Consider the following 72,089-nt stretch of genomic DNA (forward strand, 5'->3'; position numbering starts at 1 on the left):
GGAGCGGCCATCTTGTCGGAAGGCTCAGGAGGAGTGGCCATCTTGCCTGTAGGCACTGGCGGAGCGGCCATCTTGTCTGTAGACACTGGCGGAGCGGTCATCTTGTCCGCAGACACTGGCTTGGTGGCCATGATGGGATGAGACTCTGGAATATCAGTGGAGGTGTGACGTGACTCTGGGCAATCAGCGGAGGGGTGACATGACTCTGGAAGATCAGCGGAGACGTGACGTGATTCTGGAAGAACAGCGGAGACATGACGAGGCTCTGGGAGGTCTGCTGAGGCGTGACGAGGCTCTGGGAGGTCTGCTGAGCCGCGACGATGCTCTGGAAGATCAAGTGTGACTTGACTTGGCTCAAGAAGATCAAGTGTGACTTGACTTGGCTCAAGAAGATCAACTGTGACTTGACTTGGCTCAAGAAGATCAACTGTGACTTGACTTGGCTCAGGGATGGCGGCCATCTTGATTGGAGACTCTGACATGGCAGCCATGTTGTGAACTGGCTCTGGTGAGGGAACAAGCTCCACTACCACCAGAGCTTGTTGAAGTTGGCCCTCCCCCCAAAAATTCTTTGGACTCTTAAAGTTCTATTCTTCCCCCACAGTGAAAGATGAATCATACAAAATGAGGGCATAGTCCATAGACTGCATTTAAACTTCCCTTCTGGAAACCAGGATTTTATGAGCTCATTTAGTCCAAAACGAAAAATGTCCTTTAAAGCCACATCATCAAATGGAACTTGATAGGATAGGAACTTACAGAATTGGTGAACATATTCTTCGATAGGTAAGTCTCTCTGCCGAAGCTGTAGTAGCTGGTCGACTGGATCCATGGTTGAACTGGAAATGCTCATAAAAGCCGCTGGATCTTGGTATGGCTGAGTATTCTGTAATGTAGGGAAATGGACGACGGAGTAGGAGATCCAAGTGCAGGCTTTATTAAGTAGAAGAGCCTAGTCAAACAGGCAGTAGGTCGATCACCAGCAAACAGATACAAGAAGGCAAGGCAAAAGGGTAATCCAAAAACACAGGCAAGGGTCAAGGCAGGCAGCAAACAATCATTAAACAAGGAAACAGTCCCGGGTCAAAAAACACAGGCAAAGCAAGGAACAAGGAACACGGAGACAAGGTCGGATACAAGGCTAAACAATACTCAGCAGGGCATGAGTGAAACACAGGGACTATTTATACACAGACACAAACAAGATAATGAGTTAACAAGGGGCATGGTCCAATGAGTGTCCAAGGGGAGCAGCAGGGAAACATGAGGAGATAGAGGAGATACAGGGAACACAGACAAGGAACATGACAATGGATATATCCTAAACAGGGTTTTGTAAAAAGTCTCTTTAACCTTTGGGGCGACAGATAGAAATGTAAAGAAAGCTTAAAGGTCACCTATTATGCTAAATCCACTTTAACAAGGTGTTTGGATAAAAATGTGTTGGCAGTGTGTGAGCACAACCACCCTGCAATGATAAAAATTCACCCACTTATTTTTTTTAAATCCTCATTAAACTAAAGCAGTCTAGACAAGCAGTTTTGATTCACTGAGTAATGAGATGTCACATTCCCCATACCCCGCCCACACCCACTGACTGACAGTCCTGCATTACCTGCATCTCATTTCGGAGGCTGTGTCCTCCAGAGGTTGCAACTGAAGGCTGCATACGTCATCAAGGATATCTTATTTAAGAAAAGTAACCGTAACACAATTGACTGTCATTACTTGTGAAGTGTAAAATACTGTAATATCTTTTCTTAAATGCGACCGCCTCGATGACATATACAGCCTTCAAATATGACCTCCGGAGGACACAGCCTCCGAAATGAGATGGAGCGTAATAGTTTTCACCCTCAGTGAGCTGTATGCTGTCCAACAATGTCTGGTAAGTCACTGAAATGTTTTGTTGCTGGATGCAAGAGTGAACATAGCAATCTTCATTTAGTCTACTGACATCTGATCCACTGAACGCAGTGGATTAGTTATATTTTGAAGGGAATGCACCACAGATCTAATATACACATATGATTTCTGTAACGCTGCCTGCTAAATACGTTCACATAACTTGACTGTGTTTATGTGAACTGTGTATGTTTTTGACAGTTTAAACAAAACAAAAAATGTGAAAGAGAAGTTAATCACAAGACTTGACATTTGACAGCTGTCTTTGTGTGTGTGCGCTTCAGATAAGTACATTCAGAAAACGATCCATTACATGTTTAAACTGATATCGATTTAAAAGCCATGGAAATAATACACTTTAATGATGAAAGAAGAACTATGTTATCCGCGAGAGTGTTTGCAATATAGATGATAATCAAAACCAAACAAATGTCTTGTTAATATTTGGAGTATCCGATTGGCATAAAGTTGGTTTGACGTTGGTCGTTCGATATTCGCAAATTTAGGGACAGTCTCTAAAGTTACATCCAACATTGGTATGCACGTTTCTAACTTCAATAACATTTGAAGAGAACACTTTACAGCCATAAAACCAAATGTAAAGTGTTCATCTAGGTGTCAGCTGATACACACCTTTTATATTTATTTATTAAAATATACTGCCAAATCATATGTAAAAATTGCTATTTTTCACTACTGTATATGGGCTCATCAAAAATATAATTAATTTAGGTGTACACAATAGCTGACACCTAGATGAACACTTTACAGATTCTTTTATGACTATAAATTATTTCATTAAAATGTTATTGAGCTTTAAATTAAGGCATATTTATGTATGAGTGTATATACTGTAGTGAAAAATGCAATAATTTGAACATGATTTGAAAGTTTATTTTAATAATTATTAAAAAATTAAAAGGTGTGCATGATAGCTGTAAAGTGTATGGCTGTAAAGTGTTCTCTTCAAATGTTATTGAATTTAGAAATGTGCATACCAATGTCGAATGTAACTTTAGAGACAGTCCCTAAATTTGCGAATATCGAATGTCCAACCTCAAACCAACTTTATGCCAGTGAGAAATCCGTGGAACTGTGATAGTGGAGAGGGGGGCGGAGCACAGCAGCTCATTTGCATCTAAAGGCACATGCATGAAAACAGCCTGTTCTTTACTGTAATCAGAAATGGGTATTTACAACATGGATTTACAAATGATCTGTGAGTTATTTTAAGCTGAAACTTCACAGACACATTCTAGGGACACCTGAATTTAAATTACATCTTGTAAAAATGGGCATAATATGTGACCTTTAAGATTGCCAAAGTGTACAGCACTGAAAATCACCAACAATAGACCTACAATGCTTAACAAACTTTATCAATTCAAATTGATAAATTAAATTATTAAAATTATTGTAAAATTATTTAAATGGATACTTGCTGTTTATATCAGTTTAAAAATGACTCATACTGACCCCAAACATTTGAATGGTGTAAATATAATAATTGGCCTAATTATAATAAACACAGAATAATAATAAACATTAATATTCAGGGAAGACTAGCCCTAATAAGGTTGAGATCCATTGATATAAATGATGATTTTCACAGGATATCTGGTAAACTGTACTGAGACACTGCTGATATATTGAACATGAAAAGTTCAGATATATTAAAAGATCATATTCATAATTCCTGATTCTGATGTGTTTTATCTCCATCAGATTCCCATCAGCTCAATCTGGATCTGAACACAGTGAATAAACGCCTCCGTCTGTCTGAAGAGAACAGAGTCATTACATTCACTAACACAGTCCAGCCGTATCCTGATCATCCAGACAGATTTGATCGTGTGTTTCAGGTGTTGTGTAGAGAGAGTGTGTGTGGACGCTGTTACTGGGAGATTGAGTGGAGTGGGAGATGTGTGTCTATATCAGTGTCATATAAGAGCATCAGCAGGAAGGGACGGGGTGATGAGTGTGTGTTTGGATCTAATGATCAGTCCTGGAGTTTGATCTGCTCTTCCTCCAATTACTCATTCAGTCACAATAACATGAAGATCCGTCTCCCTGTAGAGTCCATCAGCAGTAGAATAGGAGTGTATGTGGATCACAGTGCAGGAACTCTGTCCTTCTACAGCGTCTCTGGAGACACAATGAGCCTCATCCACACAGTCCAGACCACATTCACTCAACCGCTCTATCCTGGGTTTGGTGTTTATATTGGATCATCAATGAAACTGTGTTGAATCAGAATAGATTGTAGAGAGATTCTACCCATAATGCTTTGAGCTCATGATGAATCAGTAACAGTGAGATGTTATAGAGTCTCTTATTTTGTCTTCATTACATTAATACTACAGCTGAACTTCTGTCAAATGTTGGTTCATGCTGGTTGTCCTGATCTAGAAAGTAGCCTGACATGATAAAACCATGTTTTTCTACATGAGCTGTGGTAATACCATGCTGTGAATTCATCATGTAGTCATGTGATCGTGCTGCTGCAGCTCTCAGTGCTGTAATAAACACAAATAATTCAATAAGGAATAATTGACAAATTCAATGGTCCGTCGTCAATTATTCCACTTATACTATGGTTACCACACCTTAAGACATTGTTCAGCTGATTTATTTCAAGACATTTGTTATTTTTGTTTATTTCAAAACATTTCATAATGGAGGCTTGAGCCTTGATAGCAGAATAATGCAGTTATTGTCGTTCTAAACACTGCTTTTAAACTCGGGTAAAGGAGCATTTCACACTTGTAATTTAGATCCAGGGTTAGCACTGCTTTTTGTGGTTTTAACCCCACATTCCGGTGGCAAATTGTACAGTATAAAATAGGGGTCTCCAAACTTGGTCCTGGAGGGCCACTGTCCAGCAGAGTTTAGCTCCAACTTGCCTCAAGATACCTGCCTGGAAGTTTCTACTGTGCCTAATTAGACTTTGATTAGCTGGTTCAGGTGTGTTAAATTGGGGTTGGAGCTAAACTCTGCAGGACAGTGGCCCTCCAGGACCATGTTTGGAGACCCCTGGTATAAAACAATGCAGTGTTAGAATGTTACAACTAGATGCTTAGCAACCGACAACCAACCGTGTGACTTATATTCAAACGCTTTGGGCAGTCACAGAAACACAGTGCGACGTATAAACAGTAGTTTCTGCATATGATAGAAAAAATGTCAAACAGCAACATGACAATTGGAGTGAAGAAGAGACCACCGTCATTCTTACTTTTATAGTTCGAAAAAGTTCACCCCCCAAAAAAATTGATATTGCAGTCAGTGTAATATGAGGGTGCGCAATGGTCGTGCCTTTATGTAAAATAAAGGCGTATGTCCAGTCAGTGACACTGACACCGCAAATATGCAGATAAGGACGTAACCGGGGTTTAGGAATGTTCAGTGTGAAACGGTATCTTTTGAATATCTGGATTAACTGTTAACCCCGGGTATAGTATGAGCAGTGTGAAACGTGAATAAAGATAACCCAGGATTCCATTTACCATGGGTTTAGAATGACCCAGGGTTATTAACTATTTCAAGTGTGAAAAGCCCTTTTTTTCTTATCTTTAATAATGTTAAATCCTGTGACATAGTTTGCAGTAATTTTGGGGCAGTTGTGTTTTTGTTTTTTCTCTATGTTGTGTTTTCTTTTTCTTCTCTCTTCTGTGCTGCTGCTCTAACAGGAGCTGATTGCTGGCACCTGATGCTCGTTTGCTGATAGCCAACTAGCATTTCATTCGTTTGCTCTTTCAGTGAGGAAACCAGCTGTAAAAGCCATCAAGAAAGCACAGATGAAGAGAGGGGAGTGGAGAGAGACAGAGCCACTTCTTTCTCCACATGGACCTTCTCTGCAGCCCCAGACAATTGTTGCCTTATGGTTTGCTGTTTACTAACTAATTGTTAGTGCAAATACTGAACTTTGTGATAAATTAGTACTGCTGTTGTGCTCTTAATGTTAATGACTCACTTAATATTTTTTTTATTTATTCTTTTGTTAATTATTTTTCTCCTGTTTCTGGGCTAAGTTAGGGAGTTAAGAGTTTTTATTTCTGTGATGGGTACGTTAGATTTAAAATTTAGTTAGACATTGTTTGTTTGTTATTTTGTCTATGCCCCCTCCTGAAGCCATTTTTGTGTTCTTATTGTTTCTTTACACAATAAATCAACCCTGCAGTAGATTTCAGTAGTTGACAGTGTTCTTTACTACTGGGACTGGGAATGAGAAGCTCCAATTGGGGGCTCGTCCGGGATTAATTCATTCGTCTAGTTACAATGGATTATGGTGGATTTAATATTCTCATCATAGGTGATTTTGTTTGGCTGCTATAAACTTTAGTAAGTGAGGAAATTCCATATTGTTTGTGAAAACATTAAATAAAATATGGAAGTAAGGTGAAGTTTTGAAGATTTGGTTTCTCTCCTACATTGGAGGAGTTAATCATTGTAGAAAAAAAGCTTGAGGTGCAAACTTTACACAGTCGACCGATTACTGTACCTCGCTCTAGATCGCCTTCCTCTACTGATTTTGCTACACCAAAATCTGATGTAGGCAAGTACGTTAAGTTAGTGCCACCCTTTCGTGAAGCAGAGGTAAACTCTTATTTTATTGCCTTTGAACGTGTCATGACTAAATTGAGTTGGCCGAAGGACATGGGCTCTGCTGCTTCAGTGTAACTTTGTTGGCAAACTGCAGGGGGTGTCTGCGGATTTGCCAATTGAGGAGTCATTAGACTAAGACACTGTGAAAGGAGTGGTTTTGAAAGCATATGAGTTGGTGCTGGAGGCATATCAACAGAAACTGATCATGTTCAAAGCAAGCCAAACAAACTTGCGTTGAATTTGCCAGGGAGAAAAAACTCTCTTTGAGAAGTGGTGTTTTGCCAGCAAATTTACCACCCTTGAGGAGTTGCAAGAATTAATCTTATTAGAAGATTTTAAGACGGGCATGCCGGAAAGTGTTGTAGTTCATTTAAATGAACAAAAAGCAACAAAGCTCTCGGAAGCAGCAGTACTTGCTGATGAATTTGCTCTTACCCATCGGACGGTTTTTCTTTCTGGGTGTCAGATGAAAACTTCCTTATCTGCGGAGCCTGTAGCTCAAGTTACAATGAGAGATAATGGCCGTAAATTTGGTAGCAGAGCTAAAATTGTTTTTAAAAAAATGTAGGAGAAAAGAGTGTAAGAAATCTTATCACCTGACTTTTCTTTCTCTGTTTCTCCCTATTTTCTCTCTCCTGGGGTCTCATTTATAAAGCGTGCGTACGCACAAAACGGGGCTGGAAACGTGTGTACGGCAGGTCCCACGCAAAGGTTGTGATCTATAAAAACAAACTTGACGGGAGAATGTGCGCACCTTTAAGCAAACTTTAAACTGTGCGTACGCACATTCTGGAGACAAAAGTGATATGAATTGAGATAGTAGATGTGTTACTTTCGATCACTTTTCCAGTGACACGCTGTTTTAATGACAGCGAGGAGCGCTGGAAGCACAATAATTCCTCTTTTTTTCCTCTTTTTTTACCAAACTGCAGATGTTATGACAAAATATTTTTTCGAGAATGACGATCAGTGACGTACACTTAACTTAGATATTATGGAAGACACTGCTGGATTCGGTGGTCGAACGGTCCGCTGTCCAGTTTGAATAGGTCCAATAATATCTTACTGCAGGAGGTGTTGATGTCGTGTGAAGGATCTTCAAACAATTACCATTTGAAGGATATCATTTGAGGAAAACGGTAAGATTTAAATGTTTTCTTTTTAAAATACTTTGTCAGTGCCGTTTCGGACAATTGTGGAATGTGGAAATGAATGAATCAACTCTATTCTAAAACCTTTATCTGAAGTATTTTATACAATTTAGTTTTTATGGATATTTTGCTATATTTATTCTAAAACATAAAGAGGATATTGGATTATCTTTATCAACATAATGTGTGGCACAAATTGCATTTATAGTCCATATCTAATATTTTCAAATGTCTTGTTATAAATGAGACCCCTGGGGTCTCATTTATAAAACTGTGCGTAGGATCCCTACTAAAAGTGTACGTACGCGCAAAAGCTAGATTTTGCGTACGCACAAAAAAAATCTGATTTATAAAACCATGCGTACGCCAGAACCTGCGCACAAATCCCTTTATAAATCCCAGTCAGCGGAAGATTGTGCGTACGTGCATCTCCACCGTGTCTCCTCCCCGAAATCACCATATATGGAGCTTACGACGCCTAGTTTTACTATGCATAACTTCATCTGCATATCATTTCCATACACATTCCCAACCACGTGACACCATGGTTAACACCGTCAAAGGTACAAGACATTGGAAAATATTAGATATGGACTATAAATGCCATTTGTGCCACACATTATATTGATAAAGATCATCCAGTATCCTCTTTATGTTTTAGAATAAATATATCAAAATATCCATAAAAACAAAATTGTATAAAATACTTCAGATAAAGGTTTTAGAATAGAGTTGATTCATTCATTGATTGATTCATCCACTGGCCAAATAGTATTTGCATAGTTTTAAACAATTCAAATCAAATTTATGCAGTTTTGCTGATGAGGTGAACATATCTTTTAGGAAGTTTATAGGCTATTTTTAGTGGAAACAGATTGGCCTACTTATTTATTGCAGTGTAAATACAATTGTCTGACTCGGCGCGTCACTGACAAAGGATTTTAAAAAGAAAACATGCAAATCTTACCGTTTTCCTCAAATTATATCCTTCAAATGGTAATTGTTTGAAGATCCTACACGACATCAACACCTCCTGCAGCTGTGGCTGTACAGTAAGATATCATTGGACCTATTCAAACTGGACAACGGACCGTTCGACCACCGAATCCAGCAGTGTCTTCCATAATATCGAAGTTAAGTGTGCATCACTGATCGTCAAAAAAATATTTTGTCATAACATCTGCAGTTTAGTTTAAAGAGGAATTATTGTGCTCCCAGCGCTCCTCGCTGTCATAAAACAGCGTGTCACTGGAAAAGTGATCGAAAGTAGCACATCTACTATCTCAATTCATATCACTTTTGTCTCCAGATTGTGCGTACGCACGGCTCAAAGTTTGCTTAAAGGTGCGCACATATCCCGTCTAAAAACGCGTGGAAGGCGCAGCCGCACCGCTTCTCCTTCTTTCCAAAGCGCTTGCGCTCCCGTGGCGTCGGTCGTTGCTATGCAACCATGAACTGAGCTCTCCAAGAGGATCAGGATGTTTCTGCAAAGGATAAATGATTTCTAGCCCTTGTATTAGTTTTACTACGAGATATATTGATGGAGATAAGATATAAAAACCACCATGTACAGCTATGATCAGCTGTTCGGCTGAGCTTTTGATGTTTTGTTACGGAAAGGCCATAGCTGATCGGTTGATTCTTGTCACACGACCTGCGGTGCGCTTGCGGCATTCTGAGAAGTTGAGAATTGCATGCGCGTCGATCCCATTATGAGCGCGCCTGCCGCGCGGCTACATTTGAAAATAATAACTGACTTGCACGCGGAAAAGACGCAATATGTGAACGGCCCCACAGAACTTCTTAAAGCAAAGCATCGCAAGCGTCTTTTGCTTTTCTGTGAGCACAGCTGTTGCTGTGCACTGCGGTGAAAGAAAGCCAATGTGTGAGATGTCAAGATTCAATGTGTGCCTGAAACACTTACTGAACTAGAGAGCTGATTGAGACACACCATCTACGATAAATCGTTACACCCCTAATACTTATAGTAATTTAAAAATGTGGTAGCATTGGATCTGGACAGGAAGGATAACTCTGGGAGTTGGAAGGGGTGTGTCGCGATTCTGCCTTCTCACATCGCGATACAGGTTCGTGGACCTGCGTATCACGATTTCGGTTTCATATCGCATATCGTTACAGCCCTAATAATTATATTGGACAGTTGCTACACCACCCTCTGAACATGTATAAAAGCCATGTACAAAAGTAAGATTGAGAGGTTTTGCGTACCGATTGGCTTTATGTTCATGACTCTTTTCCCATAGGCCTATGCATTAAATGAGTGAAAAAGACAAACTGAGAATGAGGCACGAGATTAAAATAATCTTACGGAGAGTTTGTTTTTACTGCCTTGATCCTGGCCACTTGACCTCTGATTGTCGAGCTTGGAAAGAGAAAATGGCAAATGAGAAAACTAAAAATTTTTCATTAGTACAATCTGCTCCTGATTTATGTGCCACTGATACCTTGTTTTTTGGACCATTTATTTGGCCAGGCGAAATGTCTTTAGCTGGTAGTCCTGATATTGAGTGCATACAAATTTTGAGATACAGGGTCAGCTGAGTCCTTCATTTTGGAGGATGTGCCACCTTTCTCTGATGCCTCATTGACCGGCGCAAATGTTCTTGCGTAAGCGTTCAATTACATGCTGTTAACTTAAAGTCTGACCTTGTTACGGGTGTGGTTCAATTGGCTGTGTGTAGGAAAATGCCCGTAGACAATGTCAGCCTTATACTGCGACCTTGCAGGTGGTAATGTTTTTCCCAAGCCAATTTTTGTAAGTGAGCCAACTGAGTGCGCTTCCTCAGATCTTGTTGAGAAATTTCCACTAGTGTTTCCTGCATGTGCGGTCACACTGCCTCAGTCACGGAAGTTTCAAGATGTGGTTGATCTTTCAAATTCTTTAATGGCTGAGCAGCCTGAGTTGTTAGAGTATAAATTATCTGTCCCGAAGGAGATGGTGTCTGGTCATGACTTTCTGCTTACAGCTGAGCTTCCTTCCATGGTGGGTAAGGAACATCTTGCTGCTGCACAGAAGTCAGACCCTACACTTGTGGAATGCGATGATCTACCACAGCATGAATACAATCTTTTAATGGTAAGAGTAGGTTACTTTTGGGATGATGAAGTCTTAATGGGCAAATGGGAACCAAGATCATTAGAACAAAATGACTGGCTGACTGTGTATCAGGTTGTTTTGCCTGCCATTTATCATTTCCAAGTTTTGAAATCGGCATACGAAAATATTCTTGCTGGGCAATTAAACATTTCAACGCATTGTTAAACTTTTTTTTTTTTTTTTGGCCCAGAGTAAAATCTGCTGTGTCTACTTTTTGTCGCTCCTGTGATGTCTGCCAGCATGCAGGCAAACCAAACCAGACTGTCACCCCTTAACCCAATTCTGGTCATAGGTGAGCCATTAGAAAAATTGATAATTGATTGTGTAGGGCCGCTTCCAAAGTCAAAACATGGGCATCAGTACATTTTAACAGTTATGTGTACTGCTACACGTCACCCTGAAGCTGTACCATTGCGTACATTAAAAGCACAGGTAGTATTGAAGGAGATCATAAAATTCTGTATGACATTCTGCTTGCCCAGAGTAATTCAAACTGATCAGGGGTTGAATTTCACTTCCAATGTGTTTGGGCAGATGTTAAAGGAGTTGGGGGTAGTGCACCAACTATCTAGCGCCTATCAACCTGAGTCACAGGGGGCGACAAGACTGTTTTCATCAAACCCTGAAGTCCATGATCCGCACTTACTGTGTAGAGACCGGTAAAGATTGCGTGGATGGTTTGCCATTACTAATGTTTGCTGTGAGGGAGTCTGTTCAGGGGTCCTTGGGTTTTAGTCCCCATGAGCTTGTGTTTGCCCTTGAAATTGTTAAAAGAACAGTTAACTAGCAAGAGTAGCCCTACTGTTCCAAATTTAGACTATGTCAGTTCTTTTTGCTAATGCTTACAAAAAGCTTGCAAAGTGGCAAAAAGCTCATCTAGCCACAGCACAGTCTAAAATAAAGACTCATTTTGACAAGAAAACAGTACAATGCAGTTTTCAACTGGGTGAATCTGTTCTTGTTTTACTTCCTGTTCCTGGCTCAGTGTTTGATGCCAAGTTTTCTGGCCCATATGTCATTGAGCAAAAACTTAGTGACACAGATAATGTCGTAAGTACCCCTGATTGTCATCTAGAGAAGAGAGTGTGCCATATCAACTTGTTAAAACATTATGTTGCACGTAATTCATCTGAGCCCTCTCTTCACTTACCAATGTTGAAAGTCCTTGGAGTTCCCCTTGCTTGCTGGTCCCAAAGTCTGATGCTTCCTTCTGCTTTTGTACAGATTATAGAAAAGTAAACAGTGTGACAAAACCTGACTCCTTTCCCTTACCACATATGGAAGACTGTGTGTGTAAGGTTGGTGCATCAAAGTTTGTTTCCAAGTCAGACCTGCTAAAGGGCTATTGAGTCCTGAGTGTGAATGTGCCTTTGTTGCTGCCAAAGACCTTCTCTGCCATAGTCCTGTCTTATCAGCCCCTATCTTTCAAATTACAAGTTGATGCAAGTGCGGTGGGAGCTAGTGCAGTTCTGCTGCAAGACGACAGTGCAGGAATTGAGCATCCGGTCTGTTACATCTCCAAGAAATTCTCAAAGACTATTCTCAACAGAACTATAGTACCATCGATAAAGAGGTCCTGGCATTAGTGATGGCACTCAGACATTTTGAAGTCTATGTTGATATGATATGATATGATATGATATAATACTTTATTGTCAGAACATGTCTGAAATTTTTCTTGCATCACAGTATTTTACATGTTTGCAACAACCATCTCTTACACAACATCACTTAATCCACACACACAAACAAACCCCCCCCCCAAAAAAGTCAACTTTTTTACTACATCCCACTACACAACACAGCACATTTACATTTACAGTACTCTTGATTTATGATTAAGTGTCTTATTTAGCTCAAGGATCGCCTGATGTACAAACGAATGTTTCAGTTTCAGTTTTTTGAATCTTGGAATTCTGTACCTCCGATTTGATGGTAATAATTCAAACTCATTATGCAAGACATGATTAGGATCAGAAATTATATTATTAGCCAATCTTATTAGATTATTATAATAAGATGTGTCATATAACTTCTCTAGAGGCTGGCCAACAATCCTTGAGCAGATTTTTAATTGATTAAACAGCTGTGCTTTTAACTTAACAGACAGACTTTTATACCAGATAGAGTTGCAATATTGCAAAACACTCATTATTACAGACATAAAGAACAGCAGAAGAATCTGTTTGCTTACGCCAAAAGACCTAAGACGACGAAGAAAATAGATTCTCTGCTTTGTTCTTTTACAGAGAGCATCAATATGATCTTTCCATGTTAACATATCATCGATCAATACACCTAAATACTTGTAAGTTTTAACTTGCCTGATTTTACTTTCAAGAATAAAAACAGGCATTGTATGAGTATCCGATGTAGACCCAAATATAATCTCTTCTGTTTTACTTGTGTTAATGACAAGATCATTGTTCTCACACCACTCATATAAACTAGTCACACCCTGTTGATGGAACTCAGCACTGTCCGAATCATTCAACACAGATATTAACACGGTGTCATCAGAATACTTTAAAATATACTGATTTAACTTGTCAGTTCGACAGTCATCTGTATACAAGGTGAAAAGTATGGCAGAGCTGACACATCCTTGAGGTACTCCGACATTTGTTATGATAGCAGATGACAACGTTTTATTCACTTTAACTCTCTGAACTCTATTAGTGAGGAATGAGATATACCAATGAATCAAATGGGGATTTACACCCAACTGTACAAGTTTTGACAACAATATATCAACCTTTATGGTATTGAATGCAGACGAGAAATCTAAAAACAGGGTTCTTACAGTTGTATCAGGTTTATCTAAATGTTTAGAGATGATATGCACCAGAGCAGCAACTGCATCTTCAGTACTACAAACTTTCTTATAGGCAAACTGCCAAGGATCGAGTTTATCTTTTACCATCTGAACTAAGTGTGGAAGTAACAATCTTTCAAGACATTTCACAATTACTGAAGTAAGGGCTATTGGTCTAAAATCTTTGTATTCTCTTGGACATGAAACTTTAGGTAATGGTTTTATATATGCAGTTTTCCATAACACAGGGACAGTATGTGTGTCAACTGAAGCTTGATATACTGGTTGCCACACCGGCGCCAATTCATGTGCAAAATTCTTTAAAATACTCGCACTACATCCATCTGGACCAACGGATTTTTTCATGTTTATAGACTGAAACATTTTCCTAACATCCTCAACCTCTATAACAATTCTATTCAATGATGATGGAACCAAAGTGTCTATTATTTCATTACGTTTAACATGTTTATCTGTTGATTCAAATCTTGTAAAAAAAAAAAAGGTGTTTAATTCATTCCCAAAATAAAATTCATTATCAATTACAATAGATTTATTTGAAGATGCCAATCCAGTCATTGTTTTCATGATGTCCCAGACCTTTTTAGTGTTATTAGACTTAAAGGCTCCCTCTAAACGTCTCTTGTGAACTTCTTTTGTTTCCTTTAATTTAATTCTTAACTCTCTTTCTGTTTAAGTACCTTAATATCTTTATTCCTAAATGCTACTTTCCTCTGATTTATAATATCTTTAATATCCTTAGTCACATATGGCTTGTTAATTGGATAAACTTTAATCTCCTTTGTAGGTATGACCAACTCTACACAGAAATTGATATAGTCATTTAACACTGTAGTTCTTTCATCAAGTGAACCTTCCTGAAAAATATCCCAATTTGTCCAGTCAAAACAAGCTTTCAGTTGTTGTGTACTTTCATTTGACCACAGTCTAATCAGTTTCCTTTCTGGTTTGCTTTTTTTCAATTTAGACCTGTACACAGGAATCATATATACTACATTATGGTCAGAATTTAAAATTGGAGGCATACTCTTTGACACATAAGAGTCCTTGACATTCACATAACACTTATCAAGAATGGTATTATTTCTTGTTTGAGTCTTAACACACTGTTCGAATCCTGGCAACAGAGTCTCCAGTTTGCACTGGTTTAAATCACCCAGTACAATCACGGCTGAGCTGTAGTTCATGAACACAATCCGCAATCAGGCTGGCTGCCTGAGATGGTTTACCACTGGGTGGAACATAAACCACAAACAGCAAAATACAACCGAATTCTCTGGGCAGATAAAATGGTCTTAAAGTCATGCCGAGAATTTCCACATTGGGATCACACATCTTGTATTTAACTGAATAAGCTCGACACCATTTCTCGTTTATGTATACACAGATGCCGCCTCCTTTGCTTTTACCTGAAACTTTGTCTCTATCAGCTCGTACCAATGTAAATCCAGGAACTTCAAAGAGCGAGTCAGGCATTGAGGACTGCAACCAACTTTCTGTAAAGCAGAGCAAGGATGCCTCACGAAATTCATTACAGTACCTTATGTGTGATCGTATCATATCCACTTTGTTGTTTAGGGAACGCAGATTACTGAAAACGATAGACGGCAGAGGTGGCCGATTAAATCTCCTTCGCAGTCGACTCCGAATACCACCTCTTCTTCCTCTTTTCTTTCGTTTTGTCCTCACTAACTCGTGAGGAATATCTTCAAACAAGTCTCTGAATTGAGCTGTTCTCATTTCTTGAGTCATCGTGAAGTTTAGCTCCAGCAATGTTTCCCGGCTGTACTGGCGTGCAAACGGCACTGTGACGCCGCATGTTGTCAAAACTCCACGTGCAGTTGGAGATTGTATCGCCAAACATAGTCCAAAGAGGCCTATCGTCCCCAGAATCCAGATCAAGAGAAGATTTCTTCAAACCTTCATCATTTCACTTTTGCAGGGCCACAACCAAACACTTAACAAACCACGATTAAACATTAGACAACCAAACAAACCGCAAACATAGCATACTGAAACGCAGTGCGCCACTGAGCAGCGCACCGGAAAGAATCTTGGAGGTAGTTGTATCCCTCTTGTATCCCTCTTGTTGTTTACACTGACCATAACCCTCTTGTTTTTCTGTCTCGCATGTGCAACCTGAACCAGCGTTTGATGTGTTGGTCACTATTTCTACAAGAATACAACTTGGACATTCAACACAAGAAAGGCTAAGAGAACATGGTGGCTGGTGCGCTCTGGAGTCTAGAATGTACTATACATGTGAATTATTGAGAGTTTATAATCTATAGGTTATAAGCTTAGTGATGGGAGTGTTACGTCCTGTGAGGTAGTTTGCAGTGATTTGAGGGCAGTTGTGTTTTTGTTTTTGTCTATGTTGTGTTTTCTTTTTCTTCTCTCTTCTGTGCTGCTGCTCTAACAGGAGCTGATTGCTGGCACCTGATGGTCGTTTTCATAGCCAACTAGCACTTCATTCATTTGCTTTTTCAGTGAGGAAACCAGCTATAAAAGCCATCAAGAAAGCACAGACGAAGAGAGGAAAGAGACAGAGCTGCTTCTTTCTCCACATGGACCTTCTCTGTAGCCCCAGACAATTGTTGCCTTATGGTTTGTTGTTTACTAACTAATCCTTAGTAAAAAAAACTGAAATCTGTGATAGAGTTCAAGTTAGTACTGTTATGATCTTGCCTAGGGTGTTAATTCCAGCTCTTACTGTTAATGACTCACTTAATATTTTTTTATTTATTCTTTTGTTAATTATTTTTTCTCCTGTTTCTGGGCTAATCTCTTAATGTTGCTGACTCACTTTTATATTTATTTATTTATTTATTTATTTATTTATTTTTGTTAAATTGTCCGTGTACTTTTGCGTCCATTTGTTTTTCCTTTTTTAAACTAGAAATGAAATATGGAAAATGCAGTTTCTTTGCTTTTATTTTATCACTGATGAATAGAATTAGCAGATACAAGCTAATTTTCCTTATGCAAGATTATTACTTTGTTAAAAATAATATAAATGATATACAACTTTATTAATATACAACTTTTTTTAATATGTAAAAATGCTAAATTTAATTTCCAGTGTTTTGCGTCATACACACAGACACTAAAGCGCCCTCTAGTGCCTTTTCCTCTGGTGTCAATAGATCTTGTTTAGTGCTCTAACATTATTGAGTTTGGACCGCTTGTGGTTTCAATCCCGTCATTTTGCTTTTTTACTCTGTTTTATATGAATAAAGGCCAAAATGACATCTAAATTGAGGTGCAGTCACACTGCACTTTTCGTTCGATTGACTTCCATTCAAACGCATACAAATGCCTCAGACCGGAACTCTGACCTGCGAATTCGCATCACGTGAAGACGTGCGACCAGTAGAAGATAGATTTGTCACGGCATGACCTCTTGGCTGAATTAAAAGAATTATATTTTTGCAGTAAAGTTGAGTATGTTCTATATTTTTTACATTTTGAAGGTATAACTTTAATTTATATGTTGAGTTCATGTTTATAAAAAAGACGCTGTAGACCGTGATGTCATATCACGACCGTTATAGTATCCGAAGAAATTTCGCACGTTCAAAGTCTAGTGACCACGGCTTTACTGTGACTTTTTCGTCTGGCTCTGTTAGGTGTTTTATATTGTTTTATTTTGAGAAATTGTTTGGGATTAGGAGTCACTTTATAGGCTATATGCTATGCTGTTCAAATTGATACCAACATGTTATTGTAACGGAGGCCAGCTAGTAGTCGCTGTGCGAGTAAACCTCACTCCTCTGATCTCAAGAGATGCTCTAGCAACTGATGCTAGAGGTTGCAGCTTTTAGCCTCGTTGTTGAGTGTCCAATTCCCACGCCGGAGTCCCAGGTTCAAGCCGAGGCCCTCACAGAGCGGGGCGAGTAGGACCTGGGTGAGGGGTTATATTATGATGACAAATTTATACCCCAATATGTAGTTTTCATGAAGACAAAATTCACATACCCTTTGCCTCAGTGGAGATTTGACATGAAATATTTCTCAATTGTCATTGAAAGCAATCCGTTATGGCCGTGTCGCTGGGACATTAACGCTTTATGTGGCTTAATCCTACTAAAACAACAACCAGGGAGAAAATATTTTCTTGCATATTTTCTTGTCATCAACAGCATCTGCTAAGACAACGGCAATGCAAACAAAGAGAAAGAACAATATTTTTATGTGAAGTGTTTATAACGGTTTTCTACAAGTGGAAAATGCTGAACGTTGAAAGTGCGTTGCCTTCATAATCGGCCTGACCTGCTTGTCTGCATATCTTTTTTGGTCATTTAATATCACTGTCTTAATGTATTAAAGGTGCTCTAAGTGATGTCACGCGTTTTTAGGCCAAAACATTTTTTGTCACATACAGCAAACATCTCCTCACTATCCGCTAGCTGCCTGTCCCCTGAACACACTGTAAAAAAAACGCGGTCTCTGTAGTCGCCACAAGCTCCGAAAACGGCAATAAAAACAAACTGGTGCAGCCTGGACCACGAATCATAATAAACATGCTCCAGCCAATAACCAACAAGAATGATTTTAAATCATTCATGACTGTTTCAGGAAGCACGGAGGAGGAGGAGGAGGAGGAGAAAGAGGGAGGGTCTAGCTAGCCTCTGTTTTGTTTGACAACACTTCGAACGTCATCAGGAAGTTAATGTCCCAGCGACGTGGCTGTAACGCATTGCTTTCAATATGAGAACTGAGAAATATTTAATGTCAAACCTCCACTGAGGCAAAGGGCATGGGAATTTTGTCTTCATGAAAATCAGAAATTGGGGTATAATTTTGTCATCATAACAAATGTTGGTATATTTTCAATTTGAACAACATGGCTATAAGTGACTCCTAATCCCAAACAATTTCTCAATATAAACCAATATAAAACACAGAGCCAGACGAAAAAGTCACAGTAATTTAGATGTCGTTTTGGCCTTTTTGTCACATGAAACAGAGTAAAAAGCAAAATGACGGGATTGAAACCAAGCGGGAACTCGATAATGTTAGAGCACTAAACAAGAGGCTATAAGGTTTAGAAATGTAATGTTTAGGTTAAAATATAAGTGTAAAAATAATAATTATAATAGTAATTTAACAAATGAAAATTAATCAATGTCATTTAGGCAGGCTCTTGAAGCGAGTCATTCTATTGATGCCAGAGGAAAGGCACTAGAGGGCGCTTCAGCATCTGTGTGTATGACACAAAACACTGGAAATTAAATTTAGCATTTATACATATTAGAAAACAAGTTGGATATAATTTATATTATTTTTCACAAAATAATAATCTTGCATAAGGAAAATTAGCTTGTATCTGCTAATTCTATTCATCGGTGATAAAATAAAAAAACAAAGAAACCGCATTTTCCATATTTCATTTCTGGTTTAAAAAAGGAAAAACGAATGGACGCAAAAGTACACGGGTCCGTGTACCTTCGTATAATTTGTTTTATCGTTTTTGTCTTCTAAACAGAAAAACGAAGAAAGCATTAATTTATCACATATTCGACCCTCCTCATGAGCATAAATAAACAAATCTCGAGTCGTTTTTTTAATATTTTTATTTTCGTTTTAAACACACTTTGTTCTAATCCGCCAAATGGAAAAACAATAAAACCAAAATGGATAAACGGCTTGAATATTCGATCTCTACATGGGCGGGAATAAAACGCCCCTTTCCGCTGATTGGTCAACCAAAGATCAAGCCCGCGCTTTCAGTTCTCAGCTCCAGAATCAGCTCCGCGCAATAGTAGACTATATATCCGATAGGGGTGTAAATCGGACAGTTCATCACGATTCGATACAATATCGATTCTCATAGCCAGCGATTCGATATTTTCCGATACCTCAAAAAGTTCTGCGATACGATTACGATACGATTAATATTTCGATATTTTGAGCCTATTTTACACAACCAGTTAAATTTTTATTAACTCACAACTGCAACCAAAATATATAACAAACATTTATTTCAAAATTTCACATCCTGAACCCTTATTAGGTCATCCACAAATAAAAAATTCACACAGTAATCTAATGACAGCTTATGACATGACAACTGTCAAGAAAGTATTTTAGTTCTGTGCTAAAATGTGTAATGTCAAAAAACTGATAAACAAGGAATACATACACACACACACACACACACGCGCACACACACACACACACACACTATTAAAAGACATTTATTTTAAATGTATAGCGCAGGTTTTTAATGAAGCAACAACATATTATAGGTAGGACAAAACAAGACAGGCTATTAATATTCTTTCATTGTGCAAATTTATTATAAAGGCTCCAATACAGAGCAGCACAAAGCACTTATGCGCATCCCGTGTGCAGAATGATGCGCTTGAAGCAACACAGAGTAACAGCGCGCGGCGCTCTTATGCGGCAGTTTATTGACCATATTCTTTTAACAGTTTTAATTTCAGTTACTGTGTCTGTGAAGAACGATTCATAGCACTCTATTCTCCAGTGTTGTGATCTAACGGACACTGTGTTTGAGATGTGTGCGCACTGCTTTTTGCAAGGCTTTAAACACAAGCAAATTATAAACTTTCGTGAAGATTCAGCACTGGCCCGATCGGCCAGTGACAGTTCCATCAACTGTCCCGAGTGTCTTTCACAAGTTCTGAAAGGTAGTTTAAATGAGAATGCATGCGTTGGCGATAATGCATAGACTGATATTGTGTGAAAATGTGGAGAGTGTTAAAACAAAGGTGCCTCTATAAATAGCCCACAGGTATCGATTTTTTTACGCATTGCATCGATGCATCGGATCGTTAGACATTAGATCGATGTATCGATATATATCGATGTAGCCTATTGTTACACCCCTAATATCCGATACATTTGTACGGATTATTACCGAGTTTATTGCAACTACATTTAATCTCGTTCTCATCAAACAGCCAGACTAAAAAAATAACTCGACACAACCCGTGCCAGGGCAGAGCCTAGACAGAGCTTTCTTCTGTATTCATTCGCGTGCCGTTATTAATGTTTATCGTAATAAATATTAATTTACGTGGCATGTGCTCTCACAACTACTCATAGTCTATGTATTTGGCACACCACTGTTTTGTTTAGCTGACCAACTCTAAAAATCTCTGCTGGAGCTGCGTGACGCACTGGACAGCGCAGAGAGAATGTATCGGACATTTCATCTGGGTCTATTTCTCATCAAACAACCAGATTAATGAATGACTCGACACAAACCCTACAGGCCATAGCTTTCTTCTGCCTATACATACATTTGCGTGCGGTGGAATTAGTTTATCATATTAAATATTAATTCATTTACATTGCATCTGATGTCACAACCACCCATAGCCTGTTTGGTACACCCAAGCGGCAACCTCCCCCTTTCTCTCGTGAAGCCAATACGGAAGTAACTTAAACTGCGATTCATCGACTGGCCGCTAGGGACAGGCTCCAAAAGAGAGCAGAATCTCATAGAGTCCCATGTTAAATTGGCCAAGTTTATAGCAGAAAAGTTGGTTCAAATTGTGGTTTTGGTCTATACTGCTATTTTTGCCCTTCATGACAACTCTGAGGGGGGTGAATTTTTTTATAACTTATCCGTTTAAATTATATTAAGCCTTAAAGTTCTGCATAATTAAGGGCGTGGTCACTTGAGTGACAGGTAGATTGCGCTGCTGTCTGAGCCATCATGTTACCTCAGCTGCCGCTGAATTTGGCATCTCAGCCGTTTTTGTGCTTTTTTCTCGATTATTTTATACAATTATAAAATATGGCTTGCTGCATAATATTCGAGACTGATGTGTGTCTGTGTAGATGCGCATGCATGCGGAAGAGACACAGAACACACGTTGTCGGATCGTGGCATTGGCTGAAAGTTTTGATTATGAGATTTACTACAATGACAATGGCGGGAGGATATCAAAATCCGACAGCACTGCTTGGATATTATAACTAAAACTGCTGCACTATTTTGAAAAAAATATACTTTGGACACGGTCTCATTTGTTTGTTAGATACGATCGTATACAGTTTTATAACATAAAGGCTGCTCAGATTGCATCCTTTCTTGAAGAACGATGACAGAGAGCAGATCATTCAGAAGAAATGTGAAATGTTTTTTTTGTTTTGCAATGGACACTCATATTTTACCCAAGTGCCACAGATTGGATTCATCTCGCGATCTCTATTTCATTATAAAGGTATGAAGTCCCATTTGATTTTCCATGTTGTTATTTGCACAACCAACACTACTGGTGTTGGAGCATCTATATCTTAAAAACACCGTAGATTGACAGTAAACCTTTAGAACGTTCTGATGATAAAACTTATCTTCATTAATATTTTAGATCGTATCTAAGATAGATAGCTCCTTTGCTGCTAACATGGTCACGTCGAGCTAGGCGGGCGTGGTTACAGCAACCAGTCATATCAGCTCAAACCACCTCCCCGCCTCTTTGCCCATTTTCAGTTATCCGGGAGTGACGTGCGGTGACGCGCAGCTAAGATGGCCGCGGCCTCATTTAGGCGTCAAAACTGCTGTTCAGAACTCTATGGGTGACGTCACGGACGCTACGTCCATATTTTTTTTACAGTCTATGGGTACACCGCCTATTTAATTTAGCTGATCATCTCTTGAAATCTATGTGCCAAAAATGCGCGACGAACAGCGCAGAGGGAATGTGATTACATTGTAGTGAAGTGCAGATCAGCAGTCCTGACTGTTGTTTTGAGCAATACCCCGAGTTTATTTCATTAACACTGAGTATGTCCCTCAAAACAATGTTTTGTTTTTTCTGACAGCTACATTTAAGTCACAGATCATTGTGCGACTCGCAACATAAGGCGCACAGAGTAGCCTATAGTTATTCGTGAATGAATCCGAGTCTTTGAACAAATCGGTTGAGTGATTCACCAGCCATACAGCCTTTTATTATTGAATGAATCAGTGTTTCGAGCGAATCGATTGAATAAAATGACTCGTTCATTAACACAGTGACTTGCTGCCTCCTACTGGCGATATTTTATATTCGTCTCATCTTGTAATTTATTTCATATTTCTGTATTCAAAGCATTTTTGTATAAAACATAAAATTAATGTAATTGCATTATGTATTTGCTCTGCTGTGTGAATGTATTTACAGACCTCTCTGAGCATCATTCAATTGTGTAAATACATCTAAAAGCGTCTTCAGATGCATTGCCACCTCTGCAGCGCAAGATGCCTTTGGCTGAAACAAAATAATGTAAAAATATAATTGTATTGACTAAATTTAAGATTTTAAATTAAAAATGGCATGCCTTTAATAAGATATAGCTATTTTAAATATAGCTTTATTTTATTAATTAATTTTTGATGGTAATATATGGCAATAAATATAAAAATATATATTCATCTCTGGCTTTATTGTTTAAAGTGTTATTTCATAGTCTACCCTTAAACACGTAAATGAGCGGTAAGAACGCATTAAAAGTTTCTGCTTCTGTTCTGTTTTCAGTTAAAAATGTGTCATTTAAGTGTCCCCTATGTTAATAATTAATGATTTTTACAATAAAAGTGATTCAATCAAAAACTTTAGTTCGATAAACTTTATCTTAGAGCTGCTGTAAAACCAAAACAAACTGTCTATTAATTTTCCTATTATCACTGTGAAGCTGCTTTGAAACAATCTGTATTGTAAAAAGCATATAAAAAAGATGACTTGACTTGACCCTTGAATCGATTCTGCTCTGCGCTTCAGTAGCTTATGCATTCTCTCCGTGCTGACCAGTGTGGCACACAGATTGAGAGTTGGTCAGCTGAATAAGAAGGCTAATAAGTGTGCCAAAGTTGTGAGAGCAGATGCCATGTAAATTATTATTTAATATGATAAATTAGTATTTCACGGTATGCGAATGAATACAGAAGAAAGCTCTGTCTAGGCTCGGGTTGTGTCGAGCTATTTTTTTAGTCTGGCTGTTTGATGAGAACGAGATTAAATGTAGTTGCAATAAAGTTGCGGAAAGGGGCGTTTTATTCCCGGCCATGTAGAGATTGAATATTCAAGCCGTTTATCCATTTTGGTTTTATTATTTTTCCATTTGGTGGATTAGAACAAAGTGTGTTTAAAACGAAAATAAAAATATAAAAAAACGACTCGAGATTTGTTTATTTATGCTCATGAGGAGGGTCAAATATGTGATTAAATGAATGCTTTCTTCGTTTTTCCGTTTAGAAGACAAAAACGATAAAACAAATTATACGAAGGTCCTATACGGACCAGGGGTCAGTGTATTTTTGGTTTAATATAGAAATTGGAAAATTGGAAAAAAAAAAAAGAGGCACCATTTTTGTTTTTCTTTTTTTTCTACACCAAATTAAGCATTAGCTGTCAAAATGCTGAATTTTTTTGCATATACAGAAATTGAGTTCTTAATCTTACCTTTCTTTGTGCTTTTGCTCCATATGACTTACTGCATATGAACTCTTCGTGGCACTTATATGAATAATAGATGATGTACAGTAGCAGACATTTTCAACACCTAGTTAAGAGCTAGAGGCTCCACATGACATCCTGACCTGAGTCCTGCTGCCTTTGCACTAACGTTAGTTTCAAGTCATGCACAGTTGCGCACAAGAAAATCACCAATCATTGGATGTTTCAATCAAACATCAATTTACAGAAATAATTACAGTAATAATCATGAAATATTTTGAATGAGTCCGATTCCTAATATGTTCGAGTACAAGTCAATACCGAGTCAAAATGCACAAAAAGTCCATGACAAGACCATTACAATATGGACTTGAGACTGTAGTCATAATATAGACACCAACAGTTTTACTCGTTGAGAGATTTATTGGTGAGAAAATAATTACCTAATAAATTTACTGGTGTCTCACACACATGATGTACAGTTAGTCTATGCCGTGTGTGCATTAATTTGAACCGAGATTTAAAACCTATTTAAAACAGTTAATTTGGCTACAGTCGTTCAACCTTAATATTATAAAACGGCAAGAATACTTTTTGTGCGCCAAATAAACAAAATAACGACTTTATTCAACTATATCTAGTGATGGCCGATGTCAAAACACTGTTTCATGAAGATTTACGAATCTTTTGTTTCGAATCAGTGGTTCGGAGCGCCAAAGTCACATGATTTCAGTATATGAAGCTTTGTTACATCCTAAGTGTTTTGAAACTTCAATAGTTCACATGACTTTGGCAGTTTGATACACGCTCCGAATTCAGAAATTGAAACATTTCATTCAAAATGAATGCTCCAGAAGAAAACACGATTTATTGGGGGGTGAAAACATTTTTGAATTTGAAGATCAAGGTAAATTGTATTTAATTTGTCTTCCAGGAAACATGAAAGTATCTTCTGTTGCTTCTGAAGGGAAGTACAAAATGAAAAAATATATATTTAAAATAAGAAAAATCTTCATCCTGTTCAAAAGTTTTCACCCCCCGGCTCTTAATGCATCGTGTTTCCTTCTGGAGCATCAGTGAATGTTTGAACCTTTTTTAATAGTTGTGTTTGAGTCCCTCAGTTGTCCTCAGTGTGAAAACACGGATCTCAAAATCATTCAGTCACTGCTGGAAAGGGTTCAAATATGCAAAAATGCTTGAAAACTTGAAAATTTCTGCAAGACCTGGGGGATTTTTCTGAAGAACAGAGCTCAGTTTAACTGCTCAGACTCATGAACAACCATCACAAAACACAAAAACAGTCGTGGATCATCCAGGTAACCACACACAGTATTGAGAATCAATGGTTCACATACTTTTGAATGGGGTTATTTTAATAAATTCAGCTACTTTTTTGTCAGGTACGTCAAAAAGTGAGTAACTAGTAATTTGTGGATTTATGTTTGCTTACTGGAGATGCAAACTGTTGGGAACGATTCAGTCCGATTTGGTGAACTGGTTCAAAAAAAAAAAATGATTCGTTCGCGAACCGGACATCACTATCCTCCTCCTCCTTCCCCTCCCATCCGTGCTTCCTGAAACAGTCATGAACGCGCATTTAAAATCATTCTTGTCAGTTATTGGCTGGAGCATGTTTATTATGTTTTGTGGTCCAGGCTGCACCAGTTTGTTTTTGTTGCCGTTTTTGGAGCTTGTGGCGACTATAGAGACCGTGTTTTTTTACAGTGTGTTCAGGGGACAGGCAGCTTCCGGATAGTGAGGAGATGTTTGCTGTATGTGACAAAAAAATGTTTTGGCCTAAAAATGCGTGACATCACTTAGAGCACTTTTAAGACATGACCACTGGACAGCAAAATGCTCATTGGGTCAGCAGGGTCAGACAACAACAGGTGGAGAAGTAAAGACACGTTACTGCAAAAGAATTAAAAATTAAGGTAAAGAATTAAGTATGAAACCATCAGGAACCCTTTAGTCTTCAGCGCCACCATTTTCCAGAACTTCAAACCTACCTGAGTCTCCAGGAGTGCAAGGTGTCAGGATCTCAGAGACTTAGGTTAGGTAAAGAATCCTAAAAAATGCCCCCCATTTAAGAATCACATACTGAATTGTAGTAAAATACAAGAAGACAGATTTTTTTATAGGCTTTATAGACAGACAGATTGAGAGAGACTCTTGAAGGACCAGCACCACATCCTCTTGTACCACTGTTTGAAGAATTTATCTTCCAGAATCTAGCTGTAAGGTGTTGGAGTTTATTTTTAGTCCATCTCTTAACCTGAAAATTCCACCTTGCAAAGATAATGATCTTTCAAAACTTTTACTGCCAAAAAAATAGAAGTGTGCATCAGTAGTTATGTAATGACAATAAACTATGGAATCTTGTTTTCGCCACTGTAATAAATAATAAATAATGTTAGCCTAATTGCAACTTTTTATCTCACAAGTCTAAATATTTTTCCTACAATTGCGAGTTTACATAATTGTGATATAAACTCGCAATTGCCAGGAAAAAAAGTCAGAATTGCGAGTTTATATCACGCTATTCTGACCTTTTTTTCTCACAATTATTATTTTTTCTGGCATTTGACAGTTTATATCTTGCGATTCTTACTTTGTTTCTTAGAATTGTGAGATACAAACTTGCAATTGCGAGGAAAAAAAATCAGAATAGCGAGATAAAAAGTAAAAGTAAGTCGCAATTACCTTTTTTTTTTTTTTTTAACGGAAACCATCTTCCATAGTCATAATGTACGATTAAGAGCTCATATTAAAAACTGATTTTATAGTTAAGTCATGGCAATAAACCTTTTAAAGACTTAGAGAGCAATATATTACTTTAGGGCATAATCCCAGTCTTTTATTCCCATTGTTGTAAAATTGAAAATGTCCTGGAAAAGTCCTGGAAAATGATCGCTGAAAAAGAGTGGGAACCCTGTCTTGCCTCGACAAACTCAAACACACGAAATGAATCAAAGAAGTGTCCCACGCGAGTGAAGGTGCAGCCTCAGCGCACACCTCCTATTACGTTATCGCCACTGACCAATGGTGGCATGAAGGTGTTTTGCAGCTAGAGTGAACTTTTCCTGAAAGTTTGCTTTGGCAAGCCATTTCGAACTTCCAAAAAGAACACAAAACGAACTTCGTTTTGACCTGATTTCGTTCAAAATGACGTCACATCAGTTCTTTCTTCGATTTCATTTGAAGTATACCGGGGGCCTTAAGTGTTCATTAAACATTGGGGATTTTGTTGTGGGGTTTAAAGGGTTAAAGGTGTAAGATGAAAAAAACATGCATAGTGAAACACTTTTTTACAGCAATAAAATGTAAATTAATTTATGGCAACAAACTGCAGAAAAACAATAATTTACTGGCAACTCTGTTTCCAGTAGAGTACTGTGATCATGCAAAAACAGCAATGTATTGTGAAATCTAGCAGTGAAATTTATTAAATGAAACAAGTTAATTTCAAATATCAATAATGTCCAACAGCGTTTTTGACAAATAGCTTACACCACTTTTAAAAGATAATCCACAGACACTGCAGTATTGATTTATATCATCATATAACAATGTAATTTGAACTAGATGTGTCAGCAGTATGTCCCATAATGCATATTTGTAGGTTTTATTTTACTGCGATGTCAAATGATGGTGTATTTGGGGCCAAAGAGATTATATAATTAAAATTGAATGGTGACCTCACTGGTGTGTGTGTGTGTGTGTTTACAAATGTCCCCACAAGGATAGTAAAACTTGAAATTACCAACAGCCAGCTGTCTCCATGGGGGTAATGGATTTATAAACATGGTTTTTTGAAAGTCTATTCAAATAATTCTCATCTAAAGTCCGTGGATGTTCTTAAAATATTTTATGTATTATTTGCACTATGGTTGTTTGATGAACGCATGTTCACAACTCCTGCTTGTGGTTCTTGTGGTTGAGACATCTTTAACTCTTTCAAACTCCAGCAGTTAAAAAAAAGAGAAGCAGTTTGTTGTTTCCATATTCGTCGTCTTTTTTTAAATGACATTTCAATCTTTCAATCTCTTTGTTACTACTCTAGTTCGACGCACAAATGAGCGCGATAATAGATCTGTTATTGAAGGAAATCGCTTCGTCAGCTCTATTTGTTATGTAGAGGGAAATATTCTTGCTGTTTAACTGTGTAAAGAAACCAGAAAAGGAAATTTATCGCGTGACGCGCCCGCTCGGTTCCTCCCCTTTTTCCTGTTCAGCTGAGGCGGTTTCCTTTTACGTGAAAGTAAAATCCATCGGTCTATGCATGCATTTTATGAAAACATCAAAAATCTTTTTGCTTTTCCTAATGGAACATCAATATGATCAGCATGACCTGTCCACAGATACATTTCAACACAGGTGAGTCTTGCAGATACAGATTAAGTAGGCTAATCGCTTACGTTTTAATTTTTGGGTAAATGATGGAATCATTCATGTAATTAACCATTTAAGAATGTAATTAATTACATTTCTGGCACATACAAATGTACTGATATCCATAATTGGAACTTAACAAATAATTAATGCTCTGAAAATCACATTTTAATCACAATATAGGCCTAGTCAATTTGGGATTTCATATAGACATGGGCTCATTTTTGACTGCTGAAAGCTCAAAATTCAGAAAATGTTTAAAAATGTTTTCCAATAAAGTAAATAACAGAACTGTGGTAATCTAGCACAGTGGCAAAGCGCACTGCCTTTTTGAGAAAGCATTTTCTTTATTCTTTTTGCTGCATAGTTTTTCACCTATATTTGAGTCATTCTACGAAACGGGTGCCATTTTGTGGCCACTTTGCATTTTTCAAAATTTTCTTTGAGAACAAACTTTTTTTAAACAAACCTTGAAAGATCCTCCAAAAATCATATTTTCCCAACTCAGGCACAAAATCTTTATTAATATTATCCTTTTTATTCAGGCAAGGAAGCCATTCTTGTAACACACCGTCACGGACAATATGTACGCCAGAGGAGTAGTAAAACAAGAAATAGATTTTTTAAAATCTAATGTTTTCCTAATAGTAAAATGTCCCTTTTTTGGAAACCATCAATAGAAAGTCTGTAATTTAATTAGCTTTTTTCTCGAAATTTGTAATCTTGAAATATGAATTTGACGTTTCAATGGATTCATTGTTTGTACTGAAAAAATGAATTCACTTAAAAAATACAAATAAAGTTACATTTATCTGATCAGTCCACACAACAAGAACATAATTCAACATTAATTTATGTACTATTTCATTTTCTTTCCATAAACTTTTAACAAAATGACCCTGTGACGGGGTGGTAAATTTGACGGGGTGGTATGGAAAAAGTGTTTCTCTATATGATCTGCTGGTTTAAACTTTAAAAACTGGGGGGAGGAGAGACATTCACATTGAGTAAAAAGTGTGTGAGTGATATAGTGAGTGAGTGAACCAAACAGTGTTGCCAAGTCTGTGGTTTTCCTGTGGAATTGGGCTACTGTTACACTGTTGCCACAGGTTGTTTTTCATGTCCACGGGTTGAAGCGAGCCCAAATAACATGATATTTAGCCCTTGGAATCCACATTTTACCAAGGGAACCCTGCCAAACAAAAAAAAGTGTTTTACCCCCTAGAACGCGATTTTTATTTGGGGGAAATTTACGTATGTGATGGGGTGGTAAATTTCATCCCAAACTGTCTGCAAATTTCCCATGCTGTCAAGTTTCTCACCTAGCATACATGCATTCAATCAATCTGAAATATAAGTTTCTTTGTATTAATAATGTAAATTTTTTATAATAAAAGTTTTCCCTATTTTGCATGACGGGGTGGTAGGTTTGAGTTTGACGGGCCCTGCCTGACATGAAAAAGCAACAATCAAACAATGTAAAAAATATTGACATAGTTTACTGCTTTTGTGTTTGGTGGTTATAAGGCTCAAATGATGTCACTTCGGCTTTGTGATGTCATTTAAAGGAACAGTGCATTATTTATAGATAAAACAAGTTAGTGTGACGGGTGGTAAGTCAAACTGAGGGACGCGCACAAATCATAAAATATTTACAAAAAAAATAAGGTTTATTGTGAATAAATGTATCTTATGTAAACAGGGACACGCATATAATCCTGAAAATAGGATATGTTTGAAAAAAAAAAAACTTATTTGGTGATATTTTAGATGCAAATGTCATGTTGGCTATGTAATAATGAAAAATGGTTAAAAATAGTATGTTAATCTTCAAAAACAAAAAGGATTTTATCATATATCAATTTTAAAAAAAGCATTCTATCATATATTACTCAATTCAACACTTGAATTAAAGGGATAGTTCACCCAAAAATGAAAATTTTATGTTTATCTGCTTACCCCCCAGCGCATCCAAGATGTAGGTGACTTTGTTTCTTCAGTAAAACACAAATGATGATTTTTAACTACAACTGTTTTAACTACAACTACAACCGGTCTGTCAGTCAAATAATGCATGTCAGTGGGAACTCCGTCTATAAGAGTAAAAAAAAACATGCACAGACAAATCCAAATTAAACCCTGCGGCTCGTGACGACACATTAATGTCATTGATGTCCTAAGACACAAAACGATCGGTTTGTGCAAGAAGCCAAACAGTTAGTAAAGGCCTAAATTAAATCTATTCATTATAACAAGCAATCGATTCTCTTCAGAAAATCTGGACTACTCGACAAATATGGATTAGTTTTCTGATCTCTTTATGGAGTTTTTGAAGCGTCAAAGTGGTAGTTATAAATGCTTCTCCTTTGTTCGATGATCAATGTTTACATGCGAGTAAAAGCCTAAATGAAATCTGTTCATTATAGTGATCGAGTCACTAAACTGCTCGATTTATATGGATTAGTTTTACGATCTCTTTATGAACTTTTTGAAGCTTCAGAGTGTTCGTTGCAAAGGGACAGAAAGCTCTCAGATTTCATCAAAAAGATCTTCATTAGTGTTCTGAAGACAAACGAAAGTCTTACAGGTTTGAGGGTGAGTAAATGATGACAATTTTAATTTTTGGGTGAACTAATCCTTTAATTAACTGCTCAGTTATGTGGATGTGCACTTGCCATAAAATCATAAGCATAATACTAGATTAAGAAGTTTGTCAAGACAAACTTTAAGTTGGCTTGAAAAAGCCGGTCCAGAAAGTTTGAAGTAGTTTTAAAAGTTTTCAGTTTGAAAGTTTAAGTTTTAGTTTAGTAGATAGATAGATAGATAGATAGAGTCAGGGTACTCAAGGTGGTTTCTAGGATTTTACTATGCGGTTGCTAAGGTACTTAGGATGGTTGCTTGGCTGTTGCTATGTGGTTGCTAGGGTACTTGGGGTGGTTGTTAGGGTGTTGCTATACGGTTGCTAGGGTACACTGAGTGGTTGCTAAGGTGTTGCTAGGCAGTTGCTATGGTAACCTGGGTTACTATGGAGTTTTTATAGTTATTAGCATGTTCTTAGCCCAATTTAGCACTTAGCTAATCACTATTAGCATGTAGCTATTCACTGCTAGCATGTATAGCATGTATAGCATGTTGGAAGTCCAGATTGCTAGCATGAGTCAAAAGAGCCAACCGCCATGTCTCTACAATGTTCTGATGCAGAGATATATATCTTGCAAAACGGTTGCTAGTGTACTCTATTTGGTTGCTAGGGAGTGGCTTGGCAGCTACCAATGATGATACTTCAAAGGCTGCTTGACAGTATGAATGATATAAACTCCCATGCCTCTATGATATACAGATTTGAAGATATCCCTCTATGCTTTGGGTTGCTAGGGTATTGCTATGAGGTTGCTAGGATATTCTATATATGATAGATAGATAGATAGATAGATAGATAGATAGATAGATAGATAGATAGATAGATAGATAGATAGATAGATTTAGTTTGATAGATAGATTTAGTTTGATAGATAGATAGAGAGATAGATAGATAGATAGAGAGATAGATTTAGTTTGATGGATAGAGAGATAGATTTAGATAGATAGATATATAGATAGATTTAGTTTGATAGATTTAGTTTAGATAGATAGATAGAGAGATAGATTTAGTTTGATAGATTTAGTTTGATAGATAGAGAGAGATAGATTTAGTTTGATAGATAGATAGATAGATAGATATAGTTTGATAGGTAGATAGATAGATAGATAGATAGATAGATAGATAGATAGATAGATAGATAGATAGATTTAGTTTGATAGATAGATAGATAGATAGATAGATAGAGAGATAGAGAGATTTAGTTTGATAGATTTAGTTTAGATAGAGAGATAGATTTAGTTTGATAGATTGATAGATAGATAGATAGATAGATATAGTTTGATAGATAGATAGATAGATAGATAGATAGATAGATTTAGTTTGATTGATAGATAGATAGAAGATAGATAGATAGATAGATAGATAGATAGATAGATAGATAGATAGATTTAGTTTGATAGATTTAGTTTGATAGATAGAGAGATAGATTTAGTTTGATAGATAGATAGATAGATAGATAGATTTAGTTTGATAGATAGATAGATAGATAGATAGAGAGATTTAGTTTGATAGATAGAGAGATAGATTTAGTTAGATAGATATAGTTTGATAGATAGATATAGTTTGATAGATAGATAGATAGATAGATTTAGTTTGATAGATATAGTTTGATAGATTTAGTTTGATAGATAGAAAGATAGATTTAGTTTGATAGATAGAGAGATAGATTTAGTTAGATAGATAGATATAGTTTGATAGATAGATATAGTTTGATAGATAGATTTAGTTTGATAGATAGAAAGATAGATTTAGTTTGATAGATAGAAAGATAGATTTAGTTTGATAGATAGATTTAGTTTGATAGATAGATAGATAGAGTTTAATGAGTTTCAATGGATTAGAAATAGTACACAGAATGACATTTGAGTCTAATTGAGTTTTTGAGTCTAATGGGCTTCCGTAGTTTAAATTTGAATTTTGACAGTTGGAATTGAAAGTCTTGGCTCATTTGAACATTCCGTCAATGAAAGTCAATGGGATTTTTCCGAGCTTTCATAGTCATTCTTAGGAAAACCGTAAGTCGGATCAGTTAGAAAAGATATAGCAACTCGAGTCAGAACAGTCTGATGGTCTGACCTGGATTTGGAGTTTGTAAAGTTAAAGCTCTAGGAGGAGTAGCAGTCAGAAATTTTAGTCTCAGAAGAAAATAGCATAACAATATGTTGGCTTTTTCAAGCCAACCTAATAAGCATAATACTTATTAAAGGTGCTAAAGAGAATGTTTTGTTTTATACATTTTTGCAATATTACTTGAAACTGTCTTTACTAACTGATAAAAGACTATTTATTAGGTCCAGTGAAAGGAATAATATTAATATACATCATCTGTGCACGAGGTAGGGCCTTAAAAACATCAGCCAATCGTTTACGCGATCATCGCGTAAACGATTGGCCCTCTGGCTTGTCAATCACTGCCGTGACGTTCCTCGTGAGAGACGAGCGCGGCTGCGCGCTCCAGTAACTTTCCACACTCCACAGGCACTGCATGCAATGTTTTTATCAGGAGACAGTAACAACTGCAGATTATGAGTTACCTGCGGTGAGTCCGACATAATGAATCCACTAACACGACACAGCGAATGCCGGTGGTAAACACTCGTGTTCCAATATGAGTGTTTACGAGTTTTGGGAGGCGTTCCTTTGAAATGCGCTCTGAAGGAGGGGGGCTGTTCTTACACATGCGCTCATTTAAAAAACTCACTAACAGTCTTTGGTTTCTCAGTCGACGAAAAAATCCTCTCTATCACCTTTAATGGAGTAATTCAATCACCTGAATCAGTTACAAAAGTTTTTTATTATAAAAACATTATAAATGTTTTATTAGTGTTATCCAAAAGAACACGATATTGCAGTGCACCAGTGACCGAAAAGGTCAAATTGTCAAAATTTTAAGAGACACTTTTGATAGATACTTGAACTTTTTACATGTTTTGGGGCTCCTTCAGGGTCTTTTTTTTTTTTTTTTTTGATACAATATTGTCACATAACATACCAAAATGCATTATGGTCTAAAATGGTAATTGATGTCTGTTATCCAGGAAAGACGTTAGAAATCACAATTTGGGGACAAAATTCTTTCTGTGAGCCCTCCATAGGGAGCAATGACATTTCCTCTCTCAAGATCCATAAAGGTACTAAAAACATATTTAAATCAGTTCATGTGAGTACAGTGGTTCAATATTAATATTATAAAGTGACGAGAATGTTTTTGGAGCGCCAAAAAAACAAAATAACGACTTATTTAGTGATGGCCGATTTCAAAACACTGCTTCATGAAGCATCGGAGCACAGATGAATCAGTGTATCGAATCTGCTGTTCGGAGCGCCAAGTCACATGATTTCAGCCGTTGGCAGTTTGACACGCGATCTGAATCATGATTCGACACGCTGATTCATAACGCTCCGAATCTTTCTGAAGCAGTGTTTTGAAATCGGCCATCACTAAATAAGTCGTTATTTTGTTTTTTTGGCGCTCCAAAAATATTCTCGTCACTTTATAATATTAATATTGAACCACTGTACTCACATGAACCGATTTAAATATGTTTTTAGTACATTAATGGATCTTGAGAGAGGAAATGCCATTGCTCCCCATGGAGGCCTCACTGACCCATCAGATTTCAACTAAAATATCTTAATTTGTGTTCTGAAGATTAACAAAGGTCTTACAGGTGTGGAACGGCATGATTTTTTCATGATTTTTTCATTTTTGGGTGAACTAACCCTTTAATTACTCACCCTCAAGTCATTCCAAACCTGTAAGACTTTCATTTATCTTAGGAACACAAATGAAGATATTTTTGATGACAGAATGCTGTCAGACTTCCTTCTATAGATTGCCTTTGTAACTACTACTTTGACGCTTCAAAAACTCCATAAAGAGATCAGAAAACTAATCGATTGCTTGTTATAATGAACAGATTTAATTTAGGCCTTTACTCACATGTAAACATTGATCATCGAACATAAGCAGAAGCTCAACCCAACTTGAATAACGCACAAGAACAAACTTCTTGCTGAAGCTCAAACGTGCTGCATAGCACATGAGAATGAACCTCATTGGTTACGCAGCATGTTTAAGCTTCCAGAAGATGCTTCTTATGATCCGTTATTCAGGTTAGGTTGAGCTTCTGCTTATGTTTACTGATCAATGTTTACATGTGAGTAAAGGCCTAAATTAAATCTATTCATTATAACAAGCAATCGATTCTCTTCAGAAAATCTGGACTACTCGACAAATATGGATTAGTTTTCTGATCTCTTTATGGAGTTTTTGAAGCGTCAAAGTGGTAGTTATAAATGCTTCTCCTTTGTTCGATGATCAATGTTTACATGCGAGTAAAAGCCTAAATGAAATCTGTTCATTATAGGGGTGTAACGATACGCTCAGGTCACGATACGGTACGTATCCCGATACGGAGTTCACGATACGATACGTATCACGATATTTTGAACAAAATGAAACTGAAATTCAAACAACATTTATTCAAAAAACATTAACAAATTTCAATAATTTCCCTTGTTGTACATACAAGATCACATTTCAAGGTTTAATAAAAACCTTCTGTATTCAAATCAACAGCTGAATAGGGCTGTCTGTCACTGAAAAATAATGTTAAATTTTAACATGAACTTAGAATTATGAATAGGGGCCGTTCACATATCGCGTCTAAAAATGCGTGGAAGGCGCGGCCGCACCGCTTCTCCTTATTTCCAAAGCGCTTGCGCTCCTGTGGCGTCGGTCGTTGCTATGCAACCATGAACTGCGCTCTCTAAGAGGATCAGGAAGTTTTCAGCAAAGGATAAATGATTTATAGCCCTTGCATTAGCTTTACTATGAGATATATTTATGGAGATGAGACAGCTGTACAGCTATGATTGTTCATCTCGATGCGCCTGGAAAACGCACCGCATGCGCGTCGCGACCGCGTTGCTCCCATTATGAGCGCGTCTGCTGCGTGGCTACATTTGAAATAACTGACTTGCACGCGGAAAAGTCGCAATATGTGAACGGCCCCGCGGAACTTCTTAAAGCAAAGCATCGCAAGCATCTTTTGCTTTTCTGTGAGCACAGCTGTTGCTGTGGCACTGCGGTGAAAGAAAGTCACGACTTTTCTCACGCGACCAAGAGAGACTGACGCGAGAAACGTTTAAACCTGCTTGCAAGATTCGATGTGTGCGCAAAACACTGAACTAGAGAGCTGATTGAGACACGCCCTTAATATGCGGTGACAACCCGGTGTTATGAAATATTCGGTGTCTGAGATTTTCTGTGACACTGGGCGGAGTTTACATGAATATTCACGAGTTTCCTGTTTTGAGGTAAAGCGCCACTGAAAGTGTTAGTGGATTGTCCTTGGATCACGGAACTGTTTTCTGCAACGTGATTGTGTTTGATTGTGTCGAATGAATTTATGATTCTTTTTTATTAATAACTGTTTATATGCTCAATTGTTTGTAGGTTACTTTGTGACCTGAGATATACTTTAGTAGTGATTACAAAATGCGCCAACATCGAGTTTGTTTGTTTTAGTAGGCTAGAACTATTTTGATTTTATTTTAGTTCGTTTAAGAAGATAACTTGTATAAATATAACTGTGGTTGCATAATAAAAGTTTCAGTTGTGATTGTGTCATTCCCTATATTGCTTTCTCAGATAGCCTGCATAACTTTAACCAGACATTATTATTTTTAAAACACATTGAGAGTTAGATTTATGTTCCGTTTATGTTTTTGACTTGCATGAATTAATGTAAACCTTCTTTATCCTTTTCTGCAAAACACACAATGCTCTCTATGAATAGAAACATGAGACAGTGATATTAGATTCCCTGCAGCACTTTCACAAGGTTTTATTTTAATGCGCTTTCCACAACAATTAAAATGTTAAAATTGAATTACAAGTGGTTAAATTGATCAGCTACAAAACTAAAAGTTACTGATGCAGGTTTTATTTAAAAATATTTATATGGAGAAGACAATTGGCAAAAGTATGAGGAATATTATTGTTATGTGGATAATCAGACATATATACAAACTACTGTGATTGTTCTGTCATTTCTTAATTTCTTGCTCAGTTGGTAAATATTTTTAAAGAGACTTTATTAAATCCTAAAGTTGTGTTATTTTTTTCATATTATTAGGAAACATTCTCAATCTTTTTTCCCACAAAATGATGCATTTCATCGACACAATTTTAATGTGGAAAAAACTAAGCACTGTGAATCAGGATTTAGTTTAACAGTGTTGATATGAAACTATATGGAACTAAATGATCAAACCTGCAGTATATTCACAATGAAATGTATTAGTTGTATTGTACAAGCTTTCCATAACAATTAAAATTTTATGTTAAATTAGCTGCTAAAATAATAGACCATGTAGTAATTTGCATATCTGTAATATCAAAGATGAAAGTAAATAATGAGAGTAGTTTAACTTTGAATAAAAAAAGAGCAACTGATTCTGTGTTGGAATTTTATTCACAAATGAGAAGTCACGACATATGACATATTTAATTAGCAAAAACACTTGTATTTAAACACAGATTAACACACTTTACACAGGGTCTTGGGATCCCAGACAAATGAAAGTTTGGTCTGCTCTTGTGATTCCAGTGATACCAGCCTTTGCTATTGACACAGTCAATCTGAAATATATAATAAAATGACATTACAACAAACATGTATTATTAAAATTTTTAATACACTGTCATGTTCGAAACAAAGTGAAAAATAAAAGTGTATGCTTTGTCTGGTGTACAGGGATATTTATTGGCAAAAGTCCAATTTGGGAATGTAAGAATATTTGCTATAGATATTATATTAGTTATCACATGCATAATTCACCGTGGCCTATTTGGATAATAAATAAACTATATTTAAAGTACATTAACATTTCTTGCATGTGCGCAATTTTTGAAACATTACATATAGAAATTCAAGTCTACCCAGATTAGAAGTGCTTCTGCAAACTAGGAAAGTTTACTGCTGCCTTCACCACAGGAGTTTACAATTAATATTATTATGCTACCATACATTTTGGCAAACTTTCAAAACTACATGCTTAAAAGACTCAAGGTAATACAGAAACAACAAAAATAGGCTACTTAAAACGCTATTGGCTCGTTTAGCGAATTCTAACGACACCTCTGGCGAATCATTGCCTGTGTTCATATCAAACATTGCTAACACATGACACGACATAATACAATATAGCTTATACATAAAATCTTGTGCATCAATAACAGAATATAAGCTTCACTTCGTTTAACGCTGAAACATATGCTAATTACCTTTAATGTAAGCCGAAGAGCGTGCACTAACATTTTCAGTGGCGCTTTAACTCAAAACAGGAAACGTGAATATTCATGTAAGCTCCGCCCAGTGTCACCGAAAATCTCAGACACTGAATATTTCATAACACCGGCTTCTCTCACTGCCACCTCCTTGTTGCAGAGTAGGTCACGTCGGCAGCTCAACCAATAAGATTAGACTGCCGTCATATCATAAAAGTATCGCCATCACTCTACGATACATATCGTAACATTTTTGCATCGCGAAATATCGTACTGCGATAAATCGTTATACCCCTAGTTCATTAAAGTGATCGAGTCAGTAAACTGCTCGATTTATATGGATTAGTTTTACGATCTCTTTATGAACTTTTTGAAGCTTCAGAGTGTTCGTTGCAAAGGGACAGAAAGCTCTCAGATTTCATCAAAAAGATCTTCATTTGTGTTCTGAAGACGAACGAAAGTCTTACAGGTTTGAGGATGAGTAAATGATGACAATTTTAATTTTTGGGTGAACTAATCCTTTAATTAACTGCTCAGTTATGTGGATGTGCACTTGCCATAAAATCTCCCAACAGCATAATACTTATTAATGGAGTAATTCAGTCACCTGAATCAGTTCATTACAAAAGTCATGAAGATAAGAGTGTGTTTTACATTCATTTGTGTTTAACTTCACTGTACAGACCGGACCCTCCAGAACCCAGCTGTGTGTCCGTGAAGAGTGATTGGTCAATGGATCCTCCACGTAACTTTAGTGGACACACTGATCTTGGGTTTAGGTAAACACTGAACTAAACTATTTATTTATTCTTCATGAGGTCTTTGATGAAATGTGATGACCGTTTGCAAAGACCCTGCCTCCCCCATTTAGTTACTGTTGCTACGTCCGACAAGCCATGCCGCTCTCACACCACATATCATAATATCACGCAGTGAAAAATACATTGCGGAGCGAAGAGGACACTGACAATGCATCGACAGACAAGACAGAGCAGGTTACTTTTGTCTCTAATTTCAAATTTTGTAATTTTTAAAGAAATTCAAACAATAAATACTGTTTTGTGTTGTGACAGATCGCTGTAGTGCCTCAGCTCAAGAGGCTCGTGAACCGATCATCTCTTCCTACTAGTTCATGTATAGCATCAAATAAAAATGATTGAACATCATAAGGAATGTTGTTTCAACCACGGAAAGATGTCAGTATACATCATTTTTGTCAGTACACATAACAAAATGGCAGATTCTGCGTTATGATTGGTTAGATCGCCTGTCAATCAAATCCCCGGCGAAAGGTCAAATAAAAGAAAATTGTATATTAAAGCAATAAGCCCAGTGAAGCCGTGGTTTACAGTGAATTTATAACAGCTAAGGGGCGTTGTTAGGGACGAAGCAGAGCGGAGTGCCTAAAACCCCTTTTTGATACCTTTTGGCCTGCTGTACATGAAACCCTTCCAGTGGTGGCTAATAACCGAAGGGTTTTTTTTCCGAGGGGGAACCCACTTCGTATGATCATGATAACCCAGTGGTGTCTCCGCGCCTTGGTTATATGGAGGAAATCTTGGTTCCTGTCCCAGGGCCCTGTGTTGGGAAGCTCTTTGACTCAAAATAAGGAGCAGACATCTTGTTGAGACAGGGGCTGAGGCCAGGGGAATGGAGACTTCACCCTGAGGCGGTGAAGCTCATATGGATGATTTACAGCCAAGCAGAAGTAGATCTGTTCACGTATCAGGATACGACGCACTGTCCGCTTTGGTTCTCCCTCACACATCCAGCTCCTCTGGGACTGGATGCTATGGTAAAGTCATGGCCGAGGCCACGTCTGTATGCAATTGTTCTGCTCCCAGGAGATTTGGAGAAGGTGAAGTTCACTCTCGCTTTTGGGCTAGTTGACAAACGTGCTTCAGGGGGTAATCACGTGAGGCATTCCCCAAAGTGTCATTGACAAAGTGGCTACATTTACATGCACAAATTTTCATCAATCCGAATGAATTGAATCCGATTGCAGATCTGTTTAAATGTAAAAACATGACAATCTATATAATGAAATAAACAGTGCTTTACATTTTTCAGGTATGCTACAGTAGGTGTTTAATAGCAGCATTCAAGTAAGAAATTAAATAATCTAAAGTAAAATGCATAGACTTCCCTTTATAAATCAAGTATACGCTGATTCTTTAAAAAAAATATATTAAAAGTATTCAGTCAAGCATTGGGTGATTTTCTGTTTTCTTTTGTTGTTTGATTAACATTAATCACACAGACAGCATGCTTTAATTAGTAGTAAAGAGGAAGAGATGATTCCGTTCACTCACGCTTCGCCCTGACAGGTGAATTAAAGGTGCTCTATGTAAGTGACAGCTTGTGGTTGAAATGGGTACTGCCGTCCAAATTCAATTTGGACTATTTTTATGCTTTAGTAAAGTCTTACATAGAGCACCTTTAAGGCACCTATACAGTGATCTGTCACGCCACATCAAAGTGTCAAAACAGCATTTATTGTTTGAATTTCCAGAAAAAAAAATGAACATAATTTGAAAGATGAGACTTTTTCTTCTTATTGAAAGTAACAAAACGCAAAGCTTAATGCAATTATTAGAAGGGATGCACGCTATATAATGTCTAGTGGAGTTTTGACTCATACACTGAAACGGCTTAGACTCAAAAATCGATCTTGGGATTTAGAATCGATATTGATCCTTTAAAATAAAGATATATAAAACTAGGAGTTCTATATGAAATTCTGCATGTGCATTGGTTAAAACAACACTGTATTTGTTACATGTGCGTACCAAAACGAAAGATACCAAAAATAGTCTTGCCGCACCATCCCTTTTATCACTCCAGACATGCCCGAAATTGGAAACCACTGCTCGATGCAATGCATTTCAGAATGAAAAGCTTAATAACTCTAATATGTGAGCATGAACACTATCAACAATCAACCATTACAAAAATGTGTGAATTACATTCATTTGTTGTGTTTAACTTCACTGCATAGACTGGACCCATCTGAACCTAGCTGTGTCTCCATGAAGAGTGACCACTCAATGGATCATCCACGTAACTTCAGTGGACACACTGATCCTGGGTTTAGGTAAACACTGTACTAAACCATTTATCTTTTCATCTGTGTTGAAACTAAGAAAATTGTGTATTATTTATGCTGTAAAAAGGGAATTAAGTTCAACATCATGCTTGCACTCTCAGAAAATGAAATGACTACAACTGACTTAAAGCCACATAGCCAGAAATCAACTACCAAATCTCAAAGATCAAAGATCTTAGCAGAGGATGATTAAACAACACATACACAAACATTACCAGCTTCACTTATTACTAACCAGTTTGACTTTATTTCTGTCATAGATCTACAGAAGTTATTTTGAGAATTATTAGAGGTATCGACGTTGATTGTTTATTAAAAATGTTTGATATCACCATTATTGTGATCAGTGTTTCTCTTTCGTTGGGTAGTTTGACTCTTGTCTTTTTATGTGTGGGTGGTCTTTGCAACAGTGTTTACCAAAACACATAATTTGTTGCAAAGAAAACCAGAAGCAAAGATGATTAATAATATAGTTATCATCATCATCATCATCATCATCAAGTAGAATAATTTATTATTCTTGTCCCTGACCAAAAGTGGTTATTTGTTATTAATAGATCACCCAAAATGATTTCTTGCCACAGATCAGACATTTTGATTTTTAAAATACATCAAGGGTCATAAAGACATTTAGACAAACAGACATCAAGTATATAAATTTAAACAATGGTGACATGCTTCATGCCGCAATGCATACTGTGAGTGTGAACAACCATTGTATAAAACTCATGACTCCCAGCATGCATTGTGGCATGAAGCATGTCACCATTGTTGAGATTCATACAGCCTGGACGAAGGTTAACGTGTGTATGCCTTTTCAGTGCCTCTGTGAAGTTCACTTAATTTCACTCGTTTAATCTAACTCCAATTTCAAATGATTCTTATTCTTAGGTTGTGTTTCCAATTAGAAATTAATCATTTGTTATGTATTAATTTAGATATTTGATTATTCTGGGTATCTCATATTTTCAATTATTCTTTCATTACGGACCCATATCACTTAGAAAAGTCACTTCGGCCGTTTAAGTTCTTTTCACGATCACAAACTCGCCAGTTCTGGTCTTAGTCAGAGGGTGCAGAGTTTACTAATGCATTTGAGTTGAACCGCCACATGCTTGTTCATACAAAAACACAGTTTTCTTAGTCCTGAACTTTCTAAGCCAGTTGATCAAATCAAAAGGTCCCATGATGTGCAACATGCTCCTTTCATTGAGCCTTTAGTTTTAGTCTATCCTGACGCAGATTTGCGGAAATATGGACTCCAATAATCTACCGGTCACAATGATTTCAGAAGAATCCAGAGTAAATCAAATATAACATTTTATTTATCAAGTAAAAATGTCAATTTCATAGATTTACAATTAGAAGCCAATTCAATGCATAACATCAATTGAAATGCATATACACACAGTGGTGGACTAGTGTTCGAAGACACTTGCCCCACTTGCGTGTGGGTCTCTGGCTACAGAAAATCCCCCATGACTGCTTTGCAATTTACCTTATATACAGACCAGAACAGAAGAAATATTGTTGGTGAACATAACATTGTAACATTGATTCAATGCCATTACTATTACCATTTTTGGTCCCACTTTATATTAAGTGGCATTAACTACTATGTACTTACATCAAAAAATAAGTACAATGTACTTATTGTGTTCATATTGTATTGCAAAACACTTTTGCTGCTATTGAGGTGGGGTACGGGTGAGGTTAGGGAAAGCTTTGGTGGTATGGGTAGGTTTAAGGGTAGGGGTAAGGGTTAAGGGATGGGTCAACAGTGTAATTATAAATGTAATTACAGAAATTAATTACAGATGTAATTACATGCAGGTGTTTTTAAAATATAAGTACAATGTAAAAACATGTATGTACACAATAAGTGCATTGTATCAAATGATTAATTTAAATATAAGTACATAGTAGTTAAGGCCACTTAATATAAAGTGGGTCCCTATTTTTTAATTTCAACATTCTTTGCACATTAATTGCGGGTGCAAACGTGATATTGATTAAATGTGGTTAACGTTGTTTCGATGGTTGTTTGCTATCTGGGATATTAATGGAATAATTCAGTCACCTGAATCAGTTCATTACAAAAATCATAAATATAAGAGTGTGTGATTTACATTAATTTGTTGTGTTCATCTCAATGCACAGACCGGACCAGCCAAAACTGAGCTGTGTGTCCATAAAGAAAGACCAGTCAATGGATCCTCCACCTATGCTTAGTGGACACACTGATCCTGGGATTAGGTAAGTGCTATAGACAGTTTCAATGGCAACAACACAAACAAACATTACTGGCCCAAACTTAACTTCTGATAGACTTCCGCAAAGAATCAATAACAACAGAGTCCCTCTAGAGTAGATTATTTCTGATAACAAGCAAAATAAGTAACAAATAAATTAACATTAACTAACAAGTTAAAACTATGTCTAGCCAGTATTATTTTGGTTGCCAGAAGAAGAAAAGAACCATTGCTTGGCCAAACTTAAATGCAACAAAGTTACACTACCAGACCAGTTGAGACAAGAATGTTTTTCTACAAACCTTTACCGGCAGTCAGTCAGGTACACATCTTTGAATACCTAGTCGAGAAGGAATGTGTATATACAAGGGAGGCGTTCAAGGCATATCACAGCTTGGATGCCTATAACAAACACAGACCAGAAGTTAACTTTGGCCTGGCACGTAATTGTGGCAATGCGCGCATGTCCGATAAAATCATCTATACTAAATATTTATTGATTATACATGTTTATATTGACATTTATTCATTTAATAGACACCTTTATCCAAAGAGACTTACATCGCAGGATCCTGATCCAATACAATATGCTGATACAATGTATGTATATTATTTAACAATTTTTTATCTTACAGTATTGGCCCTCAACACTGCGAAACCCTCAAGAGATTCAGATCAAATCTGAGGATGAAGTTTGAGTGTCTGTATGAGGGAACAGCAAAGCAGGGAAACCCAATACTTCTGAATGAGATCTACACTGAACTCTATATCACAGAGGGTGATTGTGGCGAAATCAATAATGAGCATGAGGTGAGACAGATTGAGGCTCAATCAAGCAGAACAGCAACAGAGGACACACTTATCAAATGCTCTGACATCTTCAGACCTTTACCTGGACAAAACAAACCCATCAGAACTGTGCTGACAAAGGGAGTCGCTGGCATTGGAAAAACAGTTTCTGTGCAGAAGTTCGTTGTGGACTGGGCTGAAGGGAAAGAGAATCAGGACATCCAGCTCATATTTCCACTTCCTTTCAGAGAGCTCAACCTAATGAAAGACAAAAAACTCAGACTTTCAGATCTTCTTCATGTCTTCTTCCTTGAAACAAAAGAAATTAAACCATTCAGTGGTGAATATAAAGTGTTGTTCATCTTTGATGGTCTGGATGAGTGTCGTCTGTCTCTGGATTTTCAGAGCGATGTGAGGTTGTGTGATGTGACTGAATCAGCCTCAGTGGACATGCTGCTGACGAACCTTATTGTGGGGAATCTGCTTCCCTCTGCTCTCATCTGGATCACCTCCAGACCAGCATCAGCTGATCTTGTCCCGTCTGAGTGTGTCCATCGAGTGACAGAGGTACGAGGCTTCAATGAGCCACAGAAGGAGGAATACTTCTGGAAGAGAATCAGGAAAAGGATATTGGCTAAAAGAATCACCACACACCTGAAGTCATCAAGGAGCCTCTACATCATGTGCCACATCCCAGTGTTCTGCTGGATCTCAGCCGCTGTTCTAGAGAAGATGATGAGTGAAGCAGAGAGTGGAGAGATTCCCAAGACTCTCACTCAAATGTACACACACTTCCTGATCATTCAGACCAACATCAAACATGAGAAGAACTACGAGAAGAAAGTGAAGGATGAAGACATGATCCTCAAACTTGGGAAACTGGCATTCCAGCAGCTTGTGAAAAGAAACCTGATCTTCTATGAGGAAGACCTGAACGAGTGTGGCATTGATGAGACAGAAGCATCAGTGTACTCAGGATTGTGCACTCAGATCTTCAGACAGGAGTTGGGCTTGTATCAGGGGAAAGTCTTCTGCTTTGTTCATCTGAGCATTCAGGAGCATCTAGCAGCTCTTTATGTGCTGCTTTCATTCCTGCTGTACAAGAGGGATGTGCTCAATGAAAGCCTCAGCTCAAAACATTCAAATGAGTTCACGTGTCACACAATATCTGACCTCCATCAGAGAGCCGTGGACAAGGCTCTGCAGAGTAAGAATGGACATCTGGACCTTTTCCTGCGGTTCCTTCTGGGTCTCTCGCTGGAGTCCAATCAGATGCTCCTGAAAGGCCTTGTGACACATGTTAGAAATATCCTATACATTAAAGACAAATCAATTGAGTACATTAAAACAAGAATAAGAATGAATCCCTCACCAGAGAAATCAATCAACCTTTTCCACTCTTTAAATGAACTGGGCGATCATTCTCTCGTAAATGAAATCCAGGAGTGTCTCAGATCTGGAGGTCTTTCAAACACCAGATTGTCCTCATCACAGTGGTCAGCTGTTGTCTTTGTTTTATTAACCTCAGAGTGTTTGGATGAGTTTAAGTTAAAGAAATACATAAGCACAAATCTAGGCCAAAACCACATGTCACCAGATGAAGTACTTCAGAAACTCTTGCCTGTAGTTGAAGCCTCCAGATCAGCAGAGTAAGTCTGAGGACAATCTACAGATATGTGTGTTGTAGTGATGTGCTCCTTTGTTAATGGTAATATTAATTTGGCCTGATTTTTTTTAATGAAAGTCATACTTGGATCAACAAATGATCTAGAAAAAAGGGATTAGAATCCTTGTATTTTTTCAGATCATAATTTACATTAACACACAATAAAGCAAAAGTAATAAAAACATTAAACACACACTGATTTAGTATTTAATATCTTAGTCTCTTTGTCGCTGTGTTGTTATTGATGAACTAAGAGTGTGTTGTATTGATTTCTGCAGGTTGAGTGATTGTTGTATCACAGATGAAGGTTGTGCTGCTCTGACTTCAGCTCTGAGATCAAACTCACACCTCAGAGAACTGGATCTGTCTGAGAATAAACTAGGAGATGGAGGTCTGATGCTTCTCTCTGATGGACTGAAGAATCCTCAATGTAAACTTGAGAAACTGAGGTAAGATCATGCATTAATCTTAATTGAAACAAGGATCAAATTATTTTAAAGGATTATTCTCCTTATGTTGTTCAAATCACAGTGACATTAATACACAATAAAGAAAAAGTAAACAAAAAGTACTAAAAACATGAAACCCACAGATTTAATATTTAATATCTCAGTCTGTTCTGCCCTTTATCTCAAACACCTTGCTTGAGTATGCAGTCAGATAATGCCGCCCAAAGACAACAGACGCAGGAATCGTTTTCAAGATTTACTGCTGTCCAAGGACAGAATACAGAATTATAAGTGTACAGAGTCAATAACACATTCACATAAGCATAACAAAGGCTCTTTACATTCCTTATAGTTAGCATCAATTATATCAGAAATAGATTGAGAAAATATATTAACATCTGGCATATAAGGTATAACAACCTAAAGTGAATATGCACAGGAATTATAATGTAGCAATATCTACATACCAAAAGTTAGTGATGTTACGTTCTGTGCCGAGGCTTCGGAGCGTGTGTCTAGAAATCCCGGAAGCTTTCAGTGAAATGCGTATCGAGGCTTGTATCGCTTTAGAAGCCCCGCTTCCAGCTGACTGGTTCAGGATGCGGTTCGAATCTTGGCGCAACATTTTTACAGATATATAAAAACCCATGGGATCCCCTCAAAATGTGTGGTATTAGAATAAACCAAATAATTTATTTAAACACATATAATAGTCCCATTCATTTGAAGCCAATACTTTTATTACACGGTTATGTTATATACAATCATTATATTCATATAAATAGATTAGTCTATGTGGAAATTGATTTTTTCTTTACTGTTATTTCTAAGCCTTAACTGGCGCAAAATAAAGTGCATCACAGATCACATCATGTCATCTGCAATCTGCTTGTTTTACACAATTTGACCATCAGGTGGTATTGTGAGCAAAAGAAGCCTCGAGAAATGATCCCTTTTGTGAACCACTTGGCTGAAAAGCTTCAATGCTTCATGAGGCTTCATCTCGTCATCACTACCGAAAGTGCCTTCAAGTCAACTTAAATCAAGGAGCAATAGTACGCATGCTCTTCCCTGCTGCTGCTGAAACTAGGCTCACATTTGTGATGTCATCATATAAGGACTACAACTGGTTAATAAACTGAATGCAAAATGTTCATAGAGAACAGCACAGTCTCTCTATTCTTAGCCAACATTTCCATGTAGTCCCCATGTGGGTTTTTGATGGGCTCTCACTTGGGCCCTGCATGGGCAAACCCAAATGAGGCCCATAGAAATTTGTCCATCGGGGCACATGATGGGTCCATACTGGGGTTTAAGAGTGTCCCATTTAGATGTTCATTATGTGGCCTCACTTGGGTCGCAAATGGATCTTAATAATGGGGCCGATGTGGGCTACACACAAAAACCTTATTTCCACTCCGTGAGACCTTTCAACTCTGTGAGACCTTTCAAATGACATATGATTATATGAGCAAAAGAAAAGCAAAGAAAATCGCATTTAAAATACAGTAATAATATTCAACCAAATAAAATTACATTTTAGTATTATCATATGACATCCCCTTGAGCCAAAAAAAAAAAACCCACTGAAATCTACATGCCACATGTTTGACATTTTTGGCAATAAGGACCTGAAGGAGACATGAGCACATGTTCGGTCACATGCTGTCAAGGCTCCATAGTGAGTTCATTTTAGACTAGCAAATACATAAATTCAATTAGAAAAAATTATTTGAACATCCAAATGTGTTTTCTAAAGTTTTTGGCCATTTTTAATGGACATTTTGTAAATTCAATTACTCAGATATTTGGATAAATTATCCTATGCAAGATGTGATCCATACTTCAACCAGAGGTCCGGAAAGATGCCACTGCCTGTTGGCCTCACTATACTGACAATCAGGGATGCTCCAAAAATGATGACTAAACAGGTCAAGATCAAGTTACGTGTGGGCTACACTGAAAAAGAAGACTAAGACATGGTTTCACTACTTTCTAGGCAGTGAAGTTGCATCTGAATTTGTGTCAAGTTCTCTTTTTTCTGTTCTTGTTGTTCCTCTTTCCTTCAGTGATTCTGCTTGTTAACAGCAGGTGTTCATCACTAATGCTCAACAATCACTGACATATTCACTTAATTATCTCACTGCAGCACTGTGTCAATGTTATTTTTACTCTGTCATGTGAACACTACAGGATGTTCCTGTGGGGTTAAAAGAATTCAAGTTCCTTGCATTTAGTAGAAAAACAAGTTACGTGAACTCAGTAAACAGAGATTAAGTGCTGAACAGAAGTCTTATTGTGTGTTTTTTCACATATAGTGGAGATCTGTTTGTGTTGTAGTGATTTTTACTTTGTTCATCAAAGGACACAAAGTAAAATAGCGGTACTCACGTCACCGCTGATGTTGTGATTTTTGGATCACACGTCTCTTAAGGTGTGGTTATGAGTACATCAGACGACCACTTTCCCCTTTTTCCCTAGTTCAGGGCACCAGTCAAGGTCTGTTACCTTGGCAGTATGAGAACACTCCCAACAGGGGCTTTCATTCATTTAGAATTAATGTAAAGTAGTCAGCTGATTTATCTGAAAGATTGGTGATATTGCTAACTTGTAGAACCTCTTCTGTATTATCAGCACAAGGCAGACACAAGTGTAATAAAATAAATTTTATTAACAAAAAGATAAACAAGAATAACTAACACAACTACTAAATGAATACTATGAATGATAAAGGAATAAAGTGCATAAGCTACATAGAATACAAGTGATTAAGTTGGGTGTGGCTATGGAAGAGTTACGCTATCTTATGGAAAGATAACTGTTTCTCTGAAAATAATAAGGTGGAGAACCTTATTATGCACCAAACAAATAAACGAAAGATTATTTGTTATTAACTAACATCAGCTATATTACATCTAATGGAAATTAGGAAATTATGTACTGATAATATACAACAATGCCAAGGTCTCTGGAAAGAGGTTTGGTTAAGTGATATTTACGTTCCACTTGGTCGAGTCCGATGACGGTGATGTCTTCCGCTGGTTGTGCTGGGTGACAGTGCAGTGGGGAGAGGATCCAGAATCTGTTTCAACAGTCTTGAACACAAAGCTCTGTGGGATGCTGATCTCCTGGAGCACCAAAGGGTCCTAAAATCTGGAACACGCAGATGAGGCCCTGGTGTAGGTGCAGAAGGTCCTTAACAATCTGGAACACGCAGACGAAGGTACCTTGGAGTGAAGGTTTGCTCTCCTGAGCTTAACCTTGTTGCAGATGTCGTCACTGTCTTGCTGGATGGAAACTCTGAACGTAGTGTTTGTTGATGTCTCTTTCATCACAAGCTGGAGGCTTAGAACGTGGTCATCTCTGTTGCTGCCTCACAATCTGTAGACTCAGATCATGGGATCTGTTGTTGTCTCTCCGGATGGACCAGAGGCTCAGAACGGTGTTGTGTCTGTTAATGTCTGTCCCCGTGCAGGACAGACTCAAAACGGTGTATCTGTTAATGTCTATCCTCATGCAGGACAGACTCAGAACCGTGTATCTGTTGTGTCTCAGCTTCGCAAGCCGGGACTCAGAACAAGGAGTGTCTGTTGAAAGGGTACCTTTATCCCTTTCCGATGAGGAGGAGATTGCAATTTGGCGCTTCTCCATTCGAGTGCTGTGATTGGCCGCTGGCATCAGAGGGGACACACAAAGTGTGGCCCACCCTTCTCTCCCCTTTGGAACTCATTTGCATAAAGCACAAAGTTGGAAGTCTTTACAGTGTCTTTAAAGTTTACCAATGCATTTCTCACTTTCCAAACCACCACCAGAATACACTCTAAAAAATGCTGGGTTAAAAACAACCCAAGTTGGGTTGAAAATGGACAAACCCAGCGATTGGGTTGTTTTAACCCAGCGGTTGGGTTAAATGTTTGCCCAACCTGCTGGGTAGTTTTATTTAAACCAACTATTGTTTAAAAATTGCTATATGGCTAGCTTAAAATGAACCCAAAATAGTTGGAAAATTAAAAACCAGATGCAATTAGAGGCAACAATAATAGACAAAAGGTGAATGTTTATTAATAAGCTTTAATATTTTATTAATATAAATTTAATAGTTTATTAATATAAATTTATTAATAAGCAATTTATTAAATGTTTATTGTTTAATAATTATTCATTGAACATTAATAAATGTTCATTTCCAACATACTTTGGGTTAATTTTAATTAAGCAATACAGTAATTTTTAAACAATAGTTGAGTTAAATAAAACTACCCAGCAGGTTGGGCAAACATTTAACCCTACCGCTGGGTTAAAACAACCCAATTGCTGGGTTTGTCCATTTTCAACCCAACTTGGGTTGTTTTTAACCCAGCATTTTTTAGAGTGTACCTTTGGCAATATTCTAAACAAATAGAGACTAAATATGATGGAAAAAGATTGAACTGTCATTCAATTGTACATTAACAGCTGAATTTGCGTCAGAGGTTGCACTACAAATAGCTGTCACTGAGAATACTTATTTCTGTGAATAAGTATGAAATGGATGTGTAGTTTGCATCAGTTCTAAGGTTTTCAAACATAGTTTTGAATGGATTCGTATGGATCTTTGTGATCTCTCTTTGTTTCACCTATTGCTACTAAGGTCCCGAGGAATTTTTATGGCAGTCTCTGGCCAACCTTAGGAAGTAGTGTCTAGATGGATGAAGGGCAGTAACTGCCTGTGGACCAATGAAAAGTCTTGTCCTTCCCAGGCTTGGTACAAGAGGTCTTCTTCTTACCCTCTGAGAGGTCTGGATGTTGTCCTTACATCTTTATCTGATGGTGTTGGACAGTTTGTTTGTGTTAGTCCACCAAGATCCAATCAAAATGTATCAAACCTTTGTCCGCTGTTACGGACAGAGAGGGGCCCGGCCGTAAACTGGGCCCTGGAATTCACTACAGTGTTTAATGTTCTATTGGGATTTAAAGGGTTTCTGTTATCTGAGATTTGTGGGTCAATTTGTGCTAAAGAGTAGAGCCTGTGGATATAGCCAAAATGTGACCCATATGGGACCCTCAAATAAACAATAATGCAAAGCAACCTAACTAGGGATTACAAATTTAACCAAGCTGGGGCCCACATTGAGTCTATTAAAGTACCCATTCTGACCCCATGCCCAGATAAAACCCATGTGGGGCCACATGGACATGTTGGCTGAGTTGTTATGTAGTGCTTGATGAATTAAGATTGTGTTGTTGTTCTTCAGGTTGAATAAATCTGGTGTCACAGCTGAAGGTTGTGCTGCTCTGGCTTCAGCTCTGAGATCAAACTCACACCTCAGAGAACTGGATCTGACTGAGAATAAAATAGGAGATGGAGGTCTGACGCTTCTCTCTGATGGACTGAAGGATCCTCACTGTAAACTGGAGAAACTGACGTGAGATCACACATTAATCTTAACAGAGACAAGTATCATATTATTTTGAGGGATTGTTCTCCTTATGTTGTTCAAATCATAGTGAATTACATTAACACAATAATGCAAAAAGTAATAAAAACATTATAAAACGGATTGTTCCGGCCCTTGATTCTGATTGGTTGAGCTGCCTTCGAAGCCATTGTAAAATTTCAGAAAACATGACCGCATTACATAAGTATTGCTGCGCCACTGAATATGTAGGCTATGTGTCTGTCTTAGCAACTGCTTAGCAATGTGAACAAATGTTTGTTCTCAATTGATTTTGCTCACTGAAGCTTACTGAATTATGTAGAAGAGTATTGTGATTCAAATGTAGCATTTTTCCTACATTTTTCCTATGTTCATAATAAAACATCCATTTGAATGTCCCCTCCGATCTTGTCCTTTTACCATTTTAACGTTAATGGGATTTTCCGTGTCCTGCTGACACTGACTAAGTTTAGTCAATGCATCTTGTTCTGTGTTCAAAATAAAAGTCTTTGCGACTGAGTGATTCGCTCATAAAGACAATCTTTGTCACCATCTAATGGCATAATAAATGTAACTTCTGTCGCTGTTCACGGTCACATTTTCTGTTCACATTTTTTTCAAGCGAAAGGAAGCCTTTTAATGATTTTACTTCATGAAAGTTGCATCGATACATATTTTTTTGGCTTTAATATTTGTATTGTGTGGTAACCGTTTTACAAAAGCAATAAGCCCCACGTCGTGCCCAACAACGCCCCTGCTTCCACGGCTTTTTGGGGCTTATTGCTTTAAACCCACACAGATTTAATATTTAATATCTCAGTCTGTGGTCTTGTAGTTCCTGATGAACTGAGAGTGTGTTATTGTTCTGCAGGTTGTGGAATTGTAATATCACAGACGAAGGTTGTGCTGCTTTGGCTTCAGCTCTGAGATCAAACTCACACCTCAGAGAACTGGATCTGACTGAGAATAAACTAGGGTGTAGAGGTCTGACACTTCTCTCTGATGGACTGAAGGATCCTCACAGTAAACTGGAGAAATTGAAGTAAGATTAACATTAATCTTAGCTGAAACAAGAATAATGTGTATTTGACATTTTAATTCCTACTCTATCATATTTGATCTAAATTATCAATATGATCAAAAACTTGTTTTACACAATCTACCACTTGCCTTCTCTTGCCTGGTTGATATTTTATAGTTTTTTTTAGCAAGTAAAAAGTCTTTTAGTATAATTTTAAAACATGTCCCTTCAGCTCTCAGTGTGTCTTTTTGCAATGAATTTTTTACTGATTTTTATTAAGCATAAGAATTACCTTTTATATTGTTAGTAATATTCATATTGTTAGTAATATTTCAAGATAATCATGTTCAAATGTATCAAATATGATCCATCAGGTTTTTGAGGAATGTTTATTTGTTCATCTCTCAATCATCATTGTATTGCATTGCATTATAAGTTTTAAAATTACAAAGCTTTGATCATAAAACTAAGACATGTTATTGACAGATATAGAGTGACAACTGATATTTATATGCATTTTATGTCAGTGATTCTAAACTCCACTCTGGACATTTTGTACGTTGAACAGAGATTAAAATGTGTGTCGTTATTCAGGTTGTATGATTGTGGTATCACAGCTGAAGGTGGTGCTGCTCTGGCTACAACTCTGAGATCAAACTCACACCTCAGAGAACTGGATCTGACATGGAATAAAATAGGTGGTGGAGGTCTGATCCTGCTCTCTGATGGACTGGATCCGCAATGTAAACTAGAGAAATTGATGTAAGATCATACATTAATCTTAAGTTAAACAAAAATCTAATTATTTTAAGGGATTATTCTCCTTATGTTGTTCAAATCATAGTGATTTATAATAAAATACAATAAAGCAAAAGTAAACAAAAAGTACTAAAACATCAAATATTCAAAGATTTAGTATGTAATATCTCAGTCTGGTTGTGTAGTTCCTGCTGAACTGAGAGAGTGTGTCATTGTTCTGCAGGTTAAGATATTGTAATATCACAACTGTAGGTTGTGCTGCTCTGGCTTCAGCTCTGAGATCAAACTCACACCTCCAAGAACTGGATCTTTCTGGGAATAATCTACGACATGCAAGTGTGAAGAGTCTCTCTGCTTTAAAAGATGATCCACATTATGAACTAAAGACACTGCTGTAAGTACTGATTCATATAATATTCAGGGTTTTTCCTGCATTGAACATCTTTGAGGGCCACCAAAATGAATTTTTGTCCTGCCAAATCCTTATTTGATCAGTTATTGTGATTTATGGGTGATGTAAATGACTGCTGCGCTTGTAATAGGACACATTAACTGAGGGAGAGAACGATTAGAGAGCTTCTCTCACATGCGCACGCACTCTCTATGTTTTAAACTAAGCACTGTCTTTGCTCTCTCTCTCCCTCACATATATTAACCAACTGAACCAACACGATGGTAAACGGTCGGAAGCCTGAGCCAATGTTGCATGTGACATCATTCAGAGAAATTTCTTCCTGAATTACTGCTGGGTGTGAATTGTGCTCAAAAAACATTGCCTTATCTTCTCTGAGAAGGCACATGCAGCTGACATAAACCACACTTTACCAAACGAAAAAATATGACTAGGTCCTAAAGGAGACCCAAATTTCTCAAACTGCTAAAAAATGCGTCCATATTTAATGTCATTTGCACCTAATGATTCCTTTGAACCAATCATTTTAACTGTTTTAAACAACTGATCTGTCCAACACTAACTCACAAGATTAACTTTGTCTGAATGGTGTAAACAAATAATTTACTCAAACACCTCTGAAATCAGAACGCAAGTTGCTAACCCCATTTAGAAGAGTGGATAATGAGAATGAGCCTTAATAATCAAATTATTTTCAGGTTATTTATATTGACATGTGTAGTAAATTACCTACAAATCATTTAGTTTAGACTGTAGTGAGGTGAAACAGAACAAAGGAAGTCCCAGCACAGAATTTTGTTATAAGAACGTTCTCTAAGTGTTCAGTGTTGGTTCTGGGATTAAAAAAAATGTTCAGTTTTCTTGAAGTTAGAAGGTTTTTTATAAGGTATAATGATCTCGAACGTTGTTTCTTAACAATTTTTATTTCAAATCCAACATTCTAGGAACGTGATTTGAAATTCCAAGAACATAAAAATTACACTTTCCTTAGAATCTTAGAATGTTATTTAAAGTTTAGTATGATGTTCCTGAAACATTGTAGACATTTTTTAAAATAATCTTTTTAATGCACTTTTTAATTTAAATGATTATACCAAAATATTTCAGGTTAACAAAAAAGGATCTTATCTTACAAAGCTATTAAAGCCAGTGGAAAAATCACAGCTTTTTTTTGCACAGAGGGCAAGAAAGGAGGACAGTGAGAGCGAGAGTGTCAGGTAATTTCTGTCTGATAATTGCATAGCCTATATATAATTTGAATTTGTTGTAAAACTGAATAATTCTCAGCCACAGTTACACAGCAAAAACTCCAGTGTTAAATTATCTCTCATAAGAGTTTATTTGAGTCACACTCAAGAGTTAAAGTGTTAAAATAATCCCCGGTTTCACAGACATGGCTTAAGCTAGTCCTAGACTAAAATGCACGTTTGAGCTGTTTTAACTGAAAGCAACTTGCACTAACAGATCTTAAAATATGTCCGTGCCATTGTTTTGTCTCAAGATGCACAACAGGGGCGCATTACAGAAAATTTCAATCTTAGGTCTTAACTTAAGATATGATAAGTTAGGATTTTTCACAAATTCGTTTTACAAGAGCAAATCTCAACTTGATTTAGGATTCTTATCCTATTTTACAAAATCTCATCTTATCTGTATTTAGGAAATCTTAAACCGCTCCATCGAGTTTGGTAATTAACTGCCAGGTCTGTTACCAAGCAACCAAAGACACGCAAACTGCTTCTGAGGTAAACCTAAAATCAAAATGGAGAAACAATGGAGCGCTTTTAATTTAAATGCGGCAGAGATTCAAAGTTCTGTTGAAAGGGTAACGTTTATGTGACGAGCAGGGCAGACGAGAGCCGTGAGGGAATCATTGTCACGCGCTCTGTTCCCTCATGGCTATCGCCCGCTCTGCTCGACAACAGAGTTGGAGATCCACGTGCAGGCTTTAATCATAAGAAGAGCGAAGTCAAACAGGCAGTAGGTCGATCACCAGCAAACTGTAACAGGAAGGCAAGGCAAAAGAGTAATCCAAAAACACAGGCAATGATCAAGGCAGGCAGCAAAAACAAGGAAACAGTCCAGGGTCAAAACACAGGCTAGGCAAGACAAGGGAGGACAAGAAACAAATGCAATGGAAACCAATGGCTAAACAATACTCAGCAATGTGTGTGTGTGCAGCTTATGAAGTGTCACTAATGGGGAACAGGTGTGCTTGGTTCCTAGATGGGGAATTGTGGGAAATAGAGCCCATATGATGACAATAGAATACGCACCCAGGGCACATGTAACATTTTTTCAGCAGGTTTTCATGGTTACCAAACAGATAAGATAGGATTCTAAAGTTAGGATTTTTCTGTAATATGCACCCAGTAATGTTTCTAAAATCTCCCCCAATAATGTTTATAAAAGCTACTTAAATGTTCTAATTGAACTAAGACTTAACCCTGGCTTAGGCTAAGCCTTGTCTGTGGGCCTAAGAGTGTTAAATTAACACTGAATAAGTGTTAAAGTCAATGAGATAATTAAGTGACTGAGTGATGATTGATCATTATTGGAGATACCTGATGTTAACAAGCAGAATCAACAAAGAAAAAAAATCACAATTTCAAGTCACCATCATGAAGGTCAGTGTTTGCTTTAGTTGAGCTCTTGACCCTTGACTTTTTAATATTAGATTTTGTTTTGCTGTTGTAACTGAGTAATAACAGCCAGAGAAGCAAAGAAAGAAGATGATTAGGTGGTGTTGGTTATGTTTTCGCAATCATTTTTTGACCTGAATCACCAAACTCATTTAGAGCCCAATCTCTGAGTTAGATTTACATTATTGATTACAGCAGCACTGTGATTCGACAGCAGAAGATCAGCTTTTTCAATATAATCCAAAAGATTTCTCGAAAGTTGTTCTTATTAAAAAAAAAAATCTTTCTTTTAGGCACACACAGACATCAAGAATCAGAATATGAATCTCAACAACGGTGACAAGCATCATATTCTGATAAACAGATCAACTCTGAACATTAGAAAACAAGCTACTAAAAAGTCACATAACAGCAAAAAATAAAATAGTGAGAATAAAAGAAATTACTAAGACAATTCAGCTCATAATTTATTCATACTGCAATGCATGATGGGAACCATGGATAAATTTTGATTGGTGGCACCTAGAATGCTCTGCAACAAGCTTTATTATTCTCACCATTGTTGAGATTCACAGACTGATTCTTGATGTCTGAACGATTCTTGAGTGTGCCTGAAAGAAATAGTGTTTTTCTTTTCTTTTCTTTTTTAAAATCAGAACAACTTTTAAGAAATCCTTTGAATTGAAAAAGCTGATCTTCTGCTGTAGAATCACAGTGCTGCTGTAATCAGTAATGTAAATCTAACTCGGAGATTTAGGTCAAATAAACATAACCAATGCCATCTGATCATCTTTTCTCTTCTCTTGTCTGGATGTTATAATTCAGTTTTAGCAATCAAACAAAACCTAATATTAAAGAGTCAAGGGTCAAGAGCCCAACTAAAGTAAACACTGATCTCCATGATGGTGATTTAAAATAATAATGATGGTCAATTAAAATAAATAATGGTCAATCATCACTAAATTATCTTATTAACTTTAACACTGCTTCAGTGTTCATTTAACACTGTTAAGTGTGGAGTCAAATAAACAGTTTTTGCTGTGTAGAAGAAAATGCTGGGCCAAAAAGAAAAAAAATCATCAAGGTATCATACATAATACTGTATATCGAAATAGGATAATCAAAATCACAAACTGTTTCTTGCATTTATTTTAAATGTATTGTCAGCATTGGGCTCACAGATTACGTGGTAGGGTACTTTTTACTTTGTGTGTGGATGACCATGTTTGTCAGCCACCACCGAAGACCATTTTTTACCCAGGAAAAACCCTATGATATCATTCAATCCACTGAACAGAAATGTCAGCAATAATGCACGTTACTGTCTGTTTTTTCTTTGCTGACAGCTATTAAATGATGATTATGGAGCCACTGGAGACATCATCAACACTGAAGTCACGTGATCTTTACTGCACTTTACTGTATATAATTGTACATGATTTTTGTATAAGATTCAATAAAGTCAATTATTTTTCTGTCTTTGTTTTGGTGTGTGTAAAAGGCAAATGGTTATGATTAAGGTGCAAATTTGTGTCATCACATTATCACATCGCCCATATCTCTTCAGAAACAGCTTGTGCTACACACCATGAGTATTTACATTGAATCAGTTATTCATTTCAGCACAAACAACATTTTTCTATGAAAATTAGGCTAGTTAAATTGTATCTTATAGGCTACACAGAAGTCAGCGATATTTGCTCTTGGAACAGAATGGCTTAACAGAATTATAGATATTTTTGTAAATTTACAATTGAATAGTAATTAAACAAATGGCGAGAAAGTGTTAATCGCACATATACTCAGAAGAGCTACACAATCTCAGCAAACTGTAAAACTAATATTTAAGGTTGTAGCTGCAAAAAATAACCAGAGCAATAATAACATGAGTGAACATTATACATAGAATACACAAATAGAAGAAATAATAGAATTACAAACCAGATATAATGCAGATGTCCTCTATTGATAGTATATTCTGGGTTCCCTTTTGAGTCTGTTTTTCAACACTGCGTCACCAGAAGGTGGCGCTATGGGGTTATCCCCTCCTTCCCTGAATCTATTGAGGCCTTATGAAATGTCATGGGTGAGAATCCGCCCGCCAATGGCATTCAAGCGAAATAGAGGCGGGCTCTCCGCACTATAGGGCGGCGCTGAACGGCATTGCCTCAGAATCTTTTCCTTCAGCTTCAAGAAACCATCTACAGCTCGCCATTGAGGTACACTCATCCGGAGGACGGTGACTGGATTGCCACTTCCTCCGCAGCATTCCGGTGAGTATGACAATTCCTTTCAGATGCCTCCTGAAGATGGTCTCATATGGTCCCATCCATCGTCAACGTGGTTAACATAGACGATATGAAGAAGTGGCCAGATTTAAAGGTTCCCTAGATTTCACAAGATGTAATATAAGTCTAAGGTGTCCCCAGAATGTGTCTGTGAACTTTCTGCTCAAAAAAAAGAATAGATTTTTTATTATACCATGTTTTAACTGCCTATTTTGGGGTGAGATTAAAAATGCTCTGATTTGGTGTGTGTACACCTTCAAATGATCGCGCTCCCCGCCCCCAATATAACTCTCAAAATGGATCTTTACAAACTGTTCATGATGCAGCATATCAGATCACGTAGATATGGCATGTATTTTGTGGATGTTTACATTCGATTCTGAAGGAATTTGATAGTATGCTGCACGGCTAACGTGGCTAAAGCTACACTGTTGGAGAGATTTATAAAGAATGAAGTTGTGTTTATGAATTATACAGACTGCAAGTGTTTAAAAGTGAAAATAGCGACAGCTCTTGTCTCTGTAAATACAGTAAGAAACGATGGTAACTTTAACCACATTTAACAGTACATTAGCAACATGCTAACAAAACATTTAGAAAGACAATTTACTCATATTACTAAAAATATCATGATATCATGGATCATGTCAGTTATTATTGCTCCATCTGCCATTTTTCACTATTGTCCTTGCTTCACAATACCTGCAGAATTTCTGATGATTCAGCAGGTTCCAACAGAAAATGTGTGGGCAGATTTAAGCCAAAAACTAAACAAAGTTTCACCAAAGAACATTTACACTATTGTCCAAATAAACAGGCACAACATACGGCAAATCCTTGAGCTAGGCAAAATTGAAGATCCCATATCAAGGTCCAAATACTAACAGCTCACAAGAAAGCTCGGATGATTTCTATTCACCAGAGTCAAAGGAAGACAAAAATTCAGAAGGTCAGTACTGCAATATTACATTTGAGATAAGTATCTCTCATCAAGGATGGCAAGAAATCTGGCCTGAAAAAGTTTCATACAATGAAAAATCTCTCAACACGTAAAAGAGAATACACCATCCTGAAACATGTTGCATGGACACACGTCATGTATGAGGAGATTTGGAAAAATATCAAGACCTCATGCACTCTTAGATTCAGGAGAGCAAAAATTTTTCCAAATGTTGCATCTCACCGGGTGCAGTGTCCAATTATGTGTATAACAGCAGAGAACATGCCAGCAGATAATGAACCAGTTGTTCTCAAATGCATAATTCGCAATGTTGATGACAGTCTCCATACTGGCAAAGCAAAACGCAAGTTATCAGTATCTGAGAACACACGTGTCTAAAGAACTCTGGGAAGGCCAAAGACCAGCACATGTATGGCGAGCAGCTAAGGCTTTAAAAATGATGGACGTTCGTGACCCAGAGCCGAGCCACCAACCAAATCTGGCAACATTAAGAAAAGCCAAACAAGGACTTCCGGTTTCGCAATGTGAGGTGAAGACGCATGTTTGCAGAGCTCCCGATAATTTATGCTTTAATAGTGACATTTAAGTGATCTAAAACGTTTTTATAAGTGCTTAAACAGGGTTTAGTGCAATCAAGTTGATACAGCAAGATGAGTAAGAACAAATCAGTAGTAAATGCCCCGCCAACAACGAGAACCAGCATAGCTAGCAAATTAGCTACCATGGCTAGCGCAGGGAGATCTGAAGAAATCTCTGCAGATAACGATGGTGTCTCTATGAGCCAGCTGGTAACGGAGTTAACAAAGCAACGAGCTTCGATTAAAGAAGACATCTCAGCTCTGATTCAAGAATCTTTGGTGCCGCTTCGGTGAATGCTTTAACAGAGACTTTGGCAAGTTTTCAGTCCCGCCTGTGCGCCACAGAGTCACTCGCGAGCGATAATTTCTTGGCGTTGTCTGCGGCCGAAAAGACGATCAAAACTCTGAAAGAGCAAAACGTGACGCTTATGGATCGAGTTGATGACTTGGAAAACCGGTCACGGAGAGCAAATCTCAGGATTTTGAACGTTCCGGAGAATAGCAAGAAAGGCCAGTCTACCGTCACGTTCGTGTCCGAAATGTTAGTGGAAGTCATGAGTCGGGAAGTTTTTGAAAAGCCTCCCGAGCTAGAACGAGCACACCGATCGCTAGGTCCCAAACCACAGGAAGGTCGACCTCCCAGGCCATTGGTTATATGTTTTCACAAATTCCAAGAGAAGGAAAAAGCGCTTAGATGGGCCAGACAGAATGAGGCAAAATACAAGGGCTCGACTTTGAGGATCTACCCAGACATCTCCGCTGACCTCGCCAGAAAGCGCGCCGCATTTAAAAACGTCAAACAGCTGCTGTACCAAAAAAATGTGCGATTCCAGTTGCTTCATCCTGCACGCTTACGAGTTCGTCGTGAGGACGAGACTTTCCTTTTCCACACGCCTGAGGAAGCTCAGCAGTTCTACGATCAGCGGATTGCTACACATGAATAATTCCTGATATCATAACAACGATATTGTGAAGAAGTCGAGACGTGTTGACTTTTAGGTAGGCCTAAGACACTGCGATAACCTAAAAACCCCTTTTCAGGGCATTCCTACTTCTAAGTGCACGTTCTGTTTTAGTGCGGTTTATAAGTTTCTTCCCTGATGATAATTTCAAAGTCTTGTGTTTATCTTATAATTCATTGGTTATATTATTGGTCTTAGATCCTAAATATTACGTTTAACTTTAAGCAATGAGTGTGCACCATCTGTTTTAGGGTGATTTATATGACACTTTCTTTGCATGGCCAAATAGGACGCCTTATTTTCAGTTAGTGTATTAATCTTGGACTTTTATATTTGATAAGGTTTATAACACTAAGTGATTGGTCTGTTATATTAAACAATAGCTGAGCTAATCTACAGACTATTTAAGCATATTCATGATGAACAAGTTCACTGCAGATGGGCTAAAAATTAATGTCTTACATTTATAGATTTGTTATGCGGTACTGTAATAGTGCTTTAAATCTGCTTATGCACTTATTTATTGTTATGCAGTACTGCATTTATTAATAGTGCTTTATGTTTGCTTATACACATTTGTAAGCTTGACTTAGCTTTTATGTTTAACTGGATCACTTCGGGAGTTCTGGGGGAAAATGAAGCATATGGACTTGGATTATCGGGAGCTAAGAGATTGTTGTGAGCTGCGGTTTGTCTTTGTTCAATGGACGAATCTAAAATGTATTATAGTTTTGGTTATTCATAAAGGTTTAACGTTTGGGTTTTTTTTTTTTTTTTTTACCCCCCACCCCCCTTCCCCTCCCCCCAGTCACAGACAGAAGATACATCATACTGTGGGTATTTGGGCATACAGATAGGTAGTGGTAAACAATGACTGATATGAATAATGAAGTGAAAAATTTCAGAGGATCAGCAGTACGCTTTGTTAGCTGGAATGTTAGAGGATTAAATGGACCAGTGAAAAGAACTCGCATATTTACGCATATTAAGAGACTAAAAACAGAAATAGCCTTTCTACAGGAAACACACCTACGTATTGAAGATCATAACCGACTTAGAAAAACTTGGGTTGGCCAGGTTTACCACTCTTAGCTTTGACCATAGGGCTAGAGGTGCAGCCATTATAATTCACAAAAAAGTACAATTTACTGCATCTGGAACGATTTCAGATCCCCAAGGGCGATACATTATTGTAACAGGCCAGCTTTTCAGCACACCAGTAGTTCCTGGTAAGTGTCTATGCACCCAACTGGGATGATGTTAATTTTGTGAAAAAAATATTTTCCTTATTGCCAGATTTGAACATTTACCATCTTATATTTGGTGGGGATTTGAATTGTGTGATGGATACAGCCATGGATCGTTCCAACCCTAAAACTGTACCTCTTTTAAAAATGTCTCAGATTTTGGCTGGATATATGACTCAAATTGGCTGTGTGGATCCATGGAGATTTTTATTTCCTGATAAAAAAGAATTCTCTTGCTTTTCACATGTCCATCAGACATACTCCAGGATAGATTATTTCTTTACGGATAAAAGGCTTATCCCGGCAATAAAAAACGTAGAATATTCTGCTATTGTTGAATCAGATCACGCCCCTGTAATTCTTGATGTTTGTTTTACTTACAACTACCTAACACGGTCGGTATGGAGACTAAACACAACTTTACTGTCGGATGCAAATTTTTGCGAATTCATATCTTGTGCGATTGACAAGTTTCTAATAACTAATAAAACAGACTCTATATCACCATCGTTATTATGGGAGACATTTAAGGTGGTAATAAGGGGAGAAATAATATCGTACTCTGCCTCACGTAACAAAGAAAGGAAAAAAGCACAGGAGAAACTTATTGAATCTATTAAAAAAACTGACTGTCAATATGCTAAGGCCCCAACGGCAGAACTATATAAAGAAAAATTTAGTCTTAAGACAAAATATGATTTATTATCAACAGAAAAAACTGAGCGGGATTTGATTTTTGCCCGTGCCAGGTTTTACGAGCATGGTGAAAAAGCAGGCCGTCTTCTTGCCCAACAGTTAAAAAGTAAATCAGCATCTCGACTTATTCCAAAGATTAGGAAAACATCGCAAGAAATTACAGTAGATCCCCAGGAAATTAATTCAATTTTTTATAAATACTATTCAGATTTGTACAGTTCAGAATTTCCACATGATGACTCTTTCATGTCAACATTTTTGGCTAATGTTAACCTGCCCACAGTTAAAATAGACCAAAAGAATAATCTTGATAAAACTTTACAACTTCAAGAGATAGAGGATTCAATTAGAGCCATGCAAAGTGGGAAAGCCCCAGGACCAGACGGATTTCCCATCGAATTTTATAAAAAAATTTCTCTACAACTGTCCCCTTTACTTCTTAATATGTTCAATCACTCTCTTGATCAATCAAACCTGCCATCAAGTCTTATGCAAGCTCATATCACAGTTCTCCTAAAGCCAGATAAAAATGCCCTTGATTGTAGTTCTTATAGACCTATTTTCTTACTAAATGTAGACGTTAAAATTTTATCTAAAGTACTGGCCTCTAGAATAGAAAATATAATACCAGATATTATTTCACAAGACCAGACAGGCTTCATAAAGGGGCGTCACTCCTTCATTAATATTAGAAAACTTCTCAATGTTGTGCATTCTCCTGCGTCGGAGAGTAATCCTGAAGTGGTTATCTCTCTGGACGCAGAGAAGGCATTTGACAGAGTCGAATGGGAATATTTATTTGCTGTATTAGATAAATTTGGATTCGGCTCAAAATTCATTTCCTGGATTCGCTTGCTTTATCATCAACCAAAGGCAGCCGTAGTCACGAACAAAATCACATCACAATATTTTTCCTTGTCTAGAGGCACACGGCAAGGATGCCCCCTTAGCCCTTTGTTATTTGTTTTGGCTATAGAGCCATTATCATCAATGCTCAGATCATCACAGTCTATTAATGGTATTAAAAGAAGGGGTATAGAGTATAAAGTCTCTCTATATGCTGATGACCTGTTATTATATATAACTGACCCACTATCATGCATCTCTCAAGTTGTGAAAATATTAAAAGATTACGGGTACTTTTCAGGTTATAAAGTTAAACTTCTCTAAAAGTATATGCTTCCCTATAAATAATATGGCAGATCAGATTATAGATACAGACTTGTCCTTTTGTATATCAAAATCAGGATTTAAATACTTAGGAATAAATATTACCCGTTCATACACTGATCTGTTTAAAGCAAATTATAATCCCATACTTAAAAAACTTGAATCAGATTTACAACGGTGGAGTGTTATATATTTATCTTTAGCTGGTAAAATAAATTGTGTTAAAATGAATGTGTTACCCAGATTATTGTACTTGTTTCAGAGTCTTCCAATTTTCTTGCCAAAGTCCTTTTTTCAGTCAACTAATAGGTTGATATCTTCCTTTATATGGGGGGCAAACAGCCAAGAATACGTAGAGAGTTTCTTGAAAAACCTAAAAAGGATGGAGGACTGGCTCTTCCAAATTTGCTAAATTATTATTGGGCAGCAAATTTGCAAAAAATAATTTATTGGTTTCATTCGCCACATATAGAATGGTGTGAAGCGGAGGCTAAATCTTGCAAATTAACATCACTGGCGGTGCTGATTACAATGAAGTCACCATTTTCACCATCGCAGTTTTCCTCAAGTCCAGTTGTAATTTCGACTCTCAAAATATATAATCAGTTTAGACAGGCATTTCAACTCACAGATTTTTCCTTGGAATCCCCCATATGTAATAATCATCTTTTCCCAGCTGCCAATCTAGATGCTACTTTCAAGCAGTGGCAGGACTTGGGCATAGTTAAATGTAGTGACTTTTTCATCGATAATGTTTTTGCGAATTACAACGATCTGATTCAAAAATTTAATCTTCAAAAGTCAGATTTTTTTCGTTACCTCCAGGTTCGACACTTTATTCAGGCCCATTGCTCTGTGTTTCCTCAAATGCCCTCGGAATCAAGACTGGACTTGGTTCTTAAGACCCCAACACACCTCAAGGGCCTCATTTCCAAAATATATAACTTAATTATGACATTCCAAAATATATCACTAGAGAAGATCAAAACAGAATGGACAGGAGAGTTGGGAATTGACATATCCGAAGACATTTGGGATAAAGCTGTTGAAAGAATAAATAAGACTTCATCTTGCGCACGACTCAATCTGATCCAGATGAAAGTTTTCTACCGTATTCATTATAGTAAAACCAAACTGGCTAAACTATACCCAAACATAGATGAAACATGTGATCGTTGCAGTGCTTCTAAGGCAGATCTAACACATATGTTCTGGTCGTGTGCTAAACTAAGACAATTTTGGTTTTCAATATTTGACATTTTAAACTCAGCATTTAATTTAAGAATTCAGCCTAACCCAATAATGGCTTTGTTTGGAGTTACAGATGACGACATTTACATAACAAAAGATAAAGAAAATGCCTTTGCATTTGCAGCATTAATAGCTAGAAGAAGAATTCTTTTAGAGTGGAAATCACCAATACCACCTAAACTGTCACTATGGCTTAGTGATTTAATGTTTTTTCTAAAAACTGAAAAAATCAAATATTTTCTCAGAGGATCAACCAGAACATTTTACAAAACATGGGATCCTTTGATAAACTATATTGAGAAGAATGTACTCCTCCAACTTTGAGCCCTCCCACGCTCCCTCATCCTTGTTCCTGTTTGTTTCTGTTTGACCCTGCTTGTACGACCACGCTCACTTTTAATAAAACGCTGCATTTGGGTCCCCTGCCTGAGTCTCCCACCATTACAGGTACATGACAATGATGTAATAAAAACTGTCACTGTTCAGATTTCCATAGGATGAAGAAATAAAAGGTCTTAGGCATTGTTTCCACCTGGTATTAAGATGTGTTTCATTCAATCGGATCACAAGTTGACCAGGGAGACACATACCCGTTTACATCTGGTATTTTAATCCGTCTCTTTTGTCCACTTTCAACCACTTCTGTCCTGATTTCTTTGAGGGGTGGGTCTATGGGTGGGTAAATGTACGTTTTTTTTTTCAGATCTTTCGATCTAATGAACAAAATAAGCTTGCGCAATTTACATATGAATGTCACGAATTCGGCCTCTGTGGCTCCCTCCGATCACCACCTGAGGGCTCCGTCACTGGAGTACTAAACTTTTGGACTTCATTTCCCATAACCCACTGCCTGGCACTGATCACGCACTCAGCTGATCCCCTTCCGGTGGACTATAAAACACGCACTCTCACACACACACACTGCAAAGTCTTGTTTTGCCACGGCTGACATTTCTGAGTGTTTTTCCATGTGTATTGTTTTCCCGTGTATGACCTTGGATTGTTTATTCTGTTACGATGTCTTGCTGCCTGCCCTTCTGACTCTCTGCCTGTGTATCTGGATATTGCCTGTTCTGTCTGCTGCCAGCCCCAACCCTGTGCCTGTGCCTGTCCCTTCGTTACATTTTTGCCTTGTCTGTGATACTGTTGTTGCCGGTGATTTACCCTTGCCTGTTGTACTACGATTGTCAACAATAAAGCTGCGCATGGATCCCATGGCTTCTGACTCCTCGTTACAGAAGACTTCGCCCGACCCCGATCCAGCGGTTATCTACTGGCTATCCACCGAGGTCTCAACCCAAGCGAGTATCCTGGCTACTCACCAACAGCATCTCACCCGGCTAACATCCATCACTGAGGAATTGGTGAAGACATTACAGAGTTTGTGTCTTCCCGCCGCTGAAGCCTGTGTCCACCCCTACAACTAACGCTGCACCAGTAATGGCGACCGCCAGCCCACGGCTTGCATTCCCAGAAAAATATGACGGCTCGCCCACAAAGTGTAAAGGTTTCCTGCTACAATGCTCACTATTTGTCTCTCAGCAACCCTCGTTATACCCCACGGAGAGTCGTGTTTCATTCGTTTGTTCTCTGCTGACAGGAGAAGCTTTGGAATGGGCTATGGCGGTCTGGAGTGATGGGCAGCCAACGTTTTCAACAATCAGTGACTTCCTACAAAGATTCCGGGAGATTTTTGAACATGCAGAGGGAGGAAAGGCGGCTGGAGAACAACTACTGTCCCTTCGCCAAGGTAAACAAACCGTTTGCTCTCTCGCGGCTCAAACTGTGTGGGTGGATGACACGTTGATGTTGTTGTTTCGTAAGGGATTAAATATGGAACTGCAGTCTGAGCTCGCGTGCCGCGATGAGGGGAAAGATTTGGATCAGTTCATTGAACTTGCCATTCGTCTTGACAATTTGATCCGCTCGAGACGGCCAAACAGAAACCATCTCTGTATTGTTGCCAGCTGCTCTAACGACATCTGATCAAGAACCCATGCTGATTGGATACACACACCTCTCACCAGCGGAGAGAGAACGACGCATACAACAGAGACTGTGCTTGTATTGTGGACAACCGGGACATATGAGAGCATCTTGTCCCACTCGACCCACATCCAGGGATTCCCCTGGCGTGAGTGTTCAAGCTCAGTGTACAAGCTCATTCATCCTCTAATGTTGTAATATCTGTAAGACTGGCTTAAAGGAAAAACTGTATTGAGACTACAGCCATGATCGACTCGGGAGCAGCTGCTAATTTCATTGACTTTTCTTCAAAATGCACGAAATCCCTCTAATCCTATGTGAATCTGTATTGGCAGTGGCAGCGTTAGATGGACGCCCCCTGGGGACCGGCCACGTCCATTACACCACTGGGGATGTATTACTTAAAATTGGAGCACTGCATACAGACACTATATGCTTCTTCATCATTAAAGGGATAGTTCACCCAAAAATGAAAATTTGATGTTTATCTGCTTACCCTCAGCACATCCAAGATGTAGGTGACTTTGTGTCTTCAGTAGCACACAAATGATGATTTTTAACTCCAACCGTTGCCGTCTGTCAGTCTTATAATAAGAGTGGATGGGAACTCGAACAATAAGAGTCTAAAACACATCCAAATTAAACCCTGCGGCTCGTGATGACACATTGATGTGCTAAGACACAAAATGATCAGTTTGTGCGAGAAACCGAATAGTATTTATATAATTTTTTATCTCTAAAACACCACTATGTCCAACAGCGTTCATCACTCGTTTAGTGAGGTCTGATCACGCTCTGACAACGACAGTGATGTCTCGCGCATATACTTCAATGAGTTCGAGACATCACTTCCGCTGTCAGAGTGTGATCAGTCCTCACTAAATGAATGCTGAACGCAGTTGGACATACCGGCGTTTTAGAGGTAAAAAATGATATAAATACTGTTCGGTTTCTCGCACAAACAGACCTCTAGAAGACATGCTGTTAGTTCCTGGTTCCTGTTCTTCTTTAGATGAAAGGTGTACAGAGCGCCCTCCGGCTGCAAGTATGAATTGAAAACACAGTATCCAGTGTTCACAGTGATGACAATAAATATTGAATAAATATTACTCCTCTGTATAGAAGATTGACATAAACATATGAGAATCCATCAATATTTCTCCAAATGTGCATGCTTTTAAGCTAAAAGACTATATGAAATGCCATAGAGGTAACATAATTGTTCAGACACTTTGCATCACAGAAAGGCATTATATTTTAAAGTATATAATAATAGAATATATATATATAATAGAATGAGCTTGAGACATGATCACAGAGGGTTTTTTCACAGCCTACCTGACTGAAAGAGCTCATTATTTATGCAGCTCATTAGAGCTCTTTATGCGATTCTTTTGTTTTCTCAGGTGAGAATCACCCATTATTCATGATGATTCACGCCTCCACGCATACTGTGTTTCTTGACCAAAGATTTTTAGAAAATTTAAATCTCTCTATTGTTTTATATGAACAAGCAGGCAGCATAATTTTTACCTCATTTTGAAGCAAAAACTCTAGTCTACAACCCCCAATACCCAGAAGTCTTGTGAACACAGATTTAATATATATTTTTGACTTTATTTCAGTGACTTAATTTTTTTGTTTTTTCAATAACCATGCATAAAAGTTATTCCTTCAAAAACACAAACATGTACATACATGTTCCTCACATATTATTGTAGCCTACTTGTGCTGAATACAGTGTAATGACACTTGTGTCATTAATATGTTTATGAACAACTGAAAAAAGGACAAATGTCAGGGCATGTCAAAACTTCTCCAGGGCCCCAAAAATCCTCAGACCCCTGAGGGTTAATGAGGCCATTATTTTAATCTTAATTAACATTTTAACAATAAAGAAAGTGGACATTTTAACATTCATGGAACGTTACGAATGAACATCCTTTGAACTTTGTATCGATAATAGAATTTAGGTGAAAACAACGTTTGGAATATTAAAAGGAATGTTATTCTAACCTTAAGATAACGTTTCAGAAACATTAAGCAAACTGGACATTTCCACGTTTTTAGAACATTTCAAATCACTGTTCCCACAACATAACTTTGTTAACTGAGAAGTCGACGATTAATTGTAACTGCATCTGACAATAAAAAATTTTTAAAAAATCACCCATCACTAGTAAGCATGGATGCAGAATATTTTATCTGACTAAAAAGGCAAAACAAAAAACAAGAGGACGTTATAATGAAAAGTGTGTGAGAAACCATTGAAGGCTAGCTACTGTATCTTGTGAATGAAATAGTAGCCAAGTCAAAAAAACGCCAATCTCTGAGACTGTAATCTTACCAGCATGCAAAGCCATCATTAACACCATGCTTGACGATAAGCAGCAAAAGAAATATCAAAGATTCCCTTGTCAAACAATACAATTAGCTAAAACAAAGCATTATAGGTAGAATCTCTCTACAGTCTATTCTGATTCATCAACACAGTTTCACTGATGATCCAATATGAACATTAAACCCAGGATAGAGCGGTTGAGTGAATGTGGTCTGGACTGTGTGGATGAGGCTCATTGTGTCTCCAGAGACGCTGTAGAAGGACAGAGTTCCTGCACTGTGATCCACATACACTCCTATTCTCCTGCTGATGGACTTTACTGGGAGTTTAGTCTGTATGTCATTGTGCCAGAATGAGTAACTGGAGGAAGAGCAGAACAAACTCCAGGACTGATCATTACGTCCAAACCCACACTCATTGCCCGATCCCTTCCTGCTGATGCTCTTATATAACACTGTTATACGCACATCATTCCCACTCCTCTCAATCTCCCAGTAACAGCGTCCATACACACTCTCTCTACACAACACCTGAAACCAATGATCAAATCTGTCTGGATGATCAGGATACGACTGAAGCTTTGGGTAAGTGACAGTAATCACTCTGTTCCTCTCTGACAGACGGAGGAATTTATTCACTGTGTTCAGATCCAGGTTGAGCTGATGGGAATCTGATGGAGATAAAACACATCAGAATCAGGAATTATCAATCTGATCTTTTAATGTTTCTGAACTCTTCATGTTCAATATATCATCAGTGTCTCAGTACACTTTAACAGATATCCTGTGAAAATCATCATTTACATCAGTGTTTTTTGGGTCAGTCTAATCAGTCTTTCCTGAATATTAATGTTGGTTATTATTCTGTGTTTATTATAATTTAAAGGCCTATTATTATATTTACACCATTCAAATGTTTGGGGTCAGTATGATTCTCTATTAAAAGAAACTGATACTTTAATTCAGCAAGGGTCCATTAAATTAATTCAACAATAAATGTAATAATTTGATTTATAAAGTTTTTAGCATTGTAGGTCTATTGTTGGTGATTTTTGGTGCTGTAGACTTTGGCGATCTTGAGCTTTCTTTAAAGAGACAAAATCCTGTTTAGAATAAAATCATAGTTGAAATTTTTTCAGAAGAGTTTTCAGTTTCTTACTTTCCTGAAACTCTTGAAAAGATTTTTTTCCCCTACTGTGATTTTCCCTCTAAATCTTGGATGAATGTTTTTAATTGGCTTTCAGTAAAAATAAATCATATTTATTTATTAGTTTTAGAAGATATCCTGTTTTTGATGAATATGTTAAATCCCCAGTTCAGTGCTGTCCTGATTTAAATTTTTGTTAAAGTCAGGAAGTTCATTCCATTTCAAATGTTGCATTTCAAACTCCAGTGCATTCAAGATGGACCGATTTACACTTATCATTTTTACGGTGGAGTGTAGCGAGTTTTGCAGGAGCACGCACGCTGCTCACACGTTCGGTTGCATGAATGTCTGCTGTGAATAAAATGGAACATGCTTGGAATTAAACTGAGAATACATTAATGGCATTTAATGTAGCAATATCCTATTATAATCAGTGATTTGATTATTTAAACTGGACTCCTGTTTAAATGGATGCTATGTTCAATTGCAATTGATGCAATTGATCTAGGCACTTAGAATAGTTAGAATGTTGCAGAACATTTTGTCTTTGCAAGTTTTATCTCATAAATCTGTCATTTTAAAAATGGGCA

At 37.5% G+C, this 72,089-nt stretch overlaps 1 protein-coding gene across 4 annotated transcripts; it reads left to right on the plus strand.

The window, feature by feature from the left end:
- Positions 1-28,278: 28,278 nt before the first annotated feature.
- On the plus strand, positions 28,279-58,347 carry LOC125261704 (NACHT, LRR and PYD domains-containing protein 12-like). 4 transcript variants are annotated; one of them, XR_007183413.1, is made up of 11 exons: positions 28,279-28,407; positions 39,044-39,139; positions 41,359-41,454; positions 43,627-43,722; positions 44,354-46,156; positions 46,452-46,622; positions 51,857-52,027; positions 52,911-53,081; positions 53,655-53,822; positions 54,072-54,213; positions 58,220-58,347. XR_007183413.1 is itself a non-coding variant. In XM_048180268.1 (11 exons), exons 1-11 carry the CDS (start codon positions 28,313-28,315, stop codon positions 58,224-58,226), a joined length of 3,045 nt encoding a protein of 1,014 aa, XP_048036225.1. In that variant the 5' UTR covers positions 28,279-28,312; the 3' UTR covers positions 58,227-58,347. The 4 variants fall into 4 exon arrangements, 3 of the variants coding, with proteins under 3 accessions (XP_048036225.1, XP_048036227.1, XP_048036226.1); XM_048180268.1 differs by having other exon boundaries at positions 54,043-54,213; XM_048180270.1 differs by having other exon boundaries at positions 46,452-46,480; positions 51,886-52,027; positions 54,043-54,213.
- The last annotated feature ends 13,742 nt before the right edge of the window (positions 58,348-72,089 follow it).

Source organism: Megalobrama amblycephala, unplaced genomic scaffold (assembly GCF_018812025.1).
Source record: "Megalobrama amblycephala isolate DHTTF-2021 unplaced genomic scaffold, ASM1881202v1 scaffold467, whole genome shotgun sequence".
NCBI lineage: Eukaryota > Metazoa > Chordata > Actinopteri > Cypriniformes > Xenocyprididae > Megalobrama > Megalobrama amblycephala.

Excerpts from the sequence above, each read along its gene's own strand:
- LOC125261704 (XM_048180268.1), top strand. The coding sequence starts at position 28,313 with ATGCATTTTATGAAAACATCAAAAATCTTTTTGCTTTTCCTAATGGAA. Across the intron at positions 43,723-44,353 it reads CACACTGATCCTGGGATTAG|TATTGGCCCTCAACACTGCG; the intron begins GTAAGTGCTATA and ends TTTATCTTACAG. Across the intron at positions 46,623-51,856 it reads TGTAAACTTGAGAAACTGAG|GTTGAATAAATCTGGTGTCA; the intron begins GTAAGATCATGC and ends GTTGTTCTTCAG.